Source organism: Mixophyes fleayi, chromosome 2 (assembly GCF_038048845.1).
Source record: "Mixophyes fleayi isolate aMixFle1 chromosome 2, aMixFle1.hap1, whole genome shotgun sequence".
Lineage (NCBI taxonomy): Eukaryota > Metazoa > Chordata > Amphibia > Anura > Limnodynastidae > Mixophyes > Mixophyes fleayi.
The window spans coordinates 93,758,315-93,830,403 of record NC_134403.1 but is presented as its reverse complement, the minus strand read 5'-3'; the positions used below and the strand labels follow the sequence as shown (position 1 = coordinate 93,830,403).

At 40.5% G+C, this 72,089-nt stretch overlaps 1 protein-coding gene across 2 annotated transcripts; it reads left to right on the top strand.

Annotated features, from left to right (window-relative positions):
* Positions 1 to 33,747: 33,747 nt before the first annotated feature.
* Positions 33,748 to 61,155, top strand: ITM2B (integral membrane protein 2B). 2 transcript variants are annotated; one of them, XM_075199699.1, is made up of 7 exons: positions 33,748 to 33,974; positions 50,673 to 50,798; positions 51,516 to 51,557; positions 54,859 to 55,059; positions 56,676 to 56,786; positions 57,686 to 57,836; positions 59,460 to 61,155. In XM_075199699.1, the coding sequence occupies exons 1-7, from the start codon at positions 33,882 to 33,884 to the stop codon at positions 59,546 to 59,548; spliced, it is 813 nt and encodes a 270-aa protein (XP_075055800.1). In that variant the 5' UTR covers positions 33,748 to 33,881; the 3' UTR covers positions 59,549 to 61,155. The 2 variants fall into 2 exon arrangements, with proteins under 2 accessions (XP_075055800.1, XP_075055801.1); XM_075199700.1 differs by lacking the exon at positions 51,516 to 51,557 and having other exon boundaries at positions 33,750 to 33,974.
* Positions 61,156 to 72,089: the final 10,934 nt, after the last annotated feature.

The following is a 72,089-nucleotide window of genomic DNA, read 5'->3' as shown; positions in this document are numbered from 1 at the left end:
CAAATACTTAATAACTTATTTGTACACTGAAAATTAAAGTTGATATTTGTGTACTACATGAAAAAACAAACAGTATTTAACTGACGTGCAAAATAATAAACTAATTTTCACCCTTTGCACTGTAACATGGGTTTATTAAGAAAACTTAAGTAACAAAACTTACTCAAATTCTTGCCTATGTCCCTTAATGAATCAGGCCCTTTATTATTGACAGGTGACATTAATTGATTATTTTTTTTCTCCGCATTCTTTTGGGACTTTATATTCAACATATGTATTGGACATATTAATGAATCAGGCCCACAATGAACTTCATTTTATAAGTATCCTTGCTCTAGTGAACACTTTTTAGAATAGAATGAATTTAGCAGTAAAAGTGATGACACAAAGTCTATTGCCTGTCACTGCTTTTGTTTCATTTACTGAAAATGTGTTGTTACTTTCATTTCAGAAATATTTTATCTTTCACTTTCATAGTAGATTCATCCTGTTATGTTCCAGAGAATAGAACAAAGGTAATGACAGCGTGGACAGCACAATTTACTAGTGTTCTTGATCAGAAAATCTGTCTATGCTGAAAGAGAATAATAGGCTAGTGAAATAATTTATCAGTAAGGCCTACAGAAATACACTGCAGTAAAACATAAAATACTAGTAGAACTATAAAATAAGAAGTAAAGATGTGTAGAAAAACTGTCTCATTTGCTTCTAGTTAGTAAACTCTGAATACAGACAAATCCTAGGGCTATATTTACTAAGCTGCGGGTTTGAAAAAGTGGGGATGTTGCCTATAGCAACCAATCAGATTCTAGCTGTCATTTTATAGAAAGTACTAAATAAATGACAGCTAGAATCTGATTGGTTGCTATAGGCAACATCCCCACTTTTTCAAACCCGCAGCTTAGTAAATCTAGCCCCTAGAGTGCAGAATATCCATCCCCACATAGTTTAATGGAGAAACCTGTGGTGCTCAGCTGGCAGACTAAGATGTGTATCTGGCTCTAGACCCAGGTCCTTAACATGGAGATGTGTGTGTCAACAGCAAATGATGAACAGTGCCAGAGACACAACCTTATAGCTTAAATGCATTGCACAACCCTTCGCAAAGGGCCTGGAGTCACATTTGAGACCCCCAAAATCAGGTTGGCCACCAGTGGAGTAGATAAATGGCTACTGATCTTCTTTTCAAAAATAGGAATAGTTTTTTGGGACAAGATGTTGACTCTCTTACCGGAATACCATCTTCCCTCCTCTAGTCTTTCCACAATTGCATTGTCACAATTGATCCCAGATCTCCGCCTCAACCCCCGGTATAGGCAGGGTGCCAGACGAGTACAGGATCTTTTGGAAGGAGGTTCACTCCCCCCTTCTCACAGTTACAAGACAAGTATGATATTCCAGCCCGAGACTTCTATAAGTATCTTCAAGTTAGGCACTGGATACAATCCCATCCCTCACATCCACCGGTGTTGAGGGCGATCCCCCCTGGTATCCAATAGTCCCTTTCCCGTGTTTCCCATGCAGGCGGCATCTCAACATGGTACCAGCTACTCCTGTCCCCCGTTGACAACCGCGAGATGTCGATTCAAACTGTCTGGGAAACCGAACTAGATATTACAATCTCAGCAGACTTCTGGGACAAAATCTTTCAAAATATACACTCAGAAATGCTGATAAAAGTTGTCCATAGGTTGTACCTTACCCCGGATAACCTTCATAAAATCTGGCCTTCAGAATCCAAATATTGTTGGAGAAATTGCGGCGAGACTTGTACGCTTATGCACATTTTTTGGACTTGTCCTAAACTTCAGCCATTGTGGTTGAAACCTTTCATTTAATTTCACAGGTTTCAAAATCTAACATCTCCCCTTTTCCAGCTATGGTACTACTACATCTCTACCCTCCACATCTCCAACGTCACAATCAATATGTCACTGGACACATATTTATTGCCGCTATGGCAGAAATAACACAGAATTGGAAATCCCCTCTTATTCCATCTCTTTTTCAAAATTATCACTAAAGTTCAACATAGTTACGAGGTGAAAACCATTGGTTTTAAATATTCTGCAGCGGTTTATTTCCCGTTGATCAAATGTTTTTTCTGGTAGGAATACTTTACGGAACATTGACCCATGCCTGACCCTTAAACCTTGATGCGTGTTCTCTGAGTTGTGTCAGACCCAAAGGTACTCTCCTTATAATCTGACTGTCTCTTGATCTGTCTCCACTCTCCTCTTCCTATTCGTCCTCCCTTCCTTCCCCTCTAGGTGTCTTTGTCTTAAGTACTTTGTAATATATGGTGTGTTCTTAGTTTTTTTTTTTCTTGATTGTTTGTCGGCAGTGTTGATTGATCGCTTTATTGCACTTCTTAAATTGTGACCAGTAATCATTGCTATGTTTGTTACATGTTCTTTTAAAATCTCAATAAAAACCTTTTAAGTCCAAAAATAGGAATAGTTTTACAAAATAAGCATATGTCCAGTCAATTTATATACAGTTAACGTATCTCTTAGGCTGCATTTTTGGCTTCAACGTATACCAGTAGCAACAGGGAAGTTTAATCTTCTCCCTTATAATGTGCATAACTACGTTCATGTAAAGTCAGACGGAGGCAGCTCAAGGAAGATTCAGAGCAAGGTAAACCTGGAAGCTGTAAAACTACTAATTAGAAGGAGCTTATGGGACTGGTCAGACAGTATTTCCATCGTACCCCAACCAATAACAATTTTGACACTGAAGGGAGCGGACCTCCAAGACCATCATATACAGAGCCAGAAAAAAATGTAAATTAATTCTGGTATGTTACTATGTGCATACACATTCTAAAAATATTACTTAATTCACTATCTGTTGCTGCCTCCAAAGCTTTGCCTAAGACAATTGTTTCCGTTTGCCTCATTACGGGCACACCCCATGATTAAATCTTTCGCATTCAACTAATCTTTGGAACACAGGAAAAATATACCCAAGACTTAGTTTTTATTAATTTCTTATATATTTGTGAAACTGGTTAGGGTTCACTCATTCATTGCAATTAAAGACTAACTTGAATTTAATCTTATTAATTTTATTGTTATTATTCTAATAGGGCCTGTGGTCCCTAAGTAGACTAGAACTATACTTTATACTTTGAGCCCAAATAATTAACTATTTGCAGTTATTTTTACATGAATGTTCTCATTATAGAAATAGTCCATCCATAGTCATTATAAAATGATTTATTAGCTTTAACCTTTTTCATTCATTCCTGTTTATTGATTTCTCTTTGGCTAGTTTGTCTGGTTTCACCTATTCTCCACACACTTCTTTTCCCACTGCTTTACAAGTGCCTAAAATTGAGTACCCTATATGTCCCCTTTGTAATGATTAAGTATACCAAAGGGAAAATATGTGTTACATTTACAGAGCCATTACCAATAAATTTAGTGCTTGCAGGAAAGATTAAAACTGACTAGCCCTTGCCCTTAATCAAATGAACCTAAAATATCATTCTATTAATATTTTTTTACATTAAATACATAAATAAAGATGTTCTTAATGCGTAATGTACATACAATGCGTTTTTATGGTCTAGCTGCCTGGCATACACAAGTTCTGTGCCAACTAGTGGCACGCATACGTGTACTTTTCCAAAGACTATGCCATGCCACTCATCACTATCAGTCAGCAATTACACCTGCCCTGTAGATGGAGCAAATAGTATGGCTGAAACAAGCGTACTTAAGAGAAACCCAGGCATTGAATCGGAAGCATCTGCGTTGGCATAATCTTACTATACATTGCCTATGTCTGTCCTCTCCTTCACACCCACATCCTGCCCTTCAAGTCATAGGCTGTCATATTTGTCATTTGCGTTTGGACATACATTGCGTTCACTGATGTAAAGGTCAGTTCGGAGCAAACGCAGAGCTATTTCATGACAGATATGGCACGCAAAGGGACTTGCGTCCGAACATGATGTTATTTTTATTTTCACTTTAATTATTTCCTCCAAAAACTTAGAAGCTATTGTAGGAGTGGCACAATCAATGAATGATCTAATAGACTGTAAGTCAACTTCCCTCTGATATACAATAACACTACCAGGAAGAGGACTAATAAAGCCAACTCCATTACATGAACATTGTTATTTTCAGATCATTTTCATATGTGCATTGAAGATAAAACTGAGCGGGAAGAACAGCAATACAGTTAAAGCAGCTGATGCTATTAGTTTTGAGCAAGTTTAAATCGACAACAGGATGCAGAGATTTTCTGCCAGCACCGTTTCATTGGCAGGGTTAGTGCGTCATCTGCTCTGAAACCTTTGGTAATGAGGCCATCCTGTTCCTTGTAAACTGAAGAATAGCAGCTACAACGCTCTGTTCTCTGATTTATCAGCAAAACACACAGGAAATGTATATTTATGGGTCTCCCTAGAACCAAATGGTGCGCAAATAAACTTCCAATGAAAGTAGGAGGATTTGGCAGGTCATAAGGCGTTATATTAGTACTGTTATCTCAGAGTGCTATGTGTGTAATTATTGCTGAGCTTTCAGGTCAGTGCCTCATGGTTTGAACAGGTTATAGTAATAGTTAAAGGATAAGTGACCTACAACCAGGTCCCCAAAGGATACTGACTTGAGGTTCAGTGATGCACTCTCCTTGCTCCTTCCCACTCAGCTTTTATCAGACAATGTGTGGTCCATCATCAACAAGCCTCCAGCAGGAGTGTGGCAGAGTGAGCGGAGAAGCTCTGCGCAGACAGGCAATGTCATGGGATCCACCAGGTACATGACCTTTGGGGAATGGGTTATAGTCTGGATAGTGTAGCCAAAACTGAATTATAGATCATAGCTATACGTTGAAACTTTCATGTGTGCAAAATGTTTGTAGATGATGTATTTTAGGTATGAATGAAACAATGTAACATGTTCTGTAATTGAGGCTGCTTTAGCCAACTTGCTGGGGAAGGGGTTGAAATTTACAGTAGAATACAATACACAGGCAGCAATGATCATAATATATTACATTATACATTATTAAACTAAACATAATTATACAAAGACCAGACATCTACAGATTTACAGATTACACACAGATAACAATGCAGCCCAAGTGATTTATGTGACAGTGAGTAAGAAGTAGGCCTGAGCTCAAGAAAACAGGGCTAGGGAAGCAGGCCTAGAGGTACAGAAGGTGATGCAAAAGTAGAAGAAGGACACTAGCGTTACAAGGCAGCTCGCTCTGTAGTTCCATCCTGGCCTGTTGATAGACTGTTTCCTGTCAAGATCGTATTTCTGTGTGTCATTCCGTATCTGTCTGGCTGTTTGGCTTCCGGGATGCTGTCGCAGTATTGAAGCGACCACATGATTGCAATTAGCCTATTGCCTGTGTGGTGCCTGCCTCTTTTGGAGCTTTCTGATTGGGCCTCATGAGTTTAAATAGCAAGGAGGGCTTATCCTCTCTGCCGTTCGGTATTTCTGTTTGCTGCCTGCCTTCTACCATTTTTATTGATACTGGTTATTCTCTGTATACAGTCTGGTGTACTACTACTTCCAGCCTCCATATTCCATCGCTACCTGGTTTCTAAGATAAACTCCTACTATTGTGAGTACAAGACCTGGGGGCATCTGAGTATGTGTTAAAATATCGCTCTCTACGGCAAAGGTGGCTTGCTGTAAGTGAAGACCTCTATTGCCTTGGTCTAAGAGTTTATCTAGTAAACATTGTGAGCCGTAACATTTTAACTGGCCCATGGAGAATAGGAATTCCTATGGAAACTGGACAACTAAGACCCTGCTTGACAAATCCAGACGCTCTCGCAATTGGTACAGGAGCTATGAGTTCGTTTGTCTGCTCAAGAAGAAACCTCCAGGGTATCTCAATTGTCATACTTTGAAGAGCGTAATGGACTCTACTGTACAGAAACCACTAACTGGAATTAGCGTCACTGAACCAGGAGGTTCAGGAGAATAGTTGAACTAGCTGGGGTCACAACAGTAGCAGCAAGCACAATCCAGAAGAGAAGTCAGGGAAGCCGGGTCAGAACCAAAAACAGAAACAGGAACCACAATAACGCTGGAGATCAGAAGCGTTCCGTTGCTAACATCAGTGCATATGTGCTCGACGGCGCGAGAACTACCAGGCAGCTGTCCGAGCTTCACAGAGGAACAGCGGGGATGGCGCCTGACAATACCTTCTCCCCTTCTCTCCCCCAAAGAAGGATTGGTCTTATACAGGAATTCAGCAAGAAGACGAGGAGCATGGAGGTCAACTTCATCAACCCAAGATCTCTCCTCTGGGCCGAAGCCCTTCCAATGTACGAGGAACTGGGTTTTGCCACAAAAAGAGCGAACCTCCAGAATTCTCTCCACTTCATATTCATCTCCAAGAGAAGTCTTGATGGGGGAGGAGTGACTGGTTCCTTCAAAAACTTTTTGAGGACTAGAGGTTTTAGTAAAGAGATGTGGAAGAAGTTATGGAACTTGAAGGAAGGCAGTAAGGAAAGTTTGTAAGAGACAGGATTAATAAATTGAGAAATGGAAAAGGTACCAATAAAGCGTGGAGCCAATTTCATGGATGGGACACGAAGTCTAAGGTTGCGAGTGGATAATCATACCCGATTTTCAACCTTTAGAACAGGAAGATTCCTACAATGGCGATCGGCAGTGCTCGTGTAACACAAGGAGGCCTTCGAAAGCCTTGCTCGAGTCTGGCACCAGATTTGCGAAAGATCACGTGTTAAAGAATCCGCAGCTGGAACAAACGAGACAGGAACCTCTTGCAAGGAGGGAGGTGTAGGATGCCTACCATAGACCATAAAAAATTGGAAAAACCTCCTAGAAGAGTGTACTAGGTTATTATGTGCAAACTCCGCCCAATAGAGACGGTCACTCTAGGAAGATTGATGTTCTGAAGATAAGCATTGCAGAAAACACTCCAAATCCTGATTAACACGTTTGGTCTTCCCATTCGTTTGGGGATGATGCTCAGAGGAGAATTTGAGCTTGACTCGAACTTCCCACAGAAGGCTCTCCAAAATTTTGCCACAAATTTAACTCTACAATCAGACATTATTTTGTGTCAACAGCCGTGGAGATGGGAAATGCTCTTCAGAAAGAATTGTGCAAGTTCAGAGGCCAAAGGTAAACCTTTACAAGGAGTGAAATGAGCCATTTTGAAAAATCTATCTACAACAACCCAGATTGTGTTGTAGCCATGACTTTGAGGTAAATCTGTATTAAAGTCCATGGTGACACTGGTCCAGGGGGAGTCTGGAATCGGAAGAGGAAGGAGAAGACCAGGAGGGCATTGTCTGGGGACCTTGTGAAGTGCACAAGTGCTGCAGACCTGTACATACTTGCGGACATCCAAACCCATAGAAAGCCACCAATAGTATCTGGAGAGGAAAGACATCGTCTTCTTGTAGCCTGAATGACCAGCGAATTTGGAATCATGGGCCCAGTTTAACAATTTGGAGTGGAGATGAGGGCTCACAAAATAATGTCCAGGAGGAGGAGACTTCAAAGAAGAGTTGGTTAGAGCCACTACTTGAATGGGACTGAGGATGGGCTTACAATCCAGGTACATTAGGGAGTCGGAATTATCAAAGGATCTGGATAAGACATCCGCTCTGAGATTTTTGGAAACAGGATGGTAAGTGAGAATTAACTGAAACCGGGAAATAGCCTGGCCTTCCTCTCCATAGAGAGAGGCTAGTGCCTGCCCGGTAAGAAGGAAAATGTTGTTAGCCACTTTAGCACTCTCTAAGGGAAGATTCTCCGGGGCGAGTTCAAACTGGATAGAGCATTGGTTTATGAAGCTTCAGCAACCCTTAGGATTGCCATCATATTTCTCAGGAGTGGGTATGTGCAAATTCCTAGAGGAGGCGGAGCTGGTGCAGACAGGAGATGTGGCGGAAGAAGCAGGTTGTGAAAGATTCAGGGATCCCTGAAGAGAATCTAATTGAGATACTACTCCTTGGATACAATGGAGTAGTTGTGCCTGATTGGTTTCCTGTTGTTCCACACGTCACGGGCAGAGGGTTCACCAGTACCGTCCTCCATCTCACGTGGCCAGAGTATACTATGAGGCTTTGAGGAGCGTAGTGGACTCAACTGTACAGAAACCACTAACTGGTATTAGCGCCACTGAACCAGGAGGTGCGGAGTCGAATGTACCTCTGGTGTTCACCAGGTACCCCTGCAAGGAGGTTTGGGTTTCGCTGCACAGAGAGCCGGTCAGACACGCTGACCACCGAAACATGGAGGCGTCCCGTTGCCTAGCAATGGGATACACCAGTGCGCATGCGCCTGATCGTGCGAGGACAGCCATCCCCGTGCAGGCAGCCATCCATGCTTCACAGAGGAACAGTGGGGACGGCGCCTGACACCAAGCTTCCACAAGTCCGGTAGTGGAGTCTAAATTGAATCTCCCCTGAAGGCTTTTCCATGGATCCCAGTAAACTTCAAGCCATGTTAAATTGCGTCCAGACCACCAACCTTAAAGCCATCCAAAGGTTCCTAGGATTTGCCAACTACTATAGAAGGCATTCTTCACTCTTACTCTGTCTTGGTTGCACCCATTACTGCTCTTACCAAAAAGGGGGCTGACAAAGCAGTTTGGGAACCTCAAGCTCTGGAAGCTTTTGCTGCCTTGAAAAAAGCATTTATCTCTGCTCCAGTCCTTTGTCATCCCAATCCGGAATTGCCTTCATCATCGAGGTTGACCGTTCTGATGTTGGTGCTGGAGTTTACATCCCTGTGCCTTCCTTTCCTGCAAATTAGCATTGGCAGAATCCAACTATGACCTTGGTAATCATAAATTTCTTGCTATTAATTCGACCTTTGAAGACTGAAGACTATGGCTATAAGGAGCCAACCATACTACTACCATCTTTACAGGCCATAAAAATTTGTTATATATGGAGTCTGCGAAACGGTTAATTTCCAGACAGGCACGAAGGGCATTGTTCTTCACTCAATTTATTTGTATTACCTTCAGACCTAACTCAATAACCCTCAAAGCCAATGGCTTATCCTGAATTTTCCTTTTTAGAAAAAAATCCTAGTACTAGGAATCTATCCCTAATTCGAATCTATCCCTAATTCCTGTTTCTCTTAGAAAAGCTGTTGTTTCTTACCTTCATTCCTGCAAATCTCATGTCACCCTGGTATTTTCAAAACACTGGCCATCAGTGAAACATGATGTAAAAGAATCTTGTGGTGTTTCCACACGAAACAAAACTCCTAGGAATATTCTTTCTGGTCAACTTTTGTCGCTGTCAGTGCCCAGTAAACCCTGGACCCATATTTCTATAGAATTTATCGTTGAATTACCCACCTTTATTGGTCATAAGATCATCTGGGTATTTGTGGATCATTTCATCAAGATCACTCATTTTGTTCCAATTACTAAGCTACCTACTGCAAAATCATAGGCCACAGTCTGCCTTTTGATATATTGGTATAAATTTAAGTCTATACTCTGCCTATCACCCTCAATCTAAAGGCCAGACTGAGGGAGTTAATCAGTATTTGGGACAATACCTGTACATACAACAACTTCTGTCATACTTCTTCTAACACATCTCCATTCTTTTGTGTGTTTGGTCAGCATCAGAACAAATTCGTTGGATTATTTTATGTCTACTAATCTCCCTGAATTATGTAATACCGCTCCCGCTCTTCATTATAAATCTATTTGGTAAAAGGTTCATTCAGCCTTGTTACACACATCCTTCCAGTCAAAATTCTTCTTGATTCAACACCGTAGGACATGTACGTTTAAGGTGAGAGCTAGAGTCTGGTTATCCACCTCAAACATCAGACTCTGTCAATATTCTAGGAAATTTGGACCCAGATACATTGGTCCATTCAAGATCATTTAGAAAGTGAACCCTGTTGCCTTCTAATTATGTCTTCCTAGATCATTAAAAATTCCAAACACTTTTCACTGCTCTCTTTTCAAGCCTGTTATTTTTTAAAAATAATTTGGGTCTAGTCTCTCTGCTAAATTTTCTCCAATGGACATTGACGGCACCATGAATTCATTGTAGAAAGAATTTTGGACTCATTAAGGGTACAGGGCCAAATCCATTATTTAGTTCACCAGAAGGACTATTGACTTGAAGAGAGATATTGGATCCCTGCAAAAAATTTACATGCTGAAAGGCTGAAAAGGACCTTTTACAAACAATTTCTGGATAAACCAGGATGTAGGGGTTCTTTAACCGCTACTCAAGAGAAAGGGGTGGTACTAGAAAATCTGTCCCAGCTGGTTGCTAGGCAACCAGGACGCTGTTTTCTATTGAGAGTGTACCGGTGAGGGAAGCTGGGGCTCTATTGAAGCGATCACATGATTGCAATTAGCCGATTAACTACAGGGGTGCTTTCTGAGCCTTAAATTTCAGTGTTAAAACAAAGCTATCAGGTATTTGTGTGCTAGATGAAAAAACAGCCAGTGTGTAACTTATGTGCAAAATAATAAACTAATTTGCACCCCTTGCATTGTAATATGGTTTGTCCCAGAGAACATTTAATCCTTTTTTTGCCTTGCTTTCATAATGACTCAGGCCCCATGAGTTTAAATTGCAGAGAGGGCTTAGCTTCCCTGCTGGTTATAGTGTCCTTGCCCTGAATGATTGTTGAAGCCTACTGCGTCGCTAAACCTGAGATTCTAATTGACTGCCTGTTTATTGACTGCTTGTTCCTGGATTCTCCTTGTTTGCTGCCCATCCCAACACTAGGCTTTGTTTTTGGACCCTTTTTGCTTGTTGCCCGTCCTGATCTTTTGGCTTTGGTATTTCTGTTTGCTGCCTGTCCTCGATTATTTGTAGCGGTACTGGTTATTCTATGTATATTGTCTGGTGTACTACTACTCCTAACCTCCATATTCCATTGCTACATGGTTTCTAAGATAAACTCACTACTCTGAATTTCATTAATCCTCATTTGTGTATGAAAATTCCAGGGACTCTTTTGTGTGTATGTGTGTATATATGTATGTATAGGTGTGTGTATGCTGAAAGATGGAAATAATGTACTGCATTTCCCCATGTATAATACGCACCTTTTTCCCCAAAAATTTGGGTCTAAAACCTGGGTGCGTTTTATAGAGGTGTAGCGGGGATCCAGCAGGCGGGGCAGACAGAGTGTCAGCAGGGATGCAGCAGACAGGGACAAGCAGAGTGTGTCAGTGGAGATCCAGCAGGCGGGGAAAGGCAGAGTATCAGCGGGGATCCAGCAGACGGGGACAGGAAGAGTGTCAGCGGGGATCCAGCAGGCGGGGACAGGCAGAGTGTCAGCGGGGATCCAGCAGGCTGGGACAGGCAGAGAGTGTCAGCGGGGATCCAGGAGGAGGGGGACAGAGGCACAGTGGCAGCGATTGCATGGAGAGTGTGCTGCCGGCCATTACACTTTCCCTGCCTTTTTTGACAGCTACCGTAATATTTTTTTCCCCAAATTTCAGGGCCAAAAGTACATGGGAGCGCCTTATACATGGGGAAATACGGTATATGAGTGTAGTATATGTAGAGAGAGAGAGAGATTGAGAGTGAACTTGGACAAAGAGAAAGAGTGGGAAAGTTACATAAAGAGAGAAAGAAAGTATGAGAGAGATAAAGTGTGTATGTGCAAGGGTGAATTAGAGAGATAGATAAAAAAGAGGAAGAGTGAGAGAGAAAGAGTTAGATAGACAGAGAGAGATAAGCCCCGACTAGCCTCTCCTTGCTCTTCCATGTGACATGTAACAGTTTGGTTCTAGTCTAATTATCTGCCTGAAGGGTGCCTCGTCTATTATCTTTTATGTACCAATGTAATTTCAAATTTTGTTGTATATTATGTTATGTCTGCTCTCCACTATGTGCCCCTCTCCATTCCCCTCTTTTTTTCTGTATCCCTTTCCCCTTACCATTTAAATACCCCAATAAAAAATAATTCTGGAAAAAAGAGAGAGAGAGAGAGATAGAAAAAAAGAGAGTACACACAGTATTGCAGTGCAAAGATAATAAGGTATCCCTTATAGGTATTTGCAGTAATACAGTTAGAAATAGATGGCAGGGATATTGATTGCATTGTACAGTAAAAACAGTACATATAAAATGCAGGCAGGGGTATATCATATTGCAGGGTAGTTATATATAGTTATATATATAATGCAGGCATAATATATGCAGACAGAGTAGTTTACAGTATATTGCAGGGTAGAGAACTTGCAGATGCAATATAGATGGTATATAAAATACAGGCAGAGCTTATACAAAATGAGAGCAGACAAAATATAGTCAGAGTAATGCAGATAGGTTACATAAGTATAGGTAATCTAGAGATTATATTGTAGGATAATAGCTAAAACAATATAGCTATAAATGCAGTGATAGTGCAGGAAAAAACACTGTGCAGTGGAATATTGTAGAGTGCCCAGAAAAGCATGTTTGAAGTGCCCTGAGGATATCAAGTAACTGTACTGATTGCGCACTTCATTAGCAGCACTGTGCATGGTCTGTTTGTCGAATTTCCACTCGGGAATATTGGCAGGTATGTGTTGGCCTAGATCTTCTCACTTCAAATCTACACATAGACACATAGGGGTTGGTTAAGCTGAAATACTTTGTGCTGCTGGTAATATTCTAATGCAAGAATTGGCATCTGCAGAAATTTCTATTTAAACTCCAGGCTGTGAGTCCTGAAGCATCAATCAACTCTAGCTGCTGACAGGAGAGAGCTTTGCCCAAGTGGCAGGGTCTTGATAATGGGACTCCTGCTATAAATAATAAAGCTGGTTCAGTCACAGGGCACCTCACCATGGAAAGTAAATTGGAATTTAGCAAACTAAGCAAGTTAAGGATCAAAGGATACCAGATAATTATAAAGAATTCTTAGACCCACGATTTTCTTAAAAGTATACTTTGATAAACTACATTTGTGTCCTTTAAAATGTAAATGTTTTTTCTTTGATTAGGATCAAGTCATTTTACAGAGATATTTTTATATCTCTAAACTTGTACAAGTACTTATAATAAATAACAAGAGTGTTACAGAGTGTATTAATAGCATTAGCCTGAAAATTCTGTTAGGAGGGTCTGATTCATTAAGGAACGCAAAGTGAACACAATTTGCGTTTTTTAAAAATGGACGGAAAATGCAAGCAGGTAAGCCTGTATTGAACAAGAAGACGATCTTAAGAAACATTTATAATTAAATACAGGTCTAAGTACACTTGCTGTATGCAGACAGACATAACACATTGCAGGATACTTACAATATATATATATACAAAAGGTTCATACATACACTTGCACTCCCTTCTTAGCACAACAGGAAACCAAAATTCTGCTATATTCTTCAATGGGTATAGCTAGATGAAACACAGCAACCCTAAAAAGGACTCAATGGTCCAACAAACAGAAATAACATAACATAGCGTGATATGTCATAAAGAGTCCCATAAAATGTGATTTCTACCACCATACAGAATTTTTCTTCAATCTTTCACCATGGATACCCAGAGTGTGCAAGGATAACCCAGCAATCCTATGTGATACAAAAGGACCCCTTATAGATGTATGCTTACTCAGCACAAGAGATTAAATGCATCCTCCAACAATATATATCCTGGTCGTTTTTCAATCTTGCATAATAGGTTCCCACTTCAATGTAGTACTCCACATGTACAAAGAATACCAATGGAAGAAAAGGGGGAACAGATCTAGTGCATTAAAAATTATAAAAGTTTAATATCCACACTCTATTAGAACATTAATACAGTGGGACCCGTACCAAAAGTAAAGGAATCAACAGCGTTCAAAATACATCATCAAGTAAACATATCTTGATGATGTATTTTGAACGCTGTTGATTAAGAGTTGATCAGTATCTGATATTAAGATCTTGAGGAGAAACACGGCAATTTCCTGGTTTAAAGTCTCCAACCATGACAATTTCTAAACCTTTACATCCATTAAATTGAGAGCTTAAGAACTGAAATTAAGGCATTATTGTGTAATAAGGGAGTAAATGGACCTTCAGAGAAAAATGTGACATAGCAGTAGAAAGTGAAGCAAAATTGGATGCAGGTACTGGCTGGCAAATTTTAGCCTGGGGCTTTCAGTCTCGACTCAGCAGCATATTAGGAACATTTTAAAGGACAAAAAAGCAGGTAGCCCAGTGACCCATCCCAAAGTAGCCCACTATGGGATAGCCCCCTGCCCCACATTGGATGCTTTATGTGTTCACTGGTTCTCTTTTGAGGTTTAAGCCATAGGGGGTCAGCTGGATTATAGGGAGAGATAGTTTTGTGTAATGTGCCAGTATGAGCGAGGCACCATAAAAGTGTATGGACAAATAGCTCAACATCCAGTCTTTTTCTGCTCATGGTTTCTCTGTTAATTTTACGAGGTTTGTCTGACCATGTGAAGTTTGTGATGTTTTTCTGGGGGGAAGTAATATGTAATGTATATATCAAGATCTTAAAAGATAAAGCAAGCAAAGTATGTTCATTTTAATGGTCTTGAGTCTCCACAACCAAGATATTGGATCTATGTTCCATTGCCAAGTATTCTTTCTGAGTGAGATGTATAGAGTTATCATTGGCTTTATGAATTCTCAAATAAGTGACTCCTTACTCCGCTCTTCTTCACAAGTTGCTGTTTTATTTCATCACAACATCTCTGGAGCAAAATCATGAACGGTTCCTCGACTTCCTGACATTAGCTAAGTCCACCAGCTCTAGCTATCGTCCGGCTGCTATTCAGCATCAGAAGCCCTGCCCACCAGATCACACAATCCCTTTATTCACACAATCACACCCATGTCATGTACCTGTGGACTTGTATCATAGTCACCACCACCGTCCTACAACACTGCCTCAAAGGTCTCTGGTTGGCTCAGGAAGTGTCTCTCCTGATAAACACCTTGGAGCGCCTAGCCATGTTGCTTGCACTGCAAGGGGCTCTGTTGCTCCTTCAGGGTGCTCCAGTCTGCCATCAGTCGAACATTGCCACAGCTGTGGCGTATATCAATTGACAGAGGGGCACCAGGAGTGCCAGAACTATGAAAGAAACTTCCCAGATTCTGCTCTAGGTGGAATAGTTCGTCCTGACAATATCGGTAGTATTTATCCCGGGTTTGGAAAATTGCGAGACCAACTATCTCAGCAGCACCGTGCTGCCAGAGTAGTGGTCTCTGCATCCAGAGGAGTTTTTGCTGGTTGGACAGAAGTGGGATCTTCAGGAAATAGACCGTGATGGCATTTCACCACAAATGCCAGTTGTCCAGGCTCCAGGACCAGGGTCTGCCTTCCTTCTGTGTCAGGTCAAGCTGGGGGGGGGGGGGGGGCTTCCAATGATTCTGATCACCCCCAATTTTCCCCTGGTACGTAGATGTCCTGCACATGGTGGTGGGTCCAAAGTGTCGTCTACCTGCTCACAGTGTCTTCCCTTTAGACACCAGGACCTTACTTGACTGACTTTAACGGCATGGCTGCTGAGACCAGCCTTTGGAGGTCAGTGGTTTGTCCTTCAAAGTGGTAGATACTGTGGTGAAGGCCAGGGAACTGTTCTCTGCTCACAATTACCACAGAGTGTAGTGGTCCTGCGTCCGTTGGTATGAGCAAAGAGCCTGTCATACAGCAGCCTTTCAGCTCTTTAAGTTCTTCGGCTTCTTGCAAGATGGAATGGATACGGGCCTTCAACTTATCTCTTGAAGGTGCAGGTGTTGGCCTTTTCTATCTATTTCCAGAGGTGGCTGGCAGGGATTTCAGAGGTGCAGACCTTCCTCCAGAGGGTTCTGCACATCCAATCTCCTTATGTGCCACCCATGGCATCTTGGGACCTGAACTTGGTTCTTGGGGCATGTCTGACTTTTCCTTTTGAGCTCTGGTTCCTGACTTTGAAAGTTATGTTTCTTCTCGCCATTGCTTCTGCAAGGATAGTTTCAGAACTTGGTGCTCTTTTTTACCTTTAATCTTATTTGAATTTGAATGATGACAGGGCTTTTTTGCGCACATATTTACTTGTTTTTATCATTTTAATGTTTTTGTGTCTCCTGATATAAGGTCTCAAAGCAAGGTTTTGCATGCCAGGTTGACAAAGTGCTCCTGCCCTTAGTGGGCTGCTTTAGAACATCCGTGTGGGAGCAGTGTCCCCCAGATTGGATGTAAAGTAAAAAAGGATCTTTATACTCACGATAAATCAATTTTTCATTCCATCTGGGGGACATTGCATTCCCTCCTTTTCTGCTCTTCTGCTGTTTGAATGTTGTTTCTGGTACCTTTCCTTAGGGCTTTTGAATTACACTGAGGAGCTACAGGGTTTGCAGAGGGGAGGAGTTCTGTCAACAGATACATTAACAATTAATTAACTATTTCAGTAGTCAGCGGCGCACGGAGGATTGTCGGGGGGGGGTTTCTCCCCGCCAACCCAAAAAAAACAAAAATGAGAGAGACGTTTCGCCAGCGCTGTCCTATACAGCAGCCGCGGCGCTTTCTAAGAAGCGTCTGCGGCGGTGCTGTATACAATACAGCACCGCCGCGGACGCTTCTTTGACAGCGCCGCGGCTGCTGTATAGGACAGTGGCCACTTAGTTAGCGCAGGGGGGGTTTCTAGAGACTCAGAAACCCCCCCTGCGTGCGCCACTGGTAGTAGTGTCTGTGAATGTGAAAAGACCATGCTCAAATAGGTAATCCACATAGAAAACAGACAGTTCTGTAAGTTAGAATTTTTTAAATATCATGCAGTTGTCAATGGAGATAGCTGGGGTATCAGATTCTTGAATTTTCAAAGGATAATAAAAATATTTCCTCTTTAAAACATTGTGTGTATTTTCTTTTCATTTCATGTTATGCCCTCTAAGCTAGTGTAACCTAAAAACTGCTGACTTGAGGGATATAGTGTGCAAGTGATATGTATGCAGCCCAAGCCGAACTTGTTTAGTTTGACAAACCAATGAAGCAATTGTGCTTAGGATTTAAATTCTGAGACTGACAGAGACAGCAAGCTTGCCAGTTGCATCTAAAGCAGTCTTCTTGCAGAACAGCAAAGTACATTTCTCGAATATATTGCTTAGGATAAGGAAGAGATATGAGAGTATAATAGGGAGGAAATGTTAAATATGAAATTGACATTGAATTGAACAAGAAAAGGGATAAATGGTGCTATAATATTGTATACCAACGCAATCTCTGAGCGTATTAACAGAAAATTATTAGAGTATCAAACGTCATACATAAAATATATAAAGTCAATATGAAGCCAATTAAAATGAAAAGTTAATAAGAGGTGTGTAACCTTGGTTCTTCACTGCTTTAGAAGAGCATGAGGACAGTCATCCATAGCTGTTGCTAATCAGGATTTGATCTGTGTGTAAAGGTAAAGTGGAAGCGCCCCAGTAGTGAAATATGTTATAGACAGTGTACTTACTGTTTCCAGTATATGCATGTATCAAATAAAAGATGATGATATAAACCTATCAGGATTGATGGCAAATGGAACCAGAAAGATGATTAAACAAGTGGTGAAAGAGGACCAGGTGTGCGCGGAGTCTCAAAGGAGAATTATGAATAATTTGATGCTGTTGACAGATTTTATTGGTGACTGTCAAGAGAGAATACAGACAATATTGTTTTTAGCTTTGGATTATGTGAACCTGCTTGACAGGGGGTCTTGTGTTTATGTTTAAAATGTTAGTAAAAATGGGTTTTCTGATTAAATATGTAAATTTTGTAAGTTAGAAATTAGTATGACAACAAGTCAAGCCAAGTGTTCGTGAATGGGAATTTAAGTAACAGAGTGAGAATTAAATCACGAGTAAGCAGGGGCGGATTGGGAACTTAAAGTGCCATGGAAAAAATCTGAAAGTGGCCTCATGTGGGCAGGACTAAATAAATGGTAGGTTGGGCCAATGCTAAAGTAGGCGAAGTTTGCATACTGTTAGCCCTAGCCACATCGGTTTGAGGCGAGGCAAATGCAATATGCAATGGTAGGCAGAATCTGTCACTGTTGGCGGAGCGAACATACAAGTAGGCAAAGCATTGTACTCGTAGGTGGAGCAAACACAAGTAGGCAGCACACCAGTGGGTGGAGTACACATATTAGTTACATGAGTGGAGCAGCTTAACCGAGCAGCAGGAAGTTCCCAGCGTTAGCATTCATTTAATAGTAGTTGGGTCTCCCACTGGTTGAAAAATCTCCCTAACAGAATAAATTAAAAAGCAAAAAAAACAAACACTCATTGCCTATGCGTACCTATATGCAAAACTTTAGGGTGTTCCTACCATGGTGGTGTGTGTCCAATACCCTCTATTCCTCCAAATGCCCTCTGTACATCTTCTTGGGGTTAGGGCTGGGATTTCAAAGATAAAAAACACATACTTTTTATTATTATTGTTATTATTATTATTATTATTATTATTATATTATCATTATCTTTTATTTATGAGGCACCATAATGGTTCTTCTGCGCCGCACATAGAGCATGATACAAAACAGAACACGGCATACAGGGCAGTACAAAAACAAAGTGAAATAAATACAAGCCCAGCTGAGAACAGGTGCACATGGCAAAAAGGTAAATGTCAGTTCTAAATCAAAGCGAAAAAGGGAAACAACTGGCCGTGACTGGCGTCATCTTAGTCACTTAGCAATGAATACACCTTTTCTGCCACCACAAAGGATTTATTATGGTGTCCTTATGTTCACCAAAACCACTTATTAAAGTTTCACACTTAAATCACATACACATGTAGCATGAGCCTCCCTGGGCTTCGTAACTTCACTAAAAATCATGGAGAATACACTAGATTAAATTTATTTAATCTGAAAAATGTTTCCAAGCCTTATTTATAAAAATGAATAACAAAGATATACAATATGCTGCACAAAAGAGTTTCAGAAATTAAAATAGGAAATAAAATCAAAGTACTACTTACAAGGTAGACTGGTTGTGTGTGAGAGAACACAATTGCAAAGGATGCTAACCCTTTCAGTCTTGATAGACCTCTCATGAAATGCACAATCTGATGTCTATGGCAGAAGATTTTAAACCATTTCTTGGTGGCTCTTCACCCCCCACAGTAGGAATTTAGCTGTCAATAAAGACAGATTGATCTCCCAAATATCACAGGACTTTCGAAGTGAGCTGAGATCGGAATGTCCACAAGACCTTGAAGTCTCACCTCTGCTCGTTTGCTCGGCTTGGCTAAGTCTAACTCCTCTGCATACACAAACTACTCAGAGATTTATCAGGGCCTGGCTATTTTCACAAGACCATTGACACTTGCCTAGATAAGACTCAGGTCAGTTAACAAAATACACTTTGAAAGGTTCCATAAAATATTCACAGTGTTATACATAAATTCAACAGAAACTAACAATCAGTCATTAGATATACTACATTTCGTCACACTGCCATACAATGCAGAGAGCATTTTTGTGTCCACCATGCAATACAGAGAGCATTCCTATGATCAACATAAAATAGAGAGCATTCTTGTCATCGCAATACAGAGAGCATCCTGGTGACCTCATATAGTAAAAAGATAATTTTTGTGACTGCCACACAATACCACCCCCTCATCATGAATTAATCCCTCCTCAAAATAATTAACTCCAATCTCATCATAACCCCTTCATCATTAAGCCCTATAAATAATTAACTCAGTCATCTAGTTTAGTCATAACTTTGATTAATTCCATTCATATTCATGAACCCCCTCATTACTTCTCCCTCTAATCAAAATACTATAATTTGTGCCCAGAGTGTTTGCCCTGTATATGTGTGCTCAGTGTGTCTGTACCAGTAAATGTGTGCCCAGTGTCTGTAACAGTGTATGCGTGCCCAGTGTCTGTACCTGTGTGTGCCCATTGTCTGTACCTGTGTATATGTGTGCCCAGTGTATGTGTGTCCAGTGTCTGTACCAGTGTATGTGGGCCCAGTGTCTGTAACAGTGTATGTATGCCTAGTGTATGTGTGCCCAGTGTCTGTACCAGTGTATGTGTGCCCAGTGTCTGTACCAGTGTATGTGTGCCCAGTGTCTGTACCAGTGTATGCGTGCCCAGTGTCTGTACCAGTATATGCGTGCCCAGTGTCTGTACCAGTGTATGCGTGCCCAGTGTCTGTACCAGTAAATGTGTGCCCAGTGTATGTGTGCCCAGTGTCTGTACCAGTGTATGCGTGCCCAGTGTCTGTACCAGTATATGCGTGCCCAGTGTCTGTACCAGTATATGCGTGCCCAGTGTCTGTACCTGTGTATGTATGTCCAGTTTCTGTACCAGTGTATGTGTGCCCAGTGTCTGTACCAGTATATGCGTGCCCAGTGTCTGTACCTGTGTATGTATGCCCATTGTCTGTACCTGTGTATATGTGTGCCCAGTGTAGTGGCCAGTGTCTGTACCAGTGTATGTGGGCCCAGTGTTTGTACCAGTGTATGCCCAGGGTCTGTACCTGTTTATGTGTGCCTAGTGCGTGTACCTGTAATTTCTGAAAAATTACTTGCCATAAGATGTCCAGGGACAGCACATCGCAGCCACAGTGTGGTCTGCAGTGCTGTGAAAAGGGAAGGGGCCATTAGAGAGGTGGTAGGGGCTGTGCTTTGTAACAATAAGCTGCATGGCCCCTACTTTGCTCTAGGTGGCCTCCTTAGGTCCCTTAACGCTAGTGCAGGTCCTGTCAGGAAGCATAAGATAGTGAGAGGAAGGAAGTGTGAAAGTGTTTGGATATATGGATGAAGATGTTGGAATAGTATGTGAGACAAAAATATGGCTCTGGATAGGGCTGAATTAATAAATAAAATGTTTTGTGGAGGTCAAAGCACATTAAAATGTTTCCGGGATAGTGTTAAGCATGATGATGAGATGCAATGTGCGATGGTAGTCATAAGATTTGGGTGTAGTATTTTAGGAAGTCTTGAAAGGCGAATAAAAGCTTGGAAGAAAGTGGTGAGAGTTTTAGATTTTTGGAGTATACACAAGCTGTCTATGACGAAGAAGTGCATAAAGTTTAGGCATATTACTGATGTTGTAAATGTGAGCATATAAAAAAGAGATTTTGATTAAAGAAAGTGAGGTATATACTGGAATATGAGCTATATTTCACAAGTACTAAGGCTGATTGGTACTAGTTATGGACGTTGAAGAGATTGAAATGGTAGTGGTATGATGTTATTGAGGAATTATTGAGGAATTTATTAGTATGATTTCAGTAACGTGTAAATGTTGGATTTTAAGGAAATAAAAAAGGTAAAGAGGTGTCGCACGGTACAGAGAATACTAGTAATATTAATATGTTGAGGTTGTAAGAACTGGAAATGTAGAAGAAAATTGAAACGAAAAGAATGACAAATAGGCAAATAGATATTAGGCCTCATTTCGAGTTGGACACATTTGCACAACGAATGTATGTAGGAAAAGATGCATGACATGCATGAGAATTGTTATGCTCATTTCATCGCTACCAATAAACATTGTCCAATGCGATTATTGTGGTTCCAACGCACAAATATATTTAATTGCAGAATATAGCAGGAGTTACAGCAAGCCATGCTGGAGCATATAATATATAACAATAAAACAGGAAAGTGTAAAAACCTGAATACATTACAAATGTGCTTACCCTGGGCCCAGGTTCAGATACAGTCATATTGTCTGTTGTCAGGAAGAGAGAACAATGGCCTAGCGAAGCTTGCTTATGCAGTGTCCGTTAACAAAAAAAAACACTGATGATGTCACTATGTACAAAGACAACAATCAGAGAGGTCTTCATTGGTCCAGGGTTCAGGTCAGTCCAGTATAATGTAAATCATAGGTCAGTTCAAATGATTCCTCTAATAAGGTGTGGCCAGCTCACTCCAACAGCTGAGCACATGTTGTGCCTAAGGAAACTAACCTAATCCAGTTTTTACCAACCTATTTACATTCCAAACAGAATATCATTTTGCGGATAGTAGCGGATTCCTGATGGTAATATGCAGATCAAAATTACACTAAACATGATACATTTCCTATATCCTGAGCCATAGATACCTTTAATATAATATAATTTATGAATAAATAATCTCTTCCATTTTACTCATAAATAAATGTAGATTGTAACCTTAATAAATGTGTACTATTTACAATTGTAAGTGCAAATGTAGATGTGTGTGTTATTAATCCGTGCAATCACATTATTACACGTGGCATACTAATCGCAATTGCACTGTAAAACAATATTAACCAATTTAGCTTACCTCATCCAATTATTTGACTTTCACAGTTCGCTGCTAATATTTGCGCCTGGTGCATATCTAGCATACAAGTGTGCATACTTGACAGTGGCTTAACAGTGTAGTAAATGCTAAAGCATCCTAACTCAGCTCAGTGTTAAAATAAATCTGCCCAGTATTTGTGTGCTACATGCAAAAGCACCTTTTAGCTGAATATGCTCCTAACTCTAAATAAAGTGAGATTTGCCATAAATTGGGTTGTGGCTGGATAGAGAATATGATGTATTCATTTTGCAGTTGTGAGTTTACATGTCAGGTATGGAAGCATTTGGATGGTTTATACAGGTGATTTAAGTTGTAGAATATGGTACTGTTTAGGTTTAGGGTGAGTGTAAGGATAAAAGAATCAGCACCTGGGATTATCTGCTGATTTTGGCACTATCCTATTTGGAGGCGAAACCAGGAACCCCCGCAAGGAGGTTTGGATTTCGCTGCGAGAGACGCGCAGGTCGCAGTTCCCCAGAAGAGCCATCATCGAGATAGATGAAGATAATCGGATGGTCAGGAGAGCCGAGGTCAAGCCATTTGGTCAATAGAGTCACTATGCCCTTAATTTTAGATCTTAGGGGCCCCCCTGTCTTAAGTGCCCCGGGCCCCCCGAAGCCTTAATCCAGCTCTGTATGTGTGATTGAAGCTTTTTGGGATGTAATGAATATGTCGCAGTACGTGTTAGGATGGGGAAGCGAGGGTTACATAAACACTCAGTGGCCACCTTATTAGGTAAACCTGTACATCTGCTCCTTAATACAAATATCTAATCAGCCAGGCCTATGGCAGCAACTCAATGCTGTATAAACCAAACACCAGAATGGGGAAATGACTTTGATTGTGGAATATTTGTTGGTGGTTTGAGTATCTCAGAAACTGCTGATCTCATTGGATCTTCACTCACAACAGTTTCTAGAGTTTACAGAGAATGGTGAACAAAACAAAAAATCCAGTGAGCGCCAGTTGTGTGGGCGGAAACACCTTGGGCCTTCATCAAGGCAATGCATACTGAGAGCGGCGTACGTTTGTTAAAAAACACACGTAAATTGACACTGCGTATGAATTCAGGTGTAGGTCTGCTGTGCACTACTACACAAAACACTGCATGATATGTCCAATACCTATGTGGAATATTCATTCGCAAATGAACGCACAGAAAAAGAAAACTTTTGAATTTGTTACCTGTTAATAATATAAGCAAAAAGTTGAAACAAAAAAAATATATCCTCCCCCTTCCCCCCACAAAATACATTTATCAGGATGATATTAATGTCTACGGAACATAAAATACATTTTTACAGTTGCTCCTGATTTCAAGCATACAAGACTGTCATCACTGGTACTTAGAGATACGGCAGAAAAACAAGTAACTTTGAGATGCCCAAAGCTTGATTCGGATGAGGCTGTGTGCACTCGAGTTTGGCGCGCCCTGACTGTACACTGACTATGGGCAAACATCCCTTCCCCGTGCCGTTCACTCCCAGAAATCATAGGCCGTAGTAAGTGTCTTTTATGTATGTAGATGCATTGAACGTTTCTACATTTAGTTGTGTATGGAACGGTTCTGCATGCGATGCGCACAAAATCGTCAGATGCCCGCCTTGATGAATCAGGCCCCTTGTTATGAGTGAGATCAGAGGAGAATGGCCAGACTGGTTCCATCTGACAGGAAGATGTAACCTAAATAACCAGGTGTTACAATAGTTGTATGTGTTATGGAAGTTTTCAGGAATAATTCAAAGACGACGTGTCTTCAGTATATGATCGGTTTATTCTTGTATGCGCAATACAGACCATTCAATTAACTTTGCAAGCATTTTATGCCCTAAAACCACAAATTAATACGTAGATAGAACATCATATAAGACTTTAACCAATAATATCACTCCACATGACAGGACCACTCAATATCACTCCACCCAGATACAGTCATAAATACAAGTAGACCTTGGCACATCTTATCTGGTGTAGACTTACAGTACCACAACTTCCCTGTTTCCCATCATGAACAATGGAGGGCACATTTCATTTTAGACAAGTTACGCTATATAACATATTTTAGACATGTTTCTTCATATACCTTGAGCAACACTGTCCAAGAGGCAGAAAAACAACTTAATTTCTCAATGTATGCGCTGTAGCTTGTTAACTCTTATGCGTCCTACTACTGTTTTATAACCAGATTTAATTCAACTTCCATTTGTGTGAATTGATTATCTATATTAGCAGGCGCAGGCTGGCAGGTATCAGCCCGTGCCATGTGATACGGCCGCTTGTGCACTGACGCGGCCGCAGCGCTTGATCCGGCCGCCGGTAATATTGAGCTAATTTTTCATCCAGGGTGGGGTGGGGGGGGGGGGGGCGGCCGGCCCGAACAGCCTTTAGAGACTGAGCGGCCCCCCTGCCCCTCGGTCCAGCCCGCCCCTGTATATTAGTATGCAGAAGAGCATCTCTGAATGCAAAACACGCTGATCCTTGGAGTGGATGGGCTACAGCAGAATACCACACGGAGTTCCACTACTGTGCTGAAAACAAAAAGAAAGCTGAAGCTACAGTTAGCACAGACTCACAAACACTGGACAGTTGCAGGCTGTAAAAATGTTGCCTTGTCTGACGAATCCAAATTTCTGCAATGGTGTGCAGATGATAGGTTCAGAATTTGGAATAAACAACATTAATTCATTGATCCATCCTGCCTTTTGGCAACAGTGCAGGCTGGTGGTGGTAGTGTAATGGTGTGGGGAATGTTTACTTGGCCCACGTTAGACCCCTTAATACAGGTTGAGCTTTTGTTTAAATGCCAGATTCAACCTGAGCATTGTTGCTAACCATGTTCTTTATGGCCATAGGCTAACCATTTTCTAATGGCTAATTAAAGTAGAATAATGCACCACAAAGCACAAGTCATCTGAAGCTGATCCTATGAACATAACAATGAGTTCAGTGTACTACAATGGCCCCCACAGTGACCAGATCGCAGTCCAATAGAACTCCTTTGGGATATGGTAGAAGGGGAATATTCATAGCATGAACACATTTGACAAATCTGCAGCAACTGCGTGATGTTATCATTTCAACATGGACCAGAATCTCTAAGGAATGTTTTCAGCGCCTTGTTGAATCCATGCCATGAATAATTCAAGGTGTTCTGGGGGCAAAGGGGGGTTCTACCCAGTACTATAAAAGTGGGCTGGGTGATGCAGAAGCACAGGTTACTGCCTTAAATCTATTTTTACACTTGGACTCTGGCTATGCTATTAGGATGTGCCCACACTCAAAGAGTCCGTAACGGACAATTATACTCATTTACAAGTGTTAGAGGCAATGATGGCAGTGCATGGGATCGAGGAGGCCCAGTCTGACCAAACAAGGTTTGGATGCATACTGCACACAAAGACCTATCAAGTGAAATTCAAGACCAAAAGTGGAGGACATTCCATATAGAGTTCGCTAGTCACATCATGGTGGATTGTTCCTTGTGGATGGAAGTCCAACAGGTGACGTCCATGTAAGAAATGCAGGACCTTGTAGTGCTGGAGCAGCTACCGCTGAAGATCGCTCCAGAGATTAGAGAGTGGTGTTAAACCATAAACCTAACAGCCCCAGAGAAAGCAGCCACCCTAATGAATGAATTTGTGGCCAATCGTCCCAGGTGACGAAGACTGGTGGGATGAGAGAATGTACCCCAGAGGAGGTTCATCCAAAGCCCTGAGGGGCTGGCCTCCAGTGATTTCAACAGAGAATTCCCGCATTGAACCCCATAGCACCAGGTTAATTTAACCACTGGACCCCAGAGTTGCCAGACTAGATTTCAGGTGCAAACGGGCATATGCAACAGGACAGCCCCAGCAGTAGGGGACTCCTGGCCACATGATCCAGGCCCCCTATGGTGGCTTACTTTCAAGAGGACATTATTATTATAAACATTTACTGTTCCCCAGAAGAGCTTCATTACCCCAGTACGCCAGAGGCGGAGGAGTTAGTTTACCAGGTATAAATGTTAACGGGAGTGGGGAGGTCTACCCCTCCCCAACATGCAATTGGTTTGGGGGAGAGTAAAAGGTTCAAGGCTCATCTTAATCAGTATGCATCTTGCACCAGCCCTTCAGCAGTCACAACAGATATGGCTCCTGACATATGCTGCTGTGTTCAGACCAGGGCCGGACTGGCCATCTGGCACTTCTGGCAAATGCCAGAAGGGCCGATGGCTGGATGGGCCGGCCCGACTCCTCCCGTCTTCTTGGTGGCTGGTTCCTCCCCAGGAACCAGCAACCTCTGCTGCGCGCTCTTCAGCTCCCTCCCCCGTTATGCTGTGCAGTTACACTGGTGAGTTTCCTGGGTTTTTTTTTCTTTACTGAAGGGGGGGTGGGTGCCCGCGATTTTCGTGCGGGGGGGTAGGGGGTCGCGGGGGTGCCGGCGATTTTCGGGGGGGAGGGGGGTCAAGAGTGTGGAAGAGCCATGGGGTGCTGGGATAGGGGGTGAGAGAGCCAAAGGGGAAGAGGTGCTGTGAGAGAGCCAGGGGGTGCTGGGAGAAGGGGTGAGAGATCCAGGGGGTGCTGGGAGAGGGGGTGAGAGCAATAAGTGCTGGGAGAGGGGGTGAGAGAGCCGAAGGGGGTGCTGGGAAAGGGGGTGAGAGAGCCAAAGGGGAAGAGGGTGCTGGGAGAGGGGGTGAGAGAGCCAAAGGGGAAGGGGGTGCTGGGAAAGGGGGTGAGAGAGCCAAAGAGGAAGAGGTGCTGTGAGAGAGGTGAGAGAGCCAGGGGGTGCTGGGAGAAGGGGTGAGAGGGCCAGGGGGTGCTGGGAGAGGTGGTGAGAGAGCCAGGGGGTGCTGGGAGAGGGGGTGAGAGCCAATAAGTGCTGGGAGAGGGGGTGAGAGAGCCGAAGGGGGTGCTGGGAAAGGGGGTGAGAGAGCCAAAGGGGAAGAGGGTGCTGGGAGAGGGGGTGAGAGAGCCAGGGGGAAGGGGGTGCTGGGAGAGGGGGTGAGAGAGCCAGGGGGTGCTGGGAGAGGGGGTGAGAGCCAGGGGGTGCTGGGAGAGAGGGTGAGGGAGCCGAAGGGGGTGCTGGGAGAGGGGGTGAGAGAACCAAAGAAGAAGGGGGTGCTGGGAAAGGGAGCGAGATAGCCAAAGGGGAAGTGGTGCTGTGAGAGGGGTGAGAGAGCCAAGGGGTGCTGGGAGAAGGGGTAAGAGAGCCAGGGGGTGCTGGGAGAGGGGGTGAGAGCCAGGGGGTGCTGGGAGAGGAGGTCAGAGAGCCGAAGGGGGTGCTGGGAAAGGGGGTGAGAGAGCCAAAGGGGAAGGGGGTTCTGGGAGAGGGGGTGAGAGAGCCGAAGGGGGTGCTGGGAAAGGGGGTGAGAGAGCCAAAGGGAAAGAGGTGCTGTGAGAGGGGTGAGAGAGCCAGGGGGTGCTGGGAGAAGGCGTTAGAGAGCCAGGGGGTGCTGGGAGAGGGGGTGAGAGAGCCAGGGGGTGCTGGGAGAGGGGGTGAGAGAGCCGAAGGGGGTGCTGGGAAAGGGGGTGAGAGCCAAAGGGGAAGGGGGTGCTGGGAGAAGGGGTGAGAGAGCCATGGGGTGCTGGGAGAGGGGGTGAGAGCCAAAGGGGAAGGGGGTTCTGGGAGAGGGGGTGAGAGAGCCAAAGGGAAAGGGGGCGATGGGAGAGGGGGTGAGAGAGCCAAAGGGGAAGGGGGTGCTGGCAGAAGGGGTGAGAGAGAGCCATGGGGTGCTGGGAGAGGGGGTGATAGAGCCAAAGGGGAAGGGGGTTCTGGGAGAGGGGGTGAGAGAGCCAAAGGGGAAGGGGGCACTGTGAGAGGGGGTGAAAGAACCAAAGGGGAAGGGGCGCTGGGAGAGGGGGTGAGAGAACCAAAGGGAAAGGGGGCACTGGGAGAGGGGGTGAGAGAGCCAAAGGGGAAGGGGGCGCTGGGAAAGGGGGTGAGAGAGCCACGGGGAAGGGGACGCTGGGAGAGGGGGTGAGAGAGCCAGGGTGGTAGGGGTGCAGGAAGAGGAGTGAGAGAGCCGGGGGGTAGAGGGTGCAGGAAGACGTGTGAGAGAGCCAGGGGAGTAGGTGGTACAGGAAGATGTGTGAGAGCCAGCGGAGAAGGTGGTACAGGGGGTTAAATGAGAGGGATCAAGGAGAAGATGGTGCAGGGGCATAGGTAAAAGAAAGTGTAAAGGGAGAGACATCTTAAGAATTCGAATGTCAGGGATGCAGCTATCATAAAGCACAAGTAGTAATGAAGAATGGAAATGCACAGAGGGGACAAGTGTTAAAAAAAATAAAAAAATCAAGCCTTCATACTCCATTCACTTATATTTTCTATACCCCCACTCCTAAATTTCTGCTTCGACCACTGCCCTCTGTTCCTGCTCCCGACTGCCTGTGTGAGCTGACAGCTGCTGATCCCTCCTCGCCCAGCGCGCCCAATAGGAGAACAGAACACAGGATGCCATAATCAGGTAAGTTCATATATTTTCTCGTGTGCAATGTGTTTTTAACCATCCTTTCTTGAACTGGGGACACTACAGCGTATCCAATAATGTTTAACACTATGTATTGCTCATTATTGCACTGTAATGTTTTTTGGATATTTATCTGTACAGAGATTTTTAATTAAGAGGAAAAAAACATTGCTTGTCATAAATTTTATCTGTAATTGTGTCAATATATCTATTTTTGTTTGCATTGTAAATGATGTATTAAGCTGCTCTTGGGACTCACACTCAGTATTTGATATGCTGTACCAATTTTTATTTGTTAATGAATTTTTGTCTGGGCTTTACTAATGATTTGGGGGCACTACTATGGCATCATGTTATTTGGGGTCACTATTGTGGCATAATATGATTTGGAGGCACTACTGTATGGTATATGTTTTGGGGGCACTACTATGCCATAATATGATTCGTGCGCACTTCTGCATGACCAAATATGATTTGAGGGTAATACTATGTGGCATAATATGACCTTGGGGCACTACAATGTGGCATAATATGAACTGGGCACACTACGGTGTGGCATCATATGAACTTCTGCCAAAGGCAAGTCTTTCATTGTTGAATATGATGGGAACCCAAAGAAGTTGCTGTATCGGAGCCCAAAATTCCTATTGTCAGCCCTGCCTGTGAGTCAAGGGGGTAGACGTCTCCAGGTTAATAATCTAAATGTTTCCTATCTAATCAAACTGATGGATCACATCCAATTATTTCTCACCCACCTCCTCTATCCCCCTTAATTTATATACTGTGTTATTTAAAATGAATAGAAAAGACGCATATCCAATTACTGTAGTAAAACAAAAATATTTTTCTCTGACATTTTGCTGTAGATGGAAATACTTTTAATGCGGCCGTGTGGGTTCAACTGATCATTCAATAGTTATGTTTTTTTTAGATATCTGTTAGTTCTATTTCATGTGGAATGATTCATGAAAATTCTGCCATTACTATTTAATTGAAGGAAAAGGGTACCTGTTACCTATATGTGTGTGTAAGTACTCTGTTCGTTGTTGCTATTTTGTGGGAGATTTGAAAAAAGCAAAACATTGTTTCCTACAGTGGCGTCTGTATAATTGGTGGTATTGCTGTAGTATAGGGTGGCGTGCTGGTGGCAATGTTGTAGTGTGTTTGGGGCTTAGTATTGCTAATAAGTATGATAGGTTATTGCTGTAATGTGGGGGGTGACGCTGGATGCTGTAATGTGGGGGGTGATGCCGGTTGCTGTAATGTGGGGGTGATTGATGTAGTATGAGTGTGTGTGTGTGTGTAGGGGGTTATTTATTGCTGTAATTTGGGCACTAATAATGTATTGTCATGGTATTTATTGATGTAATGAGGGTGATAACAATCTAATGTTGAGGGTCATTAGGATAAATAAATACCCCCCACACACACACTCATACTACATCATGTTGTACTGCACCAGCAACGTGCACTGCGCCAGCATCAGTGTGCAACGATATAGTGCATAGAGCCCACAACAGGTGGGCCTGTGTGCTTTAAATGCCAGGGCTGATTTTTAGTCCCAGTCCGGCACTGGTTCAGACTCAACCCGATTTGAGCAAACAAGCCTTTATTGTACACTGTCTATTCTTATCCACCCCTTTCCTCTCCTTTCCCACATCTCTAAACTCTGATCTTACAAATCGCTGGTCATCTCTGACGATTTGCTGCAATGTCAAACACTCCAGTGTTTAGCTAACTCTCCTGTGTTTCCTAGCTGTGTGATTAGCAAACACATCACTGTTACCCTGCCCTGCCTATACAGCTGTTTAGTTTAAAAATAGAGAAATGTTAAAAAAAAAAAAAATAATGCATGTTGTCCCCCCGTCCTACCACTATTAACCCTTATGCTGCCAGCCTACTGCAGGTTGAGTGAAAATTGGGGAAAAAATTGCGTGGGGTCCCTCCGATTTTCATGCAACCAGCACTAGGCAAAGCAGCCAGGGTGGGTGGCACTTTAGCAGAGGGACACGCGGCAGGGGTCCCACTGCCATAATGACAACCAACCCCAGGATGTGCAGCGCTGGGCTGGATTCCCTAGGGAGTGGGGTCCACCATAAAAAATGAGCAGGCCCCCCATCTAGGAATAACCAGCCTAGTACTGAAAGCACTAGGGCTCTTCCCACCCCATGGGCTGCAGTTTAATACATCTGGCAACTTGGGGACTAAAATCTATCACCTGCGATTTAAAATTGCTGAAAAAATCGGACCTTAATACATTTACCCCCTGGTGCTAAATCAGTAGCATTCACTTTTTATAATTATGCCTCCCTCCATCCCCAACATTAATAATAATAATATTCACATTTGCTAAATAGATCTATTGCCCCACCAATAAAATAATAGCTAACAGATTTAATTAATAGACCTATTTCCCTCCAACCAGCCCCAACATTAAATTAATAGTATTCCCATTTAATATATAAACCTATTTCTCTCCATCCAAACAGCCCCAGCATTAAATTAAACAGCATTTAACTTTAACAAATATAATTTTTTCCCAAAACCATCCCCAGCATTAAATAATTCATATTCAAATTTAATAAATAGACCTCCTCCCCAAAATCAGCCCCATATTCAATTAATAGCCCCAAACTACCCCAGCATTAAATTAAAGTTCCCGACACCTCACCTTAAATTAATAGACCACTATTAAATTAAATATCCCCACCAATATATTAATTATATTGTATAACTACAAGCACCAGCATACCCACGGCAGCGAGGGCATGTTGGCACTTGGAGAACCACAAGTGCCAGCATGCCCTGACATCCCTGGCTTGCTGGGACCTGTAGTTCCACAAAAAAAAAAGTTAAATAAACAACATCACCCTCATAATTACCACATACATTTATTAAAAATAAAAAAGCCACAATAAACACTCTAACCACCCTCATTTATACCACATATATTTAATAAAAATAAAAATACCCCAAATACTCACCAAAGTATGTCTTCTTTCTTGTCCAAAGTCTCCTTGCTTGCCCCAGTCCCATAGTAATTATACCTTCCAATAGTCCGTGCTTGCCCCAGTCCCAGAATATTTATACTTCCAAAAGTTTTGCTTGGCCAATCTCTTCTTGATTTCGCCCAAGAGGGGCCCCTTGTTGATAGAAATCTTCTTTGCTTCGGCCATGAGGGCCCCATATTTGTACTTCCAGACTCTTTAATCTTGATTGCAGAAAAATAAAAAAACTCTGGACGCGCCTCTAACACCTCCTACCTAGTAGGAGGTCCGGTACGCAATGAACTTAAGTAACCTGTATTTACAGTATTACAGCTTACGCAAGTAGCGTAGCGCATGTGCAATGAGCTATGTTACTTGCGTAAGCTGTATTTACAGTATTACAGCTTACGCAAGTAGCGTAGCGCATGCGCAATGAAAAAACTACAGTAGAGAGGTGATATTATATGTTCTGTTTAATCAAATTTTTTTTTGCAAATAATTACAGATTGTTGAGTCTACAGGTGCCTATACACATTGAGGTTTTGACAGTCAACTAGGCTGTTTTTAGATCTAATTAGCTAGAAATTGCAGCATATGTGGACATAAAAAGTATGCTGAATCAACATTTTATAGTAAACATTTAGTTGTTGATCAAGGGAGGTTGTTCTAGTGAAGGGAGACAGCACTGTAGAAATCTTGGATTCTGGAATGGAATAAGGTGATCAGAGTGGAGGAGAGGCGACGGTCATTGGCCAAGCGCAGGGAGCGGGCAGCAGGGGCGCACGGAGGATTTGTCAGGGGGGGGTTTCCTCCGCCCCCCGGAAAAAAAGAAATAAATCTAGAGACGTTTCGGCTGCACTGTAGTATACAGCAGCCGCGGCGCTGTCAAAGAAGCGTCAGCGGTGGTGCTGTATACAATACAGCACCGCCGCGGACGCTTCTTAGACAGCGCCGCGGCTGCTGTATACTACAGTAGGGCACTTGTAGGGCACTTTTTAGCGGAGGGGGGGGGGGGTTCTGGAGACCCAGAAACCCCCCCTGCGTGCGCCACTGGGCAGAAGTGTGAATGGAGAGGAGGTTAGAGATATAGGGAGCAGTAGAGTAGGAGAGAGTGTTATAGGTGATGGTGAGGAGTTTACAACGGTACTGCATTATATATTGCTGCGATATGCAGCGATACATAATGAGTGTTACTGATGCATAATAATTTATAGATCCCTTGGTTTGGTCAGTCAGCACTTGAAGCAGCCTATCATGGTCTTTGAGAGGCAGTATTATACTTGGTCCTTAACTAGGGCTGTGCAAGAGGGGTGACCACCCAGGACGCAACAGCGGAGCCGGATTAACCCGAGGTCTAACTGGGCTATAGCCCAGGGGCCTCAGGCATCCAGTGGGCCCTTCAAAGTCCTCAGCAGCATTATTGATCGGTCCGGGGGCGGGGGTGCCCCCAGCCCGATCAATGCTGCTGAGCACTGTCAGTGCAGTCCTTCGTCCCCGGCGCTCAGTAATCTGCTTACTGAGGAGACTCGCGAGAGAACTCTCGCAAGATCTCCTCAGTAAGGAGCTTACAGCGCGCCGCAGGAGGAGAACTCCACTGACAGGTAAGCGCTTGGGGGGGGCCTCATGGGGGGCGGTGGGTGGCTCACATTGCGGGCCTCACGGGGGAATGGAGGCCCCCTTAGCCCAAGGGCCTCCATTCCCTTAATCCGGCCCTGCACAACAGTGAAGGGGGACGCAATTTATGAATATTTTAGGTTTGTTCACACGTGCAATCCCGTCATTTGGGAGATCTATGCAGTAAGGTCAGACTGACAAACATTCCAATACAGTCATCAGGGGATCAAGTTAATTTTAAAAGTAGCTAGTGTGGCAATCATTGTCAAGGTGTCCTTCTTCTGTGTACGAAATGTTGACATGTACAAACATCTGAAACAATGTATCTGGATGGGGTCCATCACTGTATGTCATTGGGACCATAGAATTCCAAGATGTTTGTTACCTGTCACATTGTAGCCAGGGACTCCGAGCCGTGTACACTGTGCTGGACACTTGCTGGTGTTGTTGTTGTGCGTCACGCTTTGGCCCTGCCTCTCGCTGCTCTCCTCCTCCACCCTTCTCCGCGAAGATTCGCACTCACATTCTGCTTATAACAAAGAGAAACCCCCCAGCTCCGTACACCCAGGAACCAGCAGCCGCTCCCTGGTGGGGTCCTGAGAGTAAACATGGTGAAATTAGCCTTTAATTCGTCGTTGGCGCAGAAAGACGGCAAGAAGGAGGATGAGAACAGTGAGGTGCTAATTATTCCCGAGAACAAGGTGAGAGCAGACGGACCCTCCCTGGACCCCAGACAGTGATAGCAGCCTGTGTACGAGGGTACAGTTAGTACACTGTACAGTTCAATTGCCTTTACCTATAAATGGTCGGGGATGGCTGTTTGTGCAGCGTGCACCCATTAGCTGGTGAACTATGGAGGCAGGTAATGGTGGTTGTTGGGATGGACGCTCCATGCAAAACATTATTTGCCCATTTGTTTGCTCTGCAACTCGTTTTGCAAATGCACTAAATATTGTGCCACAAATTGCAGTGTCATCACCTTGATGTATAAACTTTACTCTATTTGTGTCACTACAGACTCCCTAATCATTTGAATTTGCAGTATAGGTAATTCTCTTCCAGGGTCCCTTCTGTACCTGGGCGCCACGTTGCATAATAGACCCCCCGAGGGATCCCAAGGGGCCCCTGTGTGCTCAGGTTACGGTATCATAGGTGTTAATGTGCTGGGTCCAGCCTGCTGTCAGGTTTATTTTCTGGTCTTTGAAGCAGAGAAAGAGTGGAATAAAATGGTGGAAGCTGTTTGTGATTATCAGAGACAGCAGCAGCACTGAGATAAGCAGTAAAATGGCTGACAAGGGAGTAGCAGCAGTAAGAGCTCAAGCTGCATGTATAATGGTTCACTTTCAGTCTATACACCTCCTGTTCCCCCTGGCTCTTGTTATCATTTTTCTGGCATACTGTAGCAGACCTGGCTTCATTACATGTAAAACTGGATGTATAAACGCTGTCACTGTTCTTCAAAACAACATAAACATCATATTTTTTTCTAAGTCATTTTAGAAGTTTGAGTCATTTTATACCATTATATGTTTTTCAAATATCAAATAGCTCTGATGTGTTAAAAAACTGTCTGTATTTTGGAGACTGGGTAAATGCACAGTGATCACCAGTTTTGTTTTTTAGAAAGTGTATTAAGTGTCTGTCACTTTTCTAACAGTGATGACATTGCATAAAAATGCTAGGTGAACAGTGGAACATAATGTAATAAGTCCTGATGATATAGTTTCTGATATTCAACACCTTTGTACTTGTTAGTAAATGTGTAAGCAACTAATTTTGGCAGCATTTAATCAATGGCTTTAGTTTGATCAGCGACAATTGCATAAATTATAAATGCATTCTATGATTAATTCATAGTGGTTTTTTAAACTGCATTTACAGCTGATTTTGTTGTATTTTTCGTGTACAAACATAAGCATGAGTCGATAGTCGTGTAAATAAATACATTTCCAAATAGTAGGGTGATGAGAGTATTAAATGACAGAAATGGATTGTATTACACAGCTACCTAGAGACAGTATGGATGATATTGTAAAGTGGGAAAAAATAAGCATTAATTAGGTGGCAAATACAAGAGAAAATTTGTACAATACTTTACTTCAAAGATCATTTAATAGTTTTGAGTTTGCTTGTAGTTTTTCCATGATGATTCACAGAAATTATAATTGCCTTTTATGCTTGTTACCTTATATCAGTGATTCCCAGGTGCCCCTGTAGAACATATTTTCCAAGCTTGCTTGCAAAATTACAGGTGAAATACGTAGCAGATGTGGATCTTTTCGAGTATATCAGTCACTAATTAATAAATATATACCTGGGCTCCTGGAAAACATGCAAGTGATTCTCACAGTTGAGAATCATTGCTTTAGAAAGTCATGTGGTTTTTGTATATATGGTCTTCCATGCATGAAAACACTTCTAAGCACTTTGAGCTGAGCCTATTAACTCTTCATCCTTTGGCTGTTATCATGGGCTGTGCATCTCGGTTTACAATCTGAGCAAATTGCAGTCTGAAGTCTCACAAACTATTTGCATCGTTAAGCAATATTTGTATATTGTCACTTTAGATATGGCGTTTTATAGAAAGAGTAGGCAGTGCTTCCTGTATTTGCATGTAAGCTGTTAGTAACAGGAACCACATATGCTGTGTCATGGGATATCATTAGCATGAGGAATACAAATGTGCAGTAATATCAAGTAAAAATTGACCTAACAGTTGTCTTTCAATGTTACTTCGCTATAGACAAACCATTGCTGCGTTTCTGAATATCTTCAGCTATGTATGATATATTGTGCTTATATGGATTTGCCACATCTTGAACTGAGCATAAATGTAACTTGCAATAGGTTTCATTAATCCCTATGCTGAGCACACAAACCAAATACTGCATTTTTATCAAACACTTGGCAGAACAAAATTGTGTGATGTTACATTAGGGATCTATGATTCCCTATTTGTGTGTTTCTGTGTTCCGTTCAATGTATAGAAGGCTTCCGTGTTTAAGACCTTAAATCACTGTGTATTTGAGCATATTAAAAAGACTGGTATTGAAGGCCTTTGAACTGATTACTTTATAAATGATTCCTAGTTTTTCCACCATGCGTTGGGAAAAGGGTGGATATCACTATATTTATTTGTTGCTCCATGTATGAATTGTGATTAAGTCAATGGGGAGGTAGTTTGTCTGCTTTACCTTGAAGTTCGAGATGCTCTGCTCCAGAACTGATTGTCCATTTGATACTATCCATAACAATGAAAAAGCGGCAAATCCATGTCCCTCTTTGTTTCTGTGTTTTATTTCATTTTTTGGGCGCTTACGACAGGGCCTTTTATTGCACTTCCTGTTTGCTAGTTTTTAGGTCAAGCAATTGTTTTCTAGGACATCTGTCCATATAACTCTGTGGAAAAAGTCCTGGCAGTACTTGCCTGTGTTCTCATTTGCACTAAATGCTTGTTGGCTTCTTTTGCTTCACAGCTACTTGGCGTATCCCAAGAGACCCTTAGTAATTTGGCTTCAGTTTCGATTTAGCCCACGTCTCCATTTTCATTTTCACTGCACTTTTAGTAAATATCGGACTTTAATGCTTGTTTTAATGCAGAGTTTCCTAAACTGTATGTTGGGACTGTGGTATATTGTGCTAATGAACTCCTTCGTATCAATCAGTTGTAAGTAATTATAGGTGAAAAATGACATCTTAATAAAATGTACTCATTAATGGTAAAGTAAAAAATACATGCTTTATTGATTGGTAACTGTCCCATAGGTTATAAGGGGAAGGCACAGTAATCTGGTTACTGTGCTGAAAAAGCTTTTAAGAACTTCTGTGTGAAAAACATAAAGAAATGTTGCTGTTTGGTCATTCATTATGCCTTCTATACAGCACTTGGGTAGTGTTGTGGCTGCTATTACTAGTTTTATCCATACTTGCCAACTCTCCCTGAATGTCAGGGGGACTCCCTGAAATAGGGGTGATCTCCCTCACTCCCTGAAGAGTCTGGCATTCTCCCTGATGCTGAGCCAGTACAAGATGTTTTTGGCTTCGCCATCTGCGGCAAGATGACACCGTTCAGAGATTGTGTACTATGTCCATGCATTTATGCCTATGGAGGTGGCCATTTTCATGGAGACCAAGATTTAATCAAAGACTGACAGGTAAGACAACATGACTTCAGTAAAGGAGACAGAAATGTTAGACACTTCAGTCTGTAGAGATTCATTAGCTGCTTTTTCTTTAACGCGCGGTTGCCTACTCTCCTGGAATTTCCGGGAGACTCCTGCATTTCTGGGAGACCTCCCAGGCTCCTGGGAGAGCAGGGCAAATGCCCGGTTCTCACCCCCGCAATAGATAAGTGGTGGGGGGGGGGCTTAATGTCGCAAATATTTTGACATCTTAGCCCCGCTTCCTGCTGTAATTGGCGGAAATTGTGACAATCGTTTAGGAGGCAGGGCCAAAGTGATGCAATTCGTCAAGCCCCGCTCGCACACCCACCTCCCCTGGGATCTCCCTGAAGCCAAGGAGGAAAAGTTGGCAAGTATGGTTTTATCTCCTTGTATAGGTGAAGAGGATCTCCAGAGTCTGACAAATATGTTACTATATTAATCTAGCCATTAAGTTCTGCCTTTCAAATTCCATTGACTTGAATATTTCTTAAATACATGCATCCCGAAAATAAGTTTAATATATTTGTGTATAACTCTTTTTCCTACACATCATAAAATGAAAGTTTGTTTTTAAAGAAACAGAACACTCCTCTGGCCTAGGGGATTATGCTACTGTTAAGTAAGCAAGGTTGCAACTCCCATTTATGACAGTAAATGCAAATATGGGCGTGTGTTTTGTGCATGCAATCCTGCAACCTCTGTCTGAAATCTCAACAATGTTCTGCTGCTTAAATCTACCTTCCACAGTGCACTTAGCATTTTCACCTTCACAGAGCTCAGGCTGATCAGAGAGCTCAGTTAGGAAAGAGAAAGTAATGTCCTCGGTTACAGGACTTTTTTCGGGCTGCACCCACTTTGTGGAATTCCCTCCCACGCACAATAAGACTTTCCTCTAGTCTTCAAGCGTTCTCTGAAAACCCACCTCTTCAGACAAGCTTATGATATTTCTCAACCACCATCTTAATCTCCCCTATTACCACCCTCTACACAGCTAACACAAGACAACAACCCTCTGACCAACATTGCCACACACACATCCCACTCAATACTTTTACCTTTGCGTTCTAGCTGGTCCAGTGTGCAATATGATGTAGCACGTGCCCTTGTGTTTCAAACTCCCATTGTCCCCATAGATTGTAAGCTTGCGAGCAGGGTTCTCTTACCTCTCTCTGTCTGTATTATTTTATTAATGTTTTGTTCCGAATTGTAAAGCGCTAAGGAATTTTCTGGTGCTATATAAGTAAATGATGATGATGTCCATAATTAATTAAACCCTATTGTAGCCACACCCCATAGAATTCAAACCCAAGACCTTGGCATTATAGTTCTCCTTTAGAATATTTTTAGAAATATAGAGCAATGCTGGGGGGAGGCATTGCCACACAAACATTTTATTGTACCACAAATTTTTGACCAGGTTACAGATGCATTCTAAAGATAATAGAAACTTCCTCAATGTGATATGAAAGTGAATGGAGATTTGTTCCCCATGACATACCATAGCAATTCCACTCTCAAGATTCCCCATACAATGCTCTGGCTATATAATGGCTATGCTGGGATAGAGGAACATTGTTTCCCGTTTACTTTCACGTCCATGTATCATCACTTTAGATACCAGCATTCTAAAATGCTTGTGTGCCCTTTTTTCTTGCCTATTCATATTCAAATTCTAATGCCAGCTATATTTTATGTATGTAATTGAATGGCAACACTTACTACAATATGTTGTCTATACAAAGCATGCAAAAATTTCCACATGCAACAGCTCTCAGCGGGAAATGTTTCATAAGAGCAAAATAACTGACACTGAATTTAGCTATACATGTGTGTGCATTTGTCAAAGTTACAAGCAGCCCTTTTATATAAGCCACTTCTGTGTCTGTGATGTCGGTTAGTGCATTAGGCTGGGTACACACTACAAGGTTTTCAGCCAATTATCGGGGCTATCAAATGATAAACAATTGTTCAGCCTGATATCGCATTAGTGTGTATTCTACAACGATGAATGTTTATTGTTCCATAGCACATTGTATCGTTTGATTTCTAAACCGGACTAATAGTGTCATTCAACGATGGAACAATGTCACTCCAATTCGGCAGTGTCCATAGATCTCTATGGAGTGCAGGGGCAGTCCGGGGGGAGGGAGGGGTGATCGCCTTCCCCTTAGCACGCTGGCGCCTCCAGCATTTTAATTAAAATCCTGAGCAAATTGAAAAAAAGCGTTACGGAACTAACCAGAAATGATAACAATCTGAAAAACCTCTATACAACTAATAGAGGTCAGTTAGAAGTTTTTTAGTTTGATATCACTTCTGGGAAGTGACACCAACAGGGATGTTGTGATACTAGAAACAGCAGGCAGACGATACAAATGGCACACTTTTGTTTAGTTTTATCACCACAATTAGCTTGTGTTGCTGGCACATCTGACAATAACTTTGGACAGGTGCAAACATTTTGTATATGGGTAATTGGATTTTTGTTTTAAGGAAAATTTCACAGACAAAAATATTGATATTCATTTTCATGAGACATCAAAAGTACTTAGTTTTTAAATGAACTGAATTTTTTTTTATAGAAGTACAAATCTACAATACAAAAAATAAAATTAAATGTACAGTATAAAAATGCATTGCACATCTAAGGCTCATTCACATGTATCCACTGTGCTTTTGTAGTCTCTTGCAATCCTACTACCTGGTAAGCTTGCTGGTCTTTAGAATGCATTTATTATTGTATCTTGTAAAGCGCCAACATATACCACAGCACTGTACATTTAGGGGACAAACACATTTCAGTTAAAAATAAATCAATTGGAAAAAGAAGATAATTTTGGCCCTTTACATATGTGTTTGTATGTTACAAAATGCCTTTTAAATATTGAATCCTCTTTCTTTTCCAATTCAGTGAACCCTTTAAATGTAGAATTATTGTGTACATTTCATGCTTTGTATGTAGACTATAGAAAATTTAACTTATGAAGTTGAATAAAGAACATATTTCAAAGGAAGGAGAAAGTTTAGTGGTCTGATTAGCAGAGCCACCATATCTGCCCACCCAGACAGTCTGTGATCGAGCATGGTGGACCCGAACAGTACAGTCATTCCATGGCTGCACGTGATTGCAGTCTTTGGCTGTCATCAGGTCATCTTGACTTCACAAATACTGGTGTATTTTGTGAATGTAAAGGCGTTAGACATATTTTTGCACTGTTGTGTTTTTCTCCACTATGGAATAGCAGCATTGCACATAATACTTGCAGGTGTATGTTGATAGCTATTGGTGATTTCTACGTTAATGGTTTGCATTTGTTTCATTGTTCATATCCGGATATAAATTAAAACAAGTGTTTCATTAATTCTGGTGAGCGCATGTTCTAAGTTACAAAGTAAGGACATAGAGATGTGAGGGACCATCTTGTACACGCTGCTGTTAAAGGCTTGGTTGACCTTAAATTGCAGCCTGTGCGGATCCTGGCTAGTAACTTATGAGGCACCTCCGGGTGTCGATCCGTTTGGACGGACAATGAATATGTCTGACTGTGTATGACGTCATAGTCGGCCTGTGCTAATGTAAGATATGGCCATTTGGTGCTCATTTATTAACTTTGGCCAAAATGTCTGAGCTCATAACCTGTCAAGTTTAAGTATTTGGTCCCAGTATATTTTACTGTGCGTCCCTACACTTAGAAAATTACTGAAATGTACTTCAAATGATATTTTACAATCACATCATCAAATCACAAACCTTGGCCAAAGTACAAGTTAATCCCTCATGCAGTTAGTTTATTTTGCTAGATATATATATACATTGCACTATGGGAGGGGGAAAGTACTTTTATGTAGGGCACTCCGTGCTGAACAGCTGCTCCACCTCCTTTTATAAAATCTAGGTGACCATAAATGGATGTTAAGCAGTAGGGTGATTTGCACTGCTGGAACCCCTTTAAAATACAGGCCTGATTGTGCACCAGCTTTTTAATCCTTCCTCCCTTGGTTTGCAGTTGCTAATTAGTGCAGGCTTGGACAAATGCCTCTAAATGCCAGGAGCTAGGGCCAAACTAGGAGCCAGGAAATTGTAAGGAACAATCTGCAGTGCACAGAGCATTCCAAATGCAGTGATTGGTACTATGAAAACATTTTATATGGTCCAAATGTCCTGCACAGTATACCCACATACTGTCACCACATAAACCAGAACCAGTGCCCCCACAGTATGCCAATACCCCCACCATCACTGTACTACCAGCCAGTGTTCCCTGTGTGCCCCCTTCCTCCTCCCCTCACAATACCGCAGCCAGTATACCTTCACCCAGTGTCCTCCACATGCTACTTACCCTACTGCTGCAGGGATGAGCCATGATTTTTATATCTATCCCTATCTATGATGCATCAAATTAAGAGATGACAGAGCAAAAACTTCTTGTTAAGAAAACTGCACATTTGACGCATCTCCATACTAGTTATATTTGTGGGGCCTTTTATCTAAAAATAACATTTTACATTACTACAGGACACCGATCTCTGGAAACATATTTTTTTTTTCTAAATGTGATTTATTAGCATAATTTTTCTGAGCAATGAGTATGGTACCAGAACTAACGAGATGACAAATGTAACATACCATTTAGGTTACTACCACTCAGTGACCCAATTATGCCCCTGCAGTCTAAACAACTCACCCCAAATAATACGTTAATATATTTAACACATTTGTTTGCACATTACTAGTTTAAATAATGATTTTGTCTTTGTGGTTCTTTCAAATGTAAACCTGGCATGTTCTTGCTGTGGTAGGGTTTCTTTAAGGAACGAAAATGTTTTTCACTTTCTTGGAATTACATTGAGACTGCAGTTCTCCCTAAAGATTGATTTGTCATCTGCTGCTTTAGTGTAGGGATGTGCTGAAAGCTGCTTACACTGTATGTGTGCTCCTCTCACTTTAGGCCTGGTGATGTAGATGATTCTGCACTAGTCTACCATAAATTATGTATGTAAGAAAGAGTTTAGCAATAACCCATTTTAAGTTGTTCAACCATTTGGACAACGCTGTTTCTTTCATTTGACTCTAGTCCCCCCTCCCCAACCACAAAGCCTATGCTTTACGTGTGTGCAGTGGCCATTTCCCGAAGCAGTGTGCTCCTTGTGTAAGCTTGCCTCTGATGGTAATTCAGCCCAGGATAGTGTAGTGTGGAAGTGTGTAACTAAGTGGGAACTCAGTTGGATGAGCAGTCCAGTTTGGTGTACTGTTACTACCACAATTGAGAATGCTGTAGACTGCCATGATGTAACTCCACGTATGACTGGCAACAAAGGTCTAAGGCAGGCCTGTCCAACCTGCGGCCTTCCAGGTGTTGTGAAACTACAAGTCCCAGCATGCCCTTCCAGCTATCAACTGGTTGTTTACTGGCAAAGCATGCTGGGGCTTGTAGTTTCAGAACATCTGGAGGGCCGCAGGTTGGACAGGCCTGGTCTAAGGGGGTCTCTCACTGAAGTATTGATTGGGGTGCTACTATTAAGGGAAGTTGTTGTCCAAACTTTTTTCTTTCCTGCTCATAAGTTATGTTTGGGGTGTCACATTCATTAGAGCAGCCATTGGAAACCATTCGCAACTGTTTGAAGACACTGAATTGTAGGAAATTAGACTTGGACGGTCCTGAACAAAGCCCTGAATACATGGGATCCCTAATTATATAAGGATCTGAGACAAATCTAAATAGTTTTCAAGTATAAGAACAATCTGTGTAACATGTGATATCACTTGGATTGTCATACTAAATGTAAATAGCCTGGTCCCTCTTACAGGTGTTGTCCCTTCATTGGGGTCAACACAGATATCTTGGATGGCAGCCTTCTTCTAATCGTACAATGCCTGTTACTGCAGCCAGACTCGGATACATGTACAACAGGGTAGGTGGTAATCAGATCTTCTGCTGTTTATTGTCTATTGATGTATCCTGTCCAATCAGCAGGAGCTACATTTAATCGATTGCAAAAACCAAAAACTTTTCTTCAAAAGGCCCTCTCATTAGGTGGACATTAATTTAAAACACAAGTAGAAATATAATACGCTGGTAAGAGCATCCAAACTTATATGTAAAAGTTCTCACATAAAGAACTTGAGATGCTTGTACTTGTATCTTCTAAATTACATAGTACAAGTTATTGTTCTGTGTCTGTAATATTCAAAGTTAGTTGACTGTAGTGCAGGTATCTTCAATTACCGGAAAATACTGGAGGTTTGTTTTGGTAAAGATCTTCGCTAATAGTGTGCATGCATCTTATAGAGGTGTAAGCAAATAAAGCGCAAAGTTTTCAAGACCGTAATGTGATCATAACCATAGCAGTGAGGTTTCATCAGAACCTTGCGGCTAATTGATTGAATCTCTTCACCCCCCCCCCCCCAGTGGTAAAGAAATACACCCTTGATCTAGCTGTGCAGCCTTTAGTAATACGGAAGGTGGAACCCCCGAGAGTGCCAACATGCAAGTACTGCTTAATCCCTTTCCACTGTAAAACAGATGACGTGCATTTACTTACTTAGAGCTTCCAATTCAAAACCAGGTACTTATCTAATACTGTTATGCATGATTGCAAGACACCTTTAAATTTTCTAAATAAATCTGTCATCATGTGTTTGCATTCCCAGCTTCTTTAGTGCATTGTATCTGCTCATCTGTAGATAACCTCCTATGTGTGCTAAAGAGATGGAATCATCTGAAATGAGAAGGTTAAAACCTCTCTACCTGACAGATGCTTGGTTTATTTTTTAACAAGCTTGACCAAGAAATATAAAAATGTAACCGGTGAAGAAGCATTTTTATTTCCCCCCCCCCCAGTTTTGTGTTTCATTTCGCCTGAAAGATAAAGTTCTCTAAAATTTGAAAAAAGGGAAATACTTGTTGACTAACTTCTGTAGTTCATTGTTTAAATGTTTGTGTGTATTAAGTGTGAAATATATTTAAATGCCGCAAGAGATACGAGCACGTCCGTTATCTCTCGGTGACGTGAAAGATGTGGATTCATTTGGCTGGATAAAAATAATCCTTTTCATGGAAGACTGTTCTCCAATAAACAATATAAGTACAACTCCAATTATTAAGCACAGAACTTCAATAGAATTAAGCTATTGTCCACTGTTTCCTGTCAGATAAACATTTTGTTGTATAGCGGGAAAGGGAGTTTGACTATTTTGATATTGCTGTTCCTGTTAAGTAGAATGGGAATTCTACGTAAAGTGGGGTATTGTTGTCCAGAAACAAATATTGCTAAAAGTCCTGTAATGGCTCTACGGAGTATTCCAAACAAATGTTTACATGCAGAGCTGGATTTACATTTTTGGAGATTTACAACATTTGACGATCTAAGCCAGAGATGTGGAACGTGTAAGATGGGACTGTATGCAGAAGCTGTTTTTGGGCTCCCCTCATTGACATATATGTAATACATTTGATCACCGCCTGACCTTAGCCTCACTCTTTTCTGTTAAACAGTCACCACCACTCTGTATAATAACAAACAAACAACACCTTAAAATTAACCTTCATTGATTTACTGGTTTGCTCAGCAATTGTTTCCTTTGTAGAAATTTGACGCAAGGGAAAAGCTAACTTTGTCACCGCTAGAGACAGTAGACCTTATGGTACCTAAGGTGCTATCCAGCCCTAGATACATGATATGCAGGTGTAATTTCTCATTATCTTGTTACTCTATACTTATAGTGTCTTCAGAAAAATGAGTCAAGTGGGTGACATCCCTATGTAACTCCATATCGGCTCATTTTGGGCATGTGCACACACTAATGGGTTATTTACAAAAGTACAAATGTGAGTCGCCAGCAGTGCTAATAATGTTCTGTGCCTATCTTTGTACTAATGCTCCTAATTTTATGGTGCGCACCCACCTGCAAAGTAAGATTTACTTTCGCGGCAAATTTATATATATATAATATATATAAAAAAAAATAATTATGTGGCTGTTCTCCTGCTTGTAGGTGGCAGCGGGGCCTCTGCACCCACAAAAGGACCTCTGCCTATAATGCCTATCATTTTAATGGAAAAGCTTTTGTACATCACGGTGGCTAAGTGGTTAGCACTTCTGCCTCACAGCACCGGGGTCATGAGTTCAATTCCCGACCATGGTCTTATCTGTGAGGAGTTTGTATGTTCTCCCCGTGTTTGCATGGGTTTCCTCCGGGTACTCCGGTTTCCTCCCACACTCCAAATACATACTGGTAGGTTTACAAATTGACCCTAATCTGTGTCTGTCTGTGTGTATATTAGGGTATTTAGACAGTAAGCAGGGACTGATGTGAGCGAGTTCTCTGTACAGCACTGCGGAATTAGTGGCGCTATATAAATGGTGATGATGATGACTTTCCTGGTACACTTCTTGGTTTTTTTTTAAAAAAAAAACAAATCTTTAGATGTACAATAGTATCACATGTAATAGAGAATGTTCTGTTGTCCGCTTACTCTCATGATCAATTTAAGAAATAAATGATATGTAAGAAGCTCAAGTTAAAGTAGCAGTCCCAGGTAAGGTGGAACATTCAGCCTGAACATTAAAACCAAGATAAAATGATACATTTGAACTACTAATGATTATCATTAATTTATAAAGTGCTGACATACTACACAGTGCTGTACATTGATCATAACACAAATAACATACAATGTCATGAAATGTAAAGATGCCCATGTTCACATGGGTTTACAGTGTAAGAGTAGTGGGGAACAGTTGATACATAAGGTAGCAAAATAACAATTGTCGCTGCTGTTGGAGAAAGAGTGTGACCTTGCTGAAAGGCTGCAACCTTATCAGCGGTCAGTTCTGTGCAGCTATTAGTGATCTGGTACACTTGGAATGAGGAGAGATGTTGCAAGAATTTTTAGAGGCAGTAATGCTGATACACAGGTTGTGTTTCACAAAGTGAATTATTAAAATTTAACAGGTGGCTTCTGTCAGATTAAGCAGATTGGTGTAGGGACAGCGTAAATAGTGTTTTAAATTGATTGGCAGCAATTCTCAACCTTGCACCATATTTATTGTATGTCAAACCAAGAATATAATTTTCAATGCAGAAATATTTGCGGTACTACTTCGGTAAAATCATATTCAGTTGCTTCAGTGGAAACGGTTGTCCTCAACTACTATGACATGTGGGCTTGTGCTTTAAAATTGTATGGTAACTATGTAAATGTCTTTTTACCAAGGTGCAGAAATAAAATTCCATGTTGGACTGAAGTGGGGTGGAGTTGAGGGGGGTAACATATGCAGACACATTTGTATTTCGGAGGAGGGCGCATCCTAGGTCAACTCTAATTCACAGTCTAAAAATAAGCTGCCTGTACTTGTGTTGTGACTGTAAAAGCAGGCAGTATTTTCTCTGCATGCGGACAGAAGCATTTGCACCCGGAGCACTGCAATGGTTGTCCATAGCAGGATTTGCTCCTCGCTCTCAATGAGGCCTTGCGTGTGATTTTATGCCTGTTATTGCAATGCTGAGAGCACACAGCATTGCATGTATTACAAACCGGACACAAGGGAATGGAAATCATTCATTATCTGTATTATTAAATATTAATTGCTTCTGATTGTGTTTTTTGTGTATACAGAGTCTATAAAACGGAGCATAAAAAAAGAACATGATACACATTTTTTTTACATTCATTTGGTATAATCTGTGGTGCACAAAATATACATTTTATGTGATTGAATGCTAACTATATCAGATTAGGTGAAAGGTGGCAGCTTAATTATATTACTATGTACGCTTAGCACCCTTATTGGCACATTGGAAGACACTCATTACCATTGGCATCATGGAGATTTTGACCTTTTAGTTGATTTGAATGCCTGCAGGTCTCCCTACTGCAGATCACACAGGCTGGATAATTATGCATAATTGTTCAGAATTTCAGGACACACAAGTGTTTTCATCATGTTACATACACCTAAAGAACATTTCCAGAATACGTACATATCTCGCACAAAACACAGCAAAAACCTTAATTCATGCACTCCTCTCCCGCATCGACTATTGCAATTCCCTCCTTACTAGTCTTCCCAAAGTCAGACTTGAGCCCCTACAGTCTATTTTGCATGCAGCGGCTAGACTGATTTTCCTTGCAAACTGTTCCTCCTCTGCTGAGTCAGTCTGTACATTGGTTGCCTGTATTTCACCGAATCCAATATAAAATTCTTCTACTAACATACAAGGCCGTCAACAAAATTGCACCAACATACATTTCCTCACTTGTCTCAAAATATCTCCCAAATTGACACCTCTGTTCTTCACAAGATCTACGTTTTTTTTTATTTGATGCCTTCACAACTCTCTCATCAGAGAGATAAGTCTAATATACAAATAATAAATATATCAAATGGTATTCCTAATGTAATATTTCAATGCATTAAATAATCTGAGATGTCTGGTACTGTATTTCATGTGTAGCTGAGGTCAAGCTATAGCTTTCTTCTGTTATCATTGCAGATTGCTGTACCGCTGACAGACATTGCAATTTCTCTTGTACAACATTGTACCATGCATGGGCTCTAAAATTATTGCTAAAGTACAAAATCCAATGCAATTGAATTTGATTGGGTGTTGAAGAAAGCCAGGGGGTATACATGATGTGGGTACTAGGGGAATTACACTGTATTGAAGTATTTATCTCATTTCTCTTTAATAACCAGCAATTAGAGACTTTATCAAACTTTTTTGTTGAAATGATCTTGTTGTAACTGACACTTTGCATTGTATAATCAGATTAAAGGTCCCATATGCAGGGATATGTAAGTCTATGATGAATACAGGTTCATGTTAATGAATGATCACTGCTGCACCTCTGTTAAGGGGTTGCTCTCTAGTAATCACCTCCATGTTTGTCAATTAAATATATGTTCACAATGGAACACACTGAAATCCTGCTATATAAATCATCATCTATATAGCGTCACTAATTCCGCAGCGCTGTATAGAGAAGTCACTCGCATCAGTCCCTGCCCCATTGGAGCTTACAATCTAAATCCCATAACTTAGCCTCTCTAGGTCGGTGAGTGTAAGGGCAATTTAATAGCAGTCAATTAACTTGCCTGTATGTTTTTGGGGTGTGGGAGAAAACCGAAGCACCCGAAGGAAACGCACGCAAACACGGGGAGAACATACAAACTCCACACAGATAACACCATGGTCGGGAATTGAACTCATGACCCCAGTGCTGTGAGGCAGAAGTGCTGACCACTAAGCCACCGTGCTACCCACAGATGTGAAGTTAAACCTAAATGGACCAGGTCAACGTAGTTCTAACAGTAACCTTTTGCTACAAGTTTTGGGACAGGATCTCTTTTTTACAGGTAATCTAGGAACACCGTTCTTTTGCTATACAATTGAGGTCCTGACAACTCAAACCATTAGCATAAAACAAAGAACATTTGGTATAAAACTTGGCATAAAAAAGACACAATAAATTTTCAGAGCATGAAATTTACACAATAAGCCTATAATAAATTAGCACTGTAAAAACATGTTTGAATAAAAAAAACCCCTTAAAACCCATAAGAAAATGGTTATTATTATTATTTGGCATAATGATTAGCTCACTTGATTTGTAGTGCAGTGTATTTTTTTACCTACTAAAGTCTACTCATTTGTATATGTCTAAATGTTCTTAGCAGACTAAGATTACTTGGTCTCATTTTCACATCGGTGTTTATTTAGGTAAACCTTGTGAAAACAAAAACTCAGCAAGTCAGTATTGGGTCCTTTTTGATTTTTATTTCATACGCTGGTGTTTTTCACTTTTTTAAATAGCATTTTATGGGGGCGATTCAGTTCAGCCACTTTATTCTAGGAATACGTGGTGTTAAAAGTATTACCATTAATACGGTAATTTTAACCGCAGTAACGGTAATCGTGCGCAGACTGCGTAATTCCCAGAATGATGTGGCCGAATTGAATTGGCCCCTATAAGTGCATCATGAATAAGTCTGACTGTCTCACTGTTGCTTAGGACCTTTACAAATAAATAAATTAAGCCTTAGAAGACTGCAAGAAAAATACATGACCTCTGAATAGGTAAAACCTTTTTTTTTTATTTTTTTTTAGTAATATATTTCTATGTAATATGGACATTCTTTCTCACCAGTTCTCTTTGGATTGGAGTATGAACTGCAGGCTTGTTTTCCTAGCACACAAGTTGGTCATGTTTGGCCAGAAATATATGTGTGTGGGTCCAAAACAATTTCCTGGGGGTAAAATATAAAAAAAAAATCATATTTTTATATTGCCAGGCAGTAATACCTGTCACCTGATCGCCACATTGATATATGAATGTGTTCATTCTAAAATGTTGTGTCACCATGAGAAGAGCATTATATCTTGATTTCAGTGGGTGATTCACTCAGGAATCCAGGGTGTGATAAAGGCAGAAATACAGATTGGTAACTACAGCAAGAATGAGAAAAAAGAGTTGAAAAGGTTTCTTATTTACTTTGATATAACAAAATGTCTGGGGTGATCTTGTGAATGCATTCAAATTGTTGAGTGCCGTAACCAAAAGAATGTAAAAAATAAATAAAAAAAATATGTTGTCACCGATGCGCCACACCCCAGCCCATACTTTCACTGCTCATCCAACCAGGCCTCTCCCAGTGTCATCCTTTTACTATGTCCTATCTGTCATTTCACATTATACTTGTATACTGTGGATTTATCCCTACATTTACAGGAAATGGCTCAATGTACGTACTTCACTTACTTAGAAGCATGTAAAATAAATACATTTATTCAGTGAAGATAATACAAAATTTTGAGGGTATGGGTTGACTTGCCACCCCATGGCAGGAAAACAAAGGGGCAGCAAGCATTATACTATGTAAACATGTGTATGCTATATACAATAAGGAAGTTGTATGGATTATCTTGATGGCTACAGGTACAAGAACGGTGTCCCAGCACACAGTCAATTAAAGATATCTGTTGTTTACCAGATTTAAATCCATCACTGAAATGTTTTGGTGGATTGATTTTATGACAGAGGATTCTAAAAAGTTGTAGATTTGTTTTTACATTATCATTTATTTTAAACCTGAAGATCTTTATCTAAAGATTACACATGGGGGCTCCATGAAAATTGTGTGTTAACAAAATAACTAATCGTTTTGCTTTTCTGAGATGTTCTAGTTATTTAAGACTCCTTTACAAATGTGCTGTGTCTGTATCCATTGCAGGAGGAAGAAGTGGTACCACTTGGGCAGAAACGGGCCTGCTGCTGGTGTATGTGCTTCGGCTTGGCCTTTATGCTGGCTGGTATCGTGCTGGGTGGAGCTTACCTTTACAGATATTTTGTTTCACAGGTAATTTATAGCTTTTGGGTTTCAGGTCATTTGTTTACAGTGATTTGAAAAAAAATGTCACAAAATATATGGGTTTGCTTGTAAGTCTGTGTAATAAATCCTGGGAAAACCAACTATGGCTTGCACGGCAGTAAACACTGTAATAAGGATGCAATTTGCAGAATGTTGGATTATCCTTCTCTTAAAATAACACTCCGGGACACCCATCCCCTCCTCCTTCTCCCCCATTTTCCCTGTTTGTAAGTATCCCAGTAATTATTGGACTGAACTACAGTTAGAAGGGAAGTGACCTCTCCTTTTAGGACAAGTGCTGTCCATACCAGTGTCTAATCCTCTACATCTCCTGCGACAATGCCACAGATGTCTGTTCTTTAATGCAACAGGGTCTCCTACTTGCTGTAACAAGTGTTGTGGGTCACAGGAGAAGGACCTCTCCCCAAATTGTGTGGATCGTCCCTTTTTAATATAGATATGACGGTACATATTCTAATCTCCTGTTTGAGAAAGGTGTGACCAAGTGGGGTTCTTTTTGATCTGTGCTACATATTCCTTTTAGGTTATTGGTTGATGGCTTCATTATTTTTTAAACTATATCCATGTTTTTAGTTTGCAGCAGAATGCATTGCAATACAATACATGTTATGACTCTTTCAATAGTATCTCATTTTTGTAAACTAACTTTTAAACTAACTTAGAATGTGTCCCCCTCCTATACAGCATCTTAGAGCAGGAGCACAGCATCTGGCCACGTTTGAAGAGGTATGTGCACACATGGTATAAATAGCCTTGTCTACCTGTGCCTCTGGATCAACAGATAACATAGTTTCCACTAACTGCTGCTTTTTATGCCTGTTAAGCACTAACACAACCACATGATCAGTCTGCCGACCAACTAATTACTATCCCTGCCAAGTCATTCTTATTACATAATACTGTGCAGCGCCTTACAAAATTGAACTTGTGTAGCTTTTAGACCAGTGTTTCTCAAACCCAGTCCTCAGGGAGCACCAACAGTGCATATTTCCCTGGTATCCTCACAGAATCTTATAGAAATGGAAGTTGCTCAATCAATTTATAGGTTCACAGCAGGTGCTTGAAAGGGTAGGGTTATCCAAAAAAGCAGAACAATAGAGAGAAATCCCAGAGCACACTGCTATCAACTAGTAAAGGAGCTGCTATTCTACTTGTATAAAACTGCAGAATTCTCAGTTACACACATTTGCTAATGCATGATAAGCCACCTGCCCCGACAAGGCGCTTCTGCTAATAGGGTGGTCCTAACTCCAAACAATGAGTCAGTTTTTTGGGTAACGCATATATGAATCACAAGAAAAATAATTAGTAGCACCTGTGGTTCTGTTAAAATGTCTGTCGGTAATTGATATAGCTGTGATCCAGCAAGGAGATATGGAAATCCTGCACTGTTGGTGGCCCCTGAGGACTGGATTTAAAAAAGACACTAGTACACTACAGATGCCAATTGTCCCTTAATTACGTTAAATTCTGGTAAAAGGCCAAATATTCATAAGACACTTATAAAAGTGTGTCAAAATCCTACTTTGAGCTTCGATTATAGAAATGATTTTGTATTTGTAATTTTACATTGATGTGGACTAGGCTGCACAGTGTCACTCATATCTGTTTCCTATCTTTATTTGCTTTCAGTGGCAAAATCTATTGAAATATCTTAGGCTAGCCACATACACTTTGATATTGCTGGTGATTTGGGGCAATTGACCTTTAAATTGTCATGTGTATGTGGCACCAAAATGAATATATCCATAAAGCTGATGGGAGGATGACTGGTATCCCATGTGTCATCTTCTGTCTCCAATAACACTCCTAACCCCTGAATGTCCGTATGTCTTCCAATATGGCCAGCTGCGTGTATGTCTATACTGGAGCGTTGTGCTATTTCTCAGCAATATCGGCCTGTGTGGCCAGATTTAGAGATAAGTCCCTCACAAGTCAGTTGCTATGTAAATATGTTCTGTCAGCATTTATTATTTTCACCTCAAATGTAGTTGAAATTCTAGTAGTCATAAGAGAATGCACATCCTGATTTTTGTATTTTTTTTTGTATATTTTTTTTTTTTTTATGTTTATTGCCCATAGCTGGAATTTTTATGCCGTGGTTTAGTCTTGCAGCTGATTTTACCAGATTTATCCCATTTGTCAATTTTCCTTCATCCATTGACATGCTCTGTCTGTATTTAATTGACTTTATATTATACAGTTTATTACACAAACAATTAAAAAAGCCTTTCTGAACCATCATTCAAAGCAGGAAGGAACTATATTACCCAATGTACGCCCTGTACAGTTGTTATCTGCTGCTGTGTTGAGTACTGTGTAGAGTAAACTCTCTTCTATGTATACTCATGATGTTCACGTTCAGTGACCCCATTCATTCACCAATTAGACAGTACCATTCAAAACTGACTATCCAGGTGAAAAGTGAATTGCTACAGTACATACCATTAACTTATTTTTTTATGTAACAAATATAATTATTTTTTGCAGTCCGAATTAGAAATTACCCATTTTTTTAAATACATGCATAGATTAAACAATTTCTTAACACTTTACATTTTCTGTACCTTTTTTTATTTATTTTAACAGTGTTTTAGAGCTAGATTAAAAGAAAATTATTCTGGCAAATAGTAACGAATTGCCAGTTCTTAAGGTGACTTTCCAAAACTTCAAGGAATGTGGTAAAACATGTTGGAATTCCACAAAAATACAACTTGTTTTGTTGGGTTACCTCTCCCACGATTACCATTTATGGGTTTGTTTGTTTTTTGTTTTTTACTTCAGCTCAGTATGATTTCATTTTACATGTTTAAAAAAACGAAATCGCCAAAATTCTCCACTCCAACCATGCTTTTTTTTTTCTAAATGCACAGAACAATCTCTTTTTAATGCACCACTTACTAGGTTGTATGCCTACAATAGTTTGTTTTGAAATATAATATAATATAATTGTTTTTCCCAGCTGTAATCCAAATAGAATTTTTTGTTTCTTTTAATTCAAAAGTAAATCCAAGACTGAGCTTCTTTTAATCCAAATGGTAATACAAGCAAAATCATCTTGTTTTCCACTGGTTAAAGAAACAAAGACAAAAACCCCAAACATTAATTCTCTGTTTGGAGCCCAACAACAGAATTAAAGAAAAATCAGTCGACTGAGGCTCCCCTTAGGTGTTCAGCTAATGAAAAGTGGTTTTCCCACGCTAGCCGTGACGTGATTGGCGGTGGATGGGGAGACTTGGGTACTCGCTGCTTTTGAAGATGCATCAATAGTGATTAAGTAAACAAATTACAAGTGTTGCACATCTCCATTTATTTCTATGGCTCATTCTTTGCAATGGGGTTTCTATATGTGGAGCACAACCCCATTGAAATGAATGCAAAAGATACAACAATACGCTAGTTAACCTGCCTGTGATAACCCTTACGAAGTACTTCCATAGAGATGAATGGATTTTTTTTCAAGTGTGGTGATATACTTTTGAACGCACTGCAATGGAAAAAAAAAAAGGCCAATCAAAATAATGAATAGGCACGTTTCAGTGCAAATCCGTATGGACACACAGAACAAAATGGGTTTTATTTTTAAATGCAAGTCAGACACAACATTTAAATGCCAGTGGGTAATAGCCCTAATACACAACTTTTGGTATACATTAATGTCAAATATTTGCTTAACTCTCTCTTTAATCTGCAGGGTTCCTGTATAATCGCTCTACATGACCTAAAACGTAGTTTGTCACAAATCGGTCTCTTGGTCACACAAATCTGATTTGATCTTTGTTATAAATATTCACTGTGTTGCTACTGTGATTATAGAATTGCAATATATACTCATCCAATATACATTACTATGGCAATTTGGTTTTTATAGAAACATGTACAAAATGTATATATGCAACAAGCAATTTACATAATTTTAATAAGGAATTTACATAATTGGCTACATGCCTGGTTATTTGTGAAAAGCTGCATTTCCTATACACAGTATTTAATATGCATTCATTTATTTTGTTTGTTTCTTTTGTAGCGTGGCGTCTACTTCTGCGGAATAAAGTACACGGACGATGATATGTCACTTGTTGAGCCTTATGCAGACTCCCGTGTTCGCTACCACTCCTTTAAAGAGAGAATTCAGATTCTGGAAGATGAGGAGGTTGAACTGATCAATGTTCCAGTCCCTGAATTTGCTGACAGTGATCCTGCTGACATTGTTCATGACTTTCACAGGGTAAGTTCTATTTATTGGAAGTTTTTAAGAAGACTTGCTAATTGTGCATTCTTGCCTATTGGGCTACAATAAGTAGACTGTTAACCATGTATGTTCTTTGTCCATTTTAGCAACTTTTATCATACCATGTGGAAGATAAAAATGCAAGATAATTTATTTTATTTACACATCCGTTTCTGTGGGTTGTATTATACAGAGGCTCGACCAAATATGAGTGGAATCGCACCCGAAAACACTGCCAAGGAGTGAAAAAAATGTTCTATCTTGTCACAAAGCATTGAATACACATGCAGTCTAGAATGCTGCTGTCCAGCTTTCAAATGGTTAACACACCAATCCTGCACTAGTGAAAGGCATAAGCTAGCCAGATATTTCTTATTTTCAAAGATGGTCATCAATAATGTGTATAAAGTAAATGTTTCCAGGGCAATTTTTGAATCTTGTGTTGGTAACATTTTATACAAAACAAGTATTTTTTTTTTATTATTGGTGTTGCGGATGGTGGTTTATGTTTGTTTGTTATTTACTTTTCCTTCTTTTTCTCAGTCTCAATGGGCAGTTCCTTTTCAATTAGGTTTAAAATGCAGATGCTTAGTGTTGGCACCAGTCAAACTACATGAATGAGTGGAATAAATTAGAGCCAAATGTTAACTTGAAGTTTACCCATTGTAACATTGATATCATGCATTGCCTTATTCCTAACTAATTAAAGAGAAATTGCTGTAAAAACTTGTATTTTAGGATTAACACACAGACGTGTGAATTAGTTTTAGTGCTAGAAGAAGTAGGTTATGTAACTATGCAAATGGTTAAAAAAAAAATAAGCGAGGTACAGAGTAAAGAATTAGTGTATTCCTATCCCAGAGGCTGGCGTAAGATATGGATCATATCCGCTTGCAAGCTGTTCTCACATTTGAACAAAGTATGTTTAAAAAAAACCTTATTGTATATTTATATGCATGATATCAGATTCCATTCCCCTTCCTGATTTAAAATACAAATTGCTACCTCCATAATTTTCTAGGCAGTTACCAAGTATAGGAGAACTTATCCCACATACACCAGAAGACATGATTGTATTTTTATTAACATACTATAACAATTAGATATTTCCCCATTATTGCCCAAAATTATTAAATTCTATGATGTAGGTATATATTAAGTTATTTGGGTATCCAGTGTACAGCTTATCTTTTGAAAAGTCCTGCAATCAGAATACCAAATACACTCTATATATGGTGGAAGATCAGACATGTTGTTGAACTTTGATTACCAGTTCTAGTAGAGAGAGAGCGATACTACCTTGTTGTTTGAACTCTGTATGTAAATTGAAGTGTTAATAACCTCAACTGTTTTGTCTTCATTGTTAAAATGATGGTGAAGACAGATATATTTCCCATCTTTGAATTTGCATTTTGTGCAGTTGCAAGATTTTAAAACTGCGAACCCCCTACTTATACAGTAAATTAGATTCATTTTGTAATGTAAAGTAATAAATGCAATGGGATTCCTACCAAAAATTCAGTTTTTCATTATACAATACTTGTCTTGTTCCTCCATAGATAGATATAGATATATATAAATATTTTCATCATAACCTCTTTTCTTCTCCCCAGAAACTTACTGCCTACCTTGATCTCAGCCTGAACAAGTGCTATGTTATCCCTTTGAACACCTCAATTGTTATGCCACCAAAAAATTTCTTGGAGCTGCTTATAAACATTAAGGTACTTCTACAAGTGAAGGTTGACACATTTAGTAATTTGAGGATTTCTGCTACATTCATTGCAATCTGGTTTCTAATAACCTTATTGCATTGTTACTGCAAACAAATATTTCACTATTCTTCAGAGTACCAGAAGGGTATCTGGTGCTTTGGTGGATAGTGCTGATAGATCATTGGTTACCTAAAGCCATCTAGGCAATTTCCAGAACTTTGATTTGTGATTGGCACCAATCGGCATGCTGGGAACCCATCTGTCTTTGTCTCCGAAACACCAGGCCCTGGCTCCCTGTCAGAAAATAGCACTTTATTTTATATGTTTTAAATGCTGCAGGGTTGTAAAAGATATATCATTATAGTGGAACAGGAAAATAGCAGTTCCCATGGACTACAGGGTCTCCGTACTGACTGTAGAATGGTTTGTTTTTCCGCTTAGAAAAACCATGATCTAAAGCGCTCATGAGGCATAAAGGGGAAGTGCCCAATCCGAGAAGGCGATGCAGATTTGTAGATTTTCATTGCTATTGTGGCTGAACAGTATTATTCCCCATCTAATTGTCTAATAAATAATTTAATATTTAGATGATAAAATTATATATTTTGACTAGGTAGGACTCAGATTATTATTGTTTATACAGGGCCACCATATTACACAGTACTATACAGAGATTATTTGTAATTCACATCAGTCCATGCCACATTGGCACACACACACACGTCAATTTTAGTCAGAAACCAATTAACATACCAGTATGTCTTTTTGGAGTATGTGAGGAAACCAGATTAGAGGAATCCCATGTGAACACTGGGAGAACATACAAATTCTACACACATACGTTTTTTTTAATTATGTGCTAAAATGTGTGTAAACTATGTTGATATTGTTTATCTTTGTCATTAAAGGCTGGAACATACCTTCCACAGTCCTATTTAATTCATGAGCAGATGGTGGTTACTGATCGCATTGAGAATGTAGACCAACTGGGTGTCTTTATCCGCCGCCTTTGTCAGGACAAGGAGACCTACAAGCTCCAACGCAGAGAGCCAATTCGAGGTATGTCCAGTATTGAAAGTGTTTGGATTTGCGACACCACTTCAGGCACTGCCAAAATGACAGATTTTCAATACAAACCAGTCAGAGCCCCTCTGGGATAGGAATTAAAACCAGCTGTGGAAAAAATTGCTATATAACAGTACCATAGGATAACTGCTCTGTGACCCGAGGAGCAGCCAATCTACAATGCATTAGGTCGTTGAAAGTATTGGGGCACATTTACAGGTCTGAGTACAACTTGCAATTTTGATACATTTCAGCTACAGAGTTGGACTGCATAGTTTGGGATGAAGGGATAAAGTCCTTGCATATTCCTAGCCTCTTTTCCATTATTGCTGGAATACTTCCACATAGATGTTCTATATTCTAAATGCTCCACCAAATGACAAATCATTCCATTGCTCTTGGTTTTACTGGCAGAAGACCTTACGGACAAATCATTGTTGCCATGATGCACCATACAAACTGTGACAGGATGGACCGACTATGCCACCCTGTCTGCTGTTGCTGGGAACCGGCTGGGCTTACTTTGCCACAGTTCCCTTTCGTTATCCCAAATGCGCCCTCTTGCCGCAGTAGGAGGGGCTCACAAATTCTGCCACCACTGGACTCCTTACCAGCATCCAGTACTGGTTTTCGTCTGGGTAACTGATGCTGCTAATGTACCCCTTGCTGGTGTACCTGGGCTGCTACTCCTAACCTCTTCCAATTGATCAGGGTTGCTGTGAAAGGATCTCCCCTGGCCTATCACACTGGCCAGAACTGCTGGTTAGCGGGCAGAGTGGTGGTACCGGAAAAGCTGGGTCCAAACCTCAGTAACAGCTGGGAACGGATTAGATTTTGGGCCTAATCTGTAGGTCACAGGAATAGAGAAGTTTCCAAGCAGGTCTTTGAGGCAAGTGTTGTTTATTTGCTCACACTGGTTGAAGGTACCAGGAGCAGGTCAGATGAAGCAAGAAAGAACAATTTTCAATACAAGACAGGGCTTTTTATACCGATTTGAACACAGGCTATTTTTAGAATCTGGATGCAATTTGTTAACCCAAACATGAATTTACATGCAATGCAAAGCTAACGATATTTAAATTTGATGCTTGCATATCTGAGATCCAGTAACGCCAGCCAGCGGTCCCCTGCTGGGTATACAGGCTGAACAGGTTTTTGTCATTTCACATAAAGACTTGCTTAACATTTCCTGCTATCAGCAAACAGACTTCCTCTAGCAAAGATACAAACCCAAACAATGACACTTGCATACTAAACACATCCCAGTGTCACACGATAAGTGCATTTCAAATTATACATTGGTGCCTGCACCTTTTGATTGAAATGCATTTTACAATAAATTATTTCTACATGATCCAGCCACAAATAACTTATTTATCAGTGATTCAGTCACACAATCCCTTATACTGGTACTTGGATATAAGAATCACTAAGTGGTTCTCAGGGGGGTTGTGTGTCCTGCTGCCTCGCTTTACAATAATGATCAAAATTAATTGCAGATGGTTTAAATATATATGTTGTTAAATAATCATTCTGATTTTACTCTTCAACGTCGCCTAAATTATTTTACATTTAAAAAACATTATATAACCTTAACATGTCTTTATTTTCTCACAGGAAAGCAGAAACGAGAGGCAGAGAAGTGCTCAAACATTATTCACTTTGAAAATTTTTATCCGGTGAAGACAACAATTTGTCACTTTTAAAGGAGTCTTGTGAATAACTTGGCAGCCATTTATCAACCGTATAACCCTGCCCTTTCGTTGTGTGTAGTCATTATTTTAAGGAAGGGTTTTGTTATTAGTGGCCAGACCATTTGCACAACATATTCACTTTTGATCTCATTTGATTTTAATCAGCAACGTTTGTTTTTGTTTTGTTTTATTGTTGTTTTTTTTTTTTTCTTCCTTTTTCATAGTTAAGCTACTAAGTATGGTATTTTATATTTAAACCTAAGGAATTCATCATTAAATAAGACAAGTAAGACCAATTTTCATTCCTGCTGATCTAGTGTTTTTACTTTCTAAATCTTTATACATGGAAATGTCACTGCATTTATGTACTGCACTATTACTCCATGACACTGCTTAAACAAGCTAAACAAAGTATTTGCATTTGAAAGCCTATTTAATATTGCATGTTCAGGCACCTAAAATACCTAATTTTGTTTGATAGAAACCTATGTAATCATGTTTTCAGAAGAGCTCAGGACTAAATCTAGAAAGTAATCCTTAGAGCAATATGGATAAAGAATGAAGAATTCCTAGTCAAACCCTGGGCACTCTGGCTATCTAGTACCATATCTCCCAGCTGACATTGCTTGCTGTAGCTTGTACTTTATCGGCTTCAAACCCACAGGCTACTTCACTCTGTTCTCCAGCTAGAGTTTGACTGACTAGATTAGACTGCTGTGGCTGTTCATGAAGGAATGCAGAAGTGGAGGAGCGCAGACTTGAAGATTCACTGAAGCAACAGAAACAAGGTTTGAGAATGTAGCACTTTGGAAGGGATTGCAGCTACTGAGGTTTTTTTTGAATTGTGTTCTAAACAAAGGTTAGAAAGAACAATACTATTTGCAGACCTATTACTTAGCATTTACATTTAGTCCCACTGCTAAGTTGTGCATTTGTGAAAGTCAATATAAATGTTTTTATGAGCTGTCTATTATAGCTGGGCATATACTGCTGAAAGTATCGTTTTACATAGTCTTTTTAACCCTTTGGTGTGCAGAGCACATATGTTGGAGAGATCATGTTGGGTGATCTACTTGTTATACAGACTTAAGGTGTTCGTTTTTGAGTACTTTCCTTAAGCTCATAAAATGAATTAGAGGTATGTCATTTAACAGAATAATGATCTATAAAGCTTAAATATTATGTTTTCACTGGATATTACATGGCATGTAAATATTTAAGAAACTGTCCCTTTGCAGATAGGCACAAAAAGTACTTATGGGACCATCTGCGTACGTACATATATACATGCGGTCTGGAATATATTATGGTTATAGCATATACAAAAACAAACAAAGGGATATACTGATGAGGGTAAGTATCCGGAGTCCCAGCTCTGTTCCATTGAGGATAAATATCTGCAGCTGTGCATTTCCAACTACTAAAAATGCAACTTTGTGTTATTGTTTTATTTGTTTTAAACATTTTACTAAATCTGTTTTTAACTCTGGTTAATGGTTTGGTATGCCCTCTTAATATTAAAACAGGAGTGTCAATAAAACAATTAGATGGTAACATGTGTTACTAATTTGTATATAATTGTACTTGTAAAAGAATAAAACTTAAACCACCTGTTTTAATTGCTTGCCTTTTTTTTTTCTCTTCGATCCATATTCAATACATGTATTTTGTCAAGAGATAAATATTCCTCAAAAGGCTTTTAAGTGATGAGTGGTCTGTATTAGGCTTGCTTTCTGCTGGCTCACCCTTTTTAAGTTCTCCATTACACCAGAGTATAAGCTGTATAGAGTTGTTCCAAATTCACTCTATTGCCTGGGGGTTTAACCTCAGTGCTGCTGTTTTTGGAGGAATAGAAAATCAAAAAAGCAGTGCCGAAGAGAAGAGATGGGCATGGACCAATGTGACCTTTGTAGGTTCTAGATCCCCCACACCTTCTTTATCAGTTGAGGTGCCCCCTTCTGTTCTCTTACTTTACCTATTAAAATTGTTTCAGTGTTTAGTTCCATATTTATACCATCTTTAATGGCCAATTTTCACATGGACTATTTTCCATGCTAATAACGAACACTTCTCAATATCTCTCCAACTGCTGTCACCCCTTACCTGTAAATCAATCTGAGACGGAGTCCCTTGGTCATCATATTGTCAGCAACTTCATTGACATTTAACATGTCTATCGTCTTGTGGTAATATAGGAATTTACTCTATCCTCCATCCAATCCTTCCTTCCCCATGTTCAAGCCCTTAAACAGTAATCTAATATTCATCTCAAAAATTTCAGTCATGGATGCCTTTACCTTACCAATATCTCATTATTGTGTTACTGTTTATGTTCTGGTACTAAGAAGTGTTACTCTAATCCAGAATCTCTACAAGCATTTACAATACATAAATAATGATGGCAGATATACACATTTGTTCTTTCCGTCTGAACAAAACTCCTCTATGGAGAAATACCCTTTATGATGGACAAAAGGAACCATTGGCTTGCGTCTCTAAACACTTCTTCATATGACTTTTAGCAGCTGGGCGAGATTATCACCCTCCTTCAGAGAATGGTCTCATCCCTTATATGGATTGTCATGATCCAGCATTCACCTGAGCCTGCGTGTGATGTGTGTGTGAGACAAAGGTTTAATAAAAAAACAACAACCTGGTCTATTGAAAAATGCTTAAACTTTCCCTGTCTATGCCACACACTAACTTTGCCTTACCAATTATGCCACCACCAAAGTTTTTTGTGATGAGCTCAAACCCAAAATGATCTCCTGTTTCAACTATGTAGCATTTTTAAAATTAAGCTGTCTGACACAGGAATTCATAAGAACAGAGACCTGAATTTATTAAGTGTAATTTAATATGGAAAATAAAACCACAATGCTTAAGGTAAAACAGTTAAAATATGACACACAAAGATATAATGTAATAGTTTCTTAGAAATGTGATTATTCATAAATTATCATTTCTGTGTTTTTCCTTTTTCTGTTTGTTGGGATAAGCAGACTAAAGGGACACTCCTCAATATGTTAATTGACTCCCAAAAATGAACAAATCTGTTGGTTTACAGGACATTTTAAACATGCTGTAGGTACCCACAGTCTACCTTCTTGTGATATCAGAACTGGAAAATCTTTGTAAATGCAAATTGGGGGTTTATGGCACTTGTTCAAAACACCTTCCAAGTCAGGTTTTCTTTATCCTGTCCTAACTTCTTGTCAGAATAGCCTACAAATCAGATTTTGCTTCCGTACAACAGGTCATAAGTCCCCCTTCATCTACATACCAAACATGACTCCTGTATTTGATATTTGAGAAATATGATATGACCTTTTCCTGTGTCCTTATTTCACTAGTTTGTCATTAACACATACAATACTGGTGAAGAGAGGGAGCTAGCCAATGAGTGAGGGCAACAGGAGGGAGACCTGGGGGAAAATCTGGATTTTTATGAGAGGGGATGGGAACGAAGCTAAAGAGTTAAGTCTGTTGCAGCGGCACCAGATTGTAAGGGACAGAGAGATAACTGAATTGGAGCAAGCCTCTGGGGACCTGAGAATTGCGGATATCGAAAGTAGAGGGAAGAGAGGAAGAGTCTATAGCCAACACAACCCAAGGCCCACCAACTTGAGAAATCATCACATGAAGGCACCTGGGAAAGGGATCTTGGAGAGGTACTTGATATTGAGGACTGGTCAGATTTTTGGACAGTGTGAAGATACCAGGTTTTCTGGCCCAATTCTACCCACTCCACGTTCGCTGGACACCCATGGGTGGCTTACTATGCCAGGGAAGTCTACTCAGTACCTTCTAGGGTTCTCCGTCACTCAGGCAAATGCAGTTAGAAAGTAAAACTACATTTATTGTAACAAAAACAATCACTAGATTATTATATACACACCGTAAATACATGCCAGGCACGTTTACCACATTATCTGTCTCTTACCCCACTAGCTTAAGGAGTTAGTCATCTGGCTGTCCGGACTTGACAATCCGTGGATATGCCGATGTATTTCACTGGTAGAGAATGGCAACTCTAAAACCAACCACCCTGCAGCTTCCAGTCCCAGAATGAATATCTCCTTCCCCCTTCTGTGGCTCCTTATATCTAGGGTCCAATTTCCACAGTGTTTTCCCCTCCTTGGGCAAACCCCGGGTCTATCCTTTGTAACCAGTGGTGGGTGCTGTATCAGGGTTGGAGGGGGTGTGGAGATGAGCAGTACTTCCACAGACGGTACCCTGCTGGGCACTAGACAAAATGTCTGAACTAGTCATGTTGAGAACAATTGATACTAATTGGCTTTCCCCCTCACCTGTATCCTGCAATCTGATCCTTACCCATAACCCACCTGGCTTCACTTTGAGGACAATGACTAACAGCTTTCATGCAATATCAACAAGATACAATATGCATATTTAAAATGAGCTACAATGTCCCCTTATCCACATGTAATTAGACACTGCAGTAGTATTCTGTTGAGCTGGGGAGGAAAACCAAGGGCTATAAAAAGTACATGCTATAATTCACATTTTGTGAGAAACGAGGGACAGGCTGGTTAAGGCAATATTAATGCCTTGTTACACCACAGACAACAACAGTGAAATCCATCATTGGCATACAAATCAAGGATAATGCTTATAGGCTTCTTTACTGATGGTACCCAGTTACAACAAAACTACACAAAATCATCCCCAACGCATACCCTCTGCTGGAGAGGTGGTCAAGAACCTGGCTCTTTCCTTCACATATGGTGGTCCTGCCTAATCCTCCAGAGATTCTTTTCTGGTGTCCGGGAAATCATTCTCACTATGGAGCTAGAGATCTCTATGGCAACAGGAATGCATGATGCACCCTGACCAGGTTTAGCAAATATATTGAGTTGCAATAGGATGTAATACCAACTTCCACCTGTATAACAGCTTAGCAGTGTAGAGTAGAGGATGGCTGTAATATCAGTGATAGCCTGTGTAGAGATGGCGCTGGAAAGAAACAGTGCACAGGAAAGTACAGAGGCAAGAATGCACTAGAAGTCTGGAATGAATATTACATCTGACACTGGAAAGTCCAATGAAGCTAATAGCGGGCACCGCGATTCTGCAGCTAGGAAGTGGTATCACAGACAATAGAAAGAGTCAAACACCAGACAAAAGGGTTGCTCTAGGCAGCAATATATATGTAAGTAGGAAGAGGAAAGGACAGAAGTTTCTTTATTTAGGTGCACTGAATCCTCTTTGATTAGTTATTCTACTACATATATTTAATTCATCCTTATGTTAAAATATAACCTTTATTGAAGTTGATTTTAAAAAAGCGAAAATGTGGATTAAAAAGTATACTGATAGAAAGTGATCTTTGATAATAAAAGCTGGAAACACTACCATCCTGTACCTATATAATCCTGCTTCATGGGTTATATGGTATGAAGATGTAAATTAAGTTAACCTGCAGTACTATGAAGAGGTCAATTAGATATATGACCTGCAGTAGCAAAAATGAATATATAATATGTAAATAGTATATACCAGTCTACTTGATAATAGCTCTGGATATCTAGTTACAAAAAATTGAATCGTGTAAGCCGTCCTATTCTCTTAATATCTTGTATAATTAACAAGTCAAAATGCACCCTACATTGAGTATGATTAATAGTATAGTCAACTCTCTCACTACAGCTATTTGAGGTCTAATAAAATTTTGGCAGTATTCTCTGTGAATTTCCTTTCTAAATAGCTGAAGTTATGGGGTGTGATTTGCTATCTGCCTCCTAGTCCCCTCTATCTTTGGGTATAATGGGGTATAGCTGCAAAATTAGATTTCTTCAAGTGTGAGGAATGAGTGGTTCCAGCGGATATACTATTTACATATTATATATTCATTTTTGCTACTGCAGGTCATATATCTAATTGACCTCTTCATAGTACTGCAGGTTAACTTAATTTACATCTTCATACCATATAACCCATGAAGCAGGATTATATAGGTACAGGATGGTAGTGTTTCCAGCTTTTATTATCAAAGATCACTTTCTATCAGTATACTTTTTAATCCACATTTTCGCTTTTTTAAAATCAACTTCAATAAAGGTTATATTTTAACATAAGGATGAATTAAATATATGTAGTAGAATAACTAATCAAAGAGGATTCAGTGCACCTAAATAAAGAAACTTCTGTCCTTTCCTCTTCCTACTTATGATATTGTATGGTTTCCAGGTAGCACCCCAGCTAAATTGATTTATATGATATATAATTAAATAGTATACATTGTTCAAGAACATTTTTCTACCAGACTGGGAAAGAATCCTACAGTTGGTGCGGTAGAATAACCTTTTGCTACACGAGCAATATATATGTAGTCAGAGTCACAAACAATAAGGTCAATCCAGGCAGCAATCAGGAATGATCAGGTCACAAGCACAGCTCAAAACTGAGTATCAGACAAAAGCATAATATGCCCAGGAGCACGGAGAAGCAAGCCTGTGAACGCTATAACCAGCAATAGTTCAGTGACACTGACAATACAACACTGCAGCATCCAAAACAAAAACAGCATTTACCTGCTGTTTATAACCGTTTCCCCACACTTTAATTACATTACCCCCTGCCCCAGGAAAATCTTCAATCCCTTTCTCCCTGTCCTAGCCCCCCCCCCCCAAACACGCACACACATCTCTCTTTTCTCTCCCCACCCCACTTGTATTAAACCCCACAAACCAAGCATCATAGCGCTCACTCCTGTGCTATATGCTATGTGTGTGTGTGTGTGTGTGTGTGTATATATATATATATATATATATATATATATATATATATATGTATTTACAGACACACACAAACTCTCACCATTCATCTGTGAAGAATGTGAGCTCACCTTTATTTATCAACTCTTTGTTTTTAACTTTGATAGTATTAATAAAAAAGTTATTAAAAGATGTACCGGCATTGAAACTATTACCACTGAGGAGGCTGATCATCTCAGAGTTTTAAATCCCTCTACGCAAGTAAACTATGTTCTCCCCAAAGTCCATAAGAGCACCAGCAACCCTTCTGGGAGACCCAATATTGCAGATATAGGAGCAGTTACTATGAATCTTTCAGCTAAGGTAGCTCATTATTTACAAACTTTAGTTATTGGTAACATATCATATCTTAAGGATACAGAAGGTATTGTAAATACACTTTCTTAGCAACATTAGGATGAGGATTGTTTTCTTGTCATGGCTGACATGAGTGCTTTATACACTATAATCTAGCATAATATGTGCTTGGAAAGAGTTAGACCATCCTTCATTATCATAATCAACATTTATTTATATAGTGCCACCAAATTTCGTAGCGCTTTATAATTGGGAACAAACACAGTAATAAAACATACTGGGTAATAGAGACAGAGGGCTAGATTTACTATCAGGCGTGTATTATTGCATCCTATTTACTGATGTAAAGGTTTTTTTTTTTGTTTTCCAGTTGCAACAAATCCTCAAAAATACTGTTGTTTTTTCAAAATCAGGATGCACAATATGTCATTACATAGTTAACCCTTACTTTAATGGTAATGCAATCCAAAAGTTACAAAATCAAAAAGGTGTTTCTGCCTGAATAAATCACAGTCAATGACAGTCTAGCGGGCAGCAGTTAATCAGGTGTGGGTTTTTTGGAGAATGGCTTTTGCGGCGAATGTGGTGCATTCTGGATAGTGTATGTTTGCAGCTTTTTACCTGATGGAGGCAGAAAGGCGCCTGGAGGAGGATGTACAACAGTTGTCACCTGTTCCGCGGACCCTGCGCACACCGGCCACTCCACGTGCATTTAAAGTGCGTTTGAATCTGGAATCTTTGGCTGATGTGGACATAGTACCAATGTTTGTACTCTGTAAAGGTGTCTGATATTATCCTGGCTTGCTGTCTGATACATAATCTAGCTTTACATCAACTTACCCCACCGATTATTGCAGTAGACAGTGAACAAGTGGGTGCCTGTGTCACATTTGGTGATGTGCAGAGCACAGAGGGGGGAGGCAGATTTGAGACCGTCCCATTACAAACTACTTTAAATGTAAGTGCATACTATAAAAAACATATATTGGTTTTTTTTTTTTATGTCAGTGCAATGTTTTTTTTATGGAATTTTTTAATAAAATTGGACCCTTTAAACAGAGGATAGTGTGTACTCCGGATGTTGTAATTGTGAAAATCCCTGGAAAGTGACAGTCAGAGGTCAATGTGTACGTGAAATTAGTGCATCGTTTTAAAGAAAACAGTATACTCTTGTTTAATGTGCAGAAAAGAAAGACTGATACCAATGAAATATAACTGCATTTATTGCATTACAACACAATAAAAGAAAAAGTATAACGCTTGCACATACATAACAAAACATTACCCAATAATACAATTTTTGCCCTAGCGCCGCCTTTTCGCTGGCATATCACTATGTTTTGCCCCACTCTCTACCCTCCCTCGCCCACCCCTGGTGCGAGCACCTCTCCATGGAGGAGTACTATGTGCCGATCTGCTTGGCGTACTAGCAGTACTGGTGGAGGCCGATGAAAAAGGTGCCGGCAAGCGGGCAATGAGTTCCTGCTGTAGTTGGCCTGCCAGCCGGATAACATTTGCATTCCCCTCGCGAACGGAGGAATGCAAGGCGTCCACAGCCCCACTCATTTGGGCCAGCTGCACGTTGGTTTGCTCCAAAGCGTTTGCCAGCTGGTTTATTCCAGCAGGGATTTGGCTATTGGAGCGGTGTATCCGCCTCAACTGGGCTGCGATTTGGGACATGTGCCGAGTTTGGCTGTCCATAAACTGACACTGCTGTACCTGAAAATTAGCTATGGATTGGGCCATTTCTCGCCCTGTGCCCATCTGAGGAGCTGCAGCTTGTTGCTCGGATGACTGTTCTGCAGGGCCAGGTGCTTGTTCCTGGCGCGTAGACACAGGGACATCTACCATCTCTAAAGTGATGACTGTGTCTCCTTGTGGGTCATCAGTAGGTGACATCTGCGCAGACTGGCGCTGGCCTTGCAGAGATGCTGAGGTTCCTGTGGTGAAATAACCAAGGTAAGTATATAGGAAATAACATGTTTGTAAATTGCATTCTGGTCAATGTACCCAAAAAAAAAACATTTAACAACTAAAGAATGGTTACCAATGTCTACCTTCAAGATTAGTTGTCCTCTGCGACCTGATGAAGGATGCTACTCATGTTTTAGGAGTAAAATCTCATTTTGCTTATGTGTTACAGTGATGGGTTCAAAATGTCCAAAAAATTTTATGCTAACATTGAGGGTGTTTGTATCAAAATGCTGCAAGACCGTGCTTTGGGGTAAGCGAATACTATTTTAGGTCTCCCTCTGTGTAGTACATGATGAGGGATATATACTAAACTGCGAGTTTGAAAATGTGGAGATGTTGCCTATAGCAATCATATCATATAACAATCAGATTTTAGCAGACATTTTGAAGAACGCAATAAATTAATTATTTTTAAAATCTGATAGGTTGCTATAGGCAGCATCTCTAGGTTTCCAAACCCTCAGTTTAGTAAATGTTGCCCTATGTTCTCATTGCAAATACAAGACAGAAAATAAAAGAGAAAATAAATGTACAAAACAGAAAAATAGCACAGGACTACTCACACTTCAATCAGATATCGCTCCACCAATCCACCAAAGTCCAACTCTCACCAACTGTCACCAAAGCTCAAACCAACTAACTCCTCTCTCAAAACTCCTCAAAACCCTATCAGAGAAAAAAGTGTCAGGCCAGTGGTTTATATAGGGCTTGTGATGTCAAATCTCCTGACTTTGAAAATAGCTAATAGTAACAGGCCAGGAGACAAATGTAATTTTCAAAAAAAACGCCTTTACACAAAAGCACCGTCATTTCAAGCAAAAGCGCCATGTTCTATTCAAAGCTGCCGGCGGCTTTGAGCATTACATCCCGCCGTTACATCGCCGGCGGCTTCAAATTGAAGCTGAAATGCGCCCATTAGTAAATCCGGCTGTTTGCAATGCAAACCCGCCGGAAAACCGCCGCGATGCATGGCGGCTTCAAGCCGCCATGCATCACGCCTGTTAGTAAATCTAGCCCAGAGATGTAATAGGGCCCTGCTCGCAAGCTTACAATCTATGGCAGGGTTTCCCAAACCCAGTCCTCAGGGCTCCCTAACAGTGCAGGTTTTCCAATCTCCTTGCTAGAGCACAGGTGTATTCATTACTGACTGACACATTGTAACAGATCTAGAGAAAAGGTTTTACTACCGCACCAACTCTAGAGCCATATCCCAGTATCAAATAATTATATCTCTTAGGGTAATTTAATTCCCTTCTCTGATCAAATACACATAAATATTGTCCTATGACTGGGGTGCAACCTAAAACTAAAATAACTTAGTAATTGGAGAGAAAGAACAGTAGTTGGTTGAGGCTGGGTGCACTATGGATCTATGTATTCATAGTAGTATTAAACCATCCCCTTAAAACCTAACTTTTATTGGGTAAGATTAAAAGCGAAATATAGGTTGATATCACTCTATTAGTTTAAAATAAAAGTTTAAAACTGGGAGCACTGAGTGTTCTATACCTATATGTTCTGATCCCAAAGAACATATGGTAAGGAGACACTATAGATATAGATAATATGCAGATATGGTACTCAAGAACAGTGGTCTGTAATCTGCCACTGCTACAAATATAATCAGGGTACCATATAACCAAGAGGTACAGAAGCTGTAGTATTATGTAGTCAAATCCTACTCAGATCGTAGTATAATCTCCATCTTGAAATCAATTGATATTAGATCATAACTGCTTAATGGTATGATAACAAATCTAAGCTTGCATTACAATCAAGATGGATATCTGGCTGCTGCAATACATGACATATTTATTGTATGGGAAGGAGAGAAAAAACTTTTGATTGAATTTATGAATCAACTGAACATCAATAATATGAATTTGAGACTTACATATGATATAAGTGCGGAGAAAATAAATTTCCTAGATCTGACTATATTTATCACAGATGAAAAAGAACTATCTACAGATATGTACAGAAAAGTTACAGCAACGAACAGCATACTTCATGCTGCTAGTTCCCACCTTCCATCGACTATTCGGAGTATTCCAAAAGGTGAACTTTTGCGCACCAGGCGTAACTGTGGTCATTTATCTACCTTCAAGAAACGTGCATGTGAACTACGAGAAAGATTAAGTACGAGGGGCTACAGCCACAAATTGGTAAAAAAAAGCCTTTAATGAAATCAAGATAATTGATCGTGAAGAACTAATTTATCCAAAACATCGAATTAAACCAAAAAGTGATATAATCAGGTTCACCAGCACTTTCAATAATCAATGGCAGAAAATCCAACAGTGCTTGCAAAGACATAGTCATGTTCTCAAATTAGATCCCGATTTAAAAGAAATAATTGGAGACAAAATATCTACAAGTTGGAGAAGATCTAAAAATCTGCGAGATCTATTTGTACACAGTCATTATCAAGAAATTTTGAGAACCAATATGATAGGTAATCCCGTTAAGGGATTTTAAGGGGATGGTTTAATACTATTATGAATACATAGATCCATAGTGCACCTAGCCTCAACCAACTACTGTTCTTTCTCTCCAATTACATTGTAACAGATCCACAGGTGATCCTAATTATGTCACATGTGATCCGGAAAACCGGCACTGTTGGGGAGCCTTGAGGACTGGGTTTGGGAAACCCTGATCTATGGGATTCTTGGATAAAACATTGTATAGTGAAGAACTCAATAGATTTATCATAGAATGTATAACCTAGATTCTTAATAACAAATATTTTTATTAAAACCAACAATTCTACATGCAGACCATTGGCACTGCCATGGGGACTTGGTTTGTCCCCAGTTATGACAATCTTTTCATGTCCCATTGGGAAGATTTTATGTTTGGATTAGTCATTCTTGGGCTTGACTCTACTGTATTCCTGATAGGGAAAACCCCATATCCATCTCCTGGGGATATTTATTTCTAAGGAAATGGAAATAATGGTGAGCACAATTCATATTTTTCCTCTTCAATACTCATTGGCAGACATCACAATGTGATGTACCCAAGCAATGCAGTAGGGAGGGCCACAAAGTACAAATCAGCCACATATGCCTTAAAATCATGTATTGATTGAGTGGCTGTGTAGAGAACATGTAGACGATATTGATTCAACCTTACTAGGTATTATCACGATACATCCCCATATAATTGTCCATGCAAATCATTATGCTCAGGATGTTTTAAAAAAAATAATAGCTTAAGAGGTACACCAATATACAGAATAACATATAAAAAAGTAAGACCACAAATGAAGTGCACAAACTTGGGTACTTTGGGATGTTGACCAAAAGTATTTAGATCTCAATTCTTTATTCACAATATATCCTAATCTCTAAATGCTAGCAAAATAAGTTAAAAACATAGTGAAAATTGTGAGGTGATTGAGACATATAGTGAATTGATGTGATTTAATAATTGCAGTATCACATGCAATGACCTTGTCACTCTATTTAACTACTTGGTTA

Bases quoted from the DNA above. Each gene is read 5' to 3' on its own strand.
- ITM2B (XM_075199699.1), top strand. From the start codon at position 33,882: ATGGTGAAATTAGCCTTTAATTCGTCGTTGGCGCAGAAAGACGGCAAG. The intron at 50,799-51,515 runs GTAATTTATAGC...CCTCCTATACAG, and splicing joins ACAGATATTTTGTTTCACAG to CATCTTAGAGCAGGAGCACA. The intron at 56,787-57,685 runs GTACTTCTACAA...TTGTCATTAAAG, and splicing joins AGCTGCTTATAAACATTAAG to GCTGGAACATACCTTCCACA.